Raw genomic sequence first — 72,089 nt, 5'->3', positions numbered from 1 at the left:
CGAAGTCAGACCCCAGTTCAAAGACCAACATAGGGACTGGTGTGACGACCCTGTATATATGAACAACGTTGAAGAGGATTGTGATTCAGGTGAGACCATGGATACTAAAACGACCACTAGGAAAGAAACAAACAAGAAAGATTGTCATGATCCACAATGGCCAACACCCAAGAAAAGGATAGGAACTTACCCAAACCCTACAGAGGAGATCGAGCGAGTCAAGCAATTAATGAGTTTGGTAGAAGAGAGCCAAAGGGATCTAGAGCCACCACCTAGGCATATCGAGATTACAGACATATTGTTACCTATGCAAAATCAACCTCACAAAGACCATAGACCACTAGCCATACCTAGTGTCATCCAAGAAGAAAGTAACTTTAAGTCATCGGGTAGTGGGCGTACTCCCTTCTTGTTGGAGAGAATGTTTACAGAGGGATTACCTGGCCCTATCAAAGAAATGGAGATCCCATCTTCCCCATGTCAAGGGACTGAAGCCCAAAAAGTGCCGTTAAGTATTGCCAAATTAATGGATTTCATGTCCCTTCAGAAGTCAAAACCACCATCATGTCTAAACTATGTGGAGACCCAAGCTATTCTTAGCTCTAAGCTTTCCTCAATGGAGAACTGAAAGTTGGGCTACCACAATTTTCATAGATGGATGGGGCTAGGGAGGTTCCAATAGAAAAGGAACACTTAGATCCACAACCCAACGTAGATGAGAGCTCTATTGTTGAAATACATGTTAACAAGTTGGGACGATACTTTAAAGGCGATGATGAATCCAATGCGACCATACTAATCACTACCATGGGATTAACTATGAAGGGAATCCTTGATGGTGGGCTAGGGTTAGCATTGTAACTAAAAATTCATGGGAATCTATGGGAAGACCTCACCTTGGGACTACAAACATAGTGGTAAACATGGCCAATGGGACTATTGTTAAACCTATTGGAATGCCAGAGGATCTCAAGATCAAGGTCTTTGGACACAAAATATGGCATACCTTCGTTGTTATGGATTTTTCCAAGCACACATTGTCATTTGAGATGATCTTAGGACGTCCTTTCATGAGGAAAGAAACAATGGTGCATGGCTAGTCTAAAAACCATGTCTACTTGGAGTTCCAAGACTCTGTCATTCAAGTTGATCTTGTGAGACTGATCGGGCACATCCTCTAGGGAACGCATTTATAATTGATCATAGATATGACACCACAATTCACTTGGCCCCATTGCAGTATTGTTACACATGTAAAATGGACGCTGATGTTGGGGAAGATTCTCCTTATATGGATTTTCTACCTGGGATGACTGAGCCACCACTCGTACCTTTAAATATGATAGGAGAAATGCATATAGCTTCTGATGACCTACAGATGAAGGCTTGACTGACATTGGAACTAGTAGCGTCTCAAAATACTATAGCCCACACAATTCAAAGTCAAAAACATCATTTGAAGTTGACTCTGAGGATGAAGAATCTGAGTTAAATCTTGGTGCAAATGTGGGGACAAACCATTCAGGGCCCAGTGGTACCCTAGATGACAATCTATTCAGGAGAGGAGAAGACACGAGTAGTGATTCATCTAGTGACTCTTCATTGGAAATCATCCATAATCAAAAATTAGACAAGAGGAGTAAGCAATATAAGAGGCGACGATATCGAGCCAATGTACGTGCTAGGATAAATGAAAAGAAATCTATCACATAATGGATTAATTATATAGGGGCATGTGATGCTCATTGAAAGTTGGTAGATAATTGGGGTGAATACCTTCAAAGCGTCATGTGGTGTAGTCCACAACCCATTGGCATTGCACAGCTAGAAGCTATAGAGAAGCCAAAGTTGAGCCGTATTGTAAGGAGACGACAAAATTGAGAACTAGCTCAACAACAAAAGGAAGCCAAGGCACAAGCAAAATTGAAAAAGATACAAGCTCAAGCTGAGGCTAAAGAGCAATAGCAACGTATTAGATGCCCAATGAGAGGCCAACCTTGGAGTCACACATGCATTCCACGTTGAAACAGAGTATGATTGGTTGGACTCTGACGCACCTCTACAATACCCTATTGAGTTAAATAGCACCTATGGGAAAGTGCTATATAATGCCTTATTGGACACAGGTGCTAAATATAATATGTTATCATATGGAGTGTGGTGTCAGTTAGGAAAGTCATCTCTAGCTGAGAGTACTATCCAAGTCAAGGGTATCAACAAGAACAAAAACTACGAGTTTTGGAACTTGGCACACTTCTCTCAGTTATGACAATGGGGTTGTAGATTAAGACTTTTCGGTCATGACTGCTAGAACTATGGAAGTTAATATAAACCTAGGATGCACGTGAATGATAGCAACCAAATGCACTATTGATTGGGGGGCTGTGAGTGTCACAACACAAAAACCAACTCTTAGTCCTGCCACTCAAACAATAGTCCTTGAGATATCACCTCCTGAGGAAATAAAAAACAAAACCATGCATGTTCAAGAAGTTGAACCATCTGTACCTATAGCCCAACCCTCTAGAGCTTCAACTTCTATTGCTGGAAAAAAAAAACATGAGACACAAAAAACTCAACAAAGAAAACATACAAATGGGTCCCTAAAGCTTCCTTACCAACCATTTTTGATGCTAGAAAATAGGAGCCTTGTAAGAGACGCCCTACTTGCTCCAAGAAATGTAAGAAAACGTTGCATTGGATTCCTAAAATACTATTGGAACCCCAAGGCTACTATGAAGGGAATGATCAATCTGGGTGCCTAAACAAAAATTGTGTTTTTACTTGTCACCTATAGACCCATGTGAGTCAAATCTTGTAACGATAAAGCCGATTGAAGATCGTCAAAAGGGAAAAATCACAGAACATTATATATCTGATCCGGAGGTAGTTTGGGTACCCAAGCGAGAAAGGCTTGTTTCGCTCAGCTCAATCATAGAAAAAAAAAATGGAGCATCTTGCTCTTCATGTAGTTCCTCAACAAAAATACAAGCTTTGACACAACCTCCACCTACCATTGTACATATCCATACAAAGAAGAAAGAATTTGCACCTCCCGTTGTAAGTTCACCACCTACACCAACGTTGAAAATTAAAATCATGGGAGAGTACCTTACCACCCTTCCAACTAGATGAAACGCCTAGGGTGGTCACAAAATATTGGTCAAAGTCTTCACCCATAACAACTTGAACAATTGGTTTCAAAAGGTGACGACATCAAACCAAAATGTATGATCTACCCAAGGAAGGGGCGAGTATTTGCTGACCTCCATCATTCACTTGCTCCCCTCTTAACTTTCCTCCCTAACCTCTCAATCTCCCAATCTTAGGAATGTATATATATAGCCCTATACTCAAGATAACAAAAATAAAAAAGTAAAAGAGCAAGAGCCACCAAACAAAAATCTGGAAATCTACAAATTCATAATAACACATTATTCACAAGGACACAACCCTTATAATATTTTCACACTAACCAAAATCTATATGTGTACAGATATGGCTAGTATGCTAGAGTCATCCACTCCTATCTTGGGTGAGAAGTACCCTCTTTACTTTTCACAAGTGTTTCACATAGTCTACCCGGTGCTTGCCTGTGAATGGGATTTGGTAGATACGCTAGCGTGTGAGAAGAATTTTGAGGAATTAGAATAGCTGATACGTCTCTTGACCACGATTGATCCCTACTTAGTAGAGAACGTCTCTTTGATTGCACACGCTTATCCTTTTGATCAAGATGACTATAGATGCCTAGTGACATTCTTAGTGAACATATGTGCATCTAATAATGAGGAAGATTTATATGATTACACAGATGGCACATATGGTCTCATGGATGATGGCTTTGTTTTTCTTGATGATGACAAGGATAGGGGTTTAGACCTAGGGCTACCCGTCCATCTTTTCAATATCATGTTTCCTTGACTCTCTAGGGGGGTGCAAACAATTTGGCTAGGGTTCCTTAGGTTGTTTTGATTGTATTCAATAAAGGTTGGTGCCTCTTCCCACTGATGTGCCTCCTAGAGGTATTCCTTGTGTTTTCTAGTGTGTGTAGGAATGTATTGTAGTTGTTGGGATTTCGAATCTTTGTCTAGTCACACTTTGAATCGAGCGCGATCATCAACCCGAATAGGTGTTTCTTGTCCATTATCATTGACTCTTGTTTTTTTCTTTAGCATCCATGTTTGTCTACTTTAACTATGATTGGTACCATAATATTCAGCACATTTTCTTAGTATTAAACATTAGATTCAATATAGTTTTATGTCACTATCCCTTGTCTAGGTTTCTAAATCAAGCAGTCTGACTAAGCTAGTTTGACCAAGATAGGCGTTAGATATCTTGTCTTACTAACATGAGAAATTCCTTCGTAATTCTCAATGGTTACTTTAGGTTCTTAATCCTATTTTGGCAGCATTCTATGCAATGTACTAGTGCTTTCTAGTGGGCTTAATCCCTCTTGACCTTTAGCTTAACTGTTATAAAGAGAGTTTACTATTGTGATGAGCCTGAGGAGGGTAACAATTTCAATATGAACCCCAAAGTTACAAAACTGAAAGGCAATGAAAAACAAACAAACAAGAAAAAAACAAACAAAAGTGCCAAAAATATAAAATCTTAATTCGGTACTTCACTCACATGTATTGCCTATGGTACTAGAGTCCTAGAGGTTCCCAGTGTAGACGCTTTTCCTTGAAAAGCAAAAATCCCAAGGCATACAAAATAAGCACACACATCAAAAATTATATCAATGTGAAAAAACTTTGGGAGGTGAAACAAAGGGAATAATTCAGGTAATGATTTCATAAGCAATTCCTTTTATCGTAGCTTAACTAGAAGGTCTTCTAGGTATAGTCTCTAGTCAGCCCACGGACATGAAATACTTTGCTCTCATGATTAAACAGCTTAATTGACCAGAGAAAATTGAGAAGCTTGCCCATGGTACTAATAGTTGACCTCTAGTGCCTCCCGATCGTTAAATTAGCGACCCCAAACTTGTTTATTTTTTGACATTTACAACTGCTTATGTGTTTGATTATATTACAGTTTAATGTTTACTGCTGAAGAATTGTTTAATATTTTGTTACCAATCAATTTTGTGCTTACTCATTGCATATACTTTTTAATTGTATATGAGAATGCAATTATTGTGCCAGTTTTGGTTGATTTTCTAGTGTTTGAAGAAGGCTAAGGACGTTCAATCTCAAATGCTCTTCCACCTCGACAAATGGACTTCATCTCAATCACTTCCGAGGACGGAATCTACATCAAGAAGGGGGGCATGTTAACCCTTACGGACACCCTATCACTTTCGACATACACCTTATCATTATTTGATTGATTCATGGACCGGGCTTGTCGATCTAATAGGTGTGTAGGTGATCGTTGATGAGAGGCGCACCACTTATTCCATTTTTACATGATTTTTAGTATGACCGGCCAATGTGGACGCCATGTGTGAATGGATCAAACTTTAATAAAAGGTCCATTTTGACCTAAAATTCTTATTATTGGAGATGCATGCTAAGAAGTGCTCTTGCTCTACCTCTATCTCCTTCTCCTTCATGTGCTCATGGGTGTGTGTGTGTGTGTGTGTGCGCACGCGCATGCTGAGAGAGAGAGAGAGAGAGAGAGAGAGAGAGAGAGTGTGTGATTGAGCATTGCAGTGGCATCGACGACGGCGAGGCAGTTCCTTCTTCTTTGCTGGAGAGGTCCTTCAGAAGGAAGCATTGAGCGGTTAGTGACACACCATTGCCCCTTTGATCTTGCTAGGACCGTCTAGTTGTGTGCTTGCAGCCATTCGTGGCTCGCACATGGTGTTTTCGCAAGTTCCCAACCTCCCTCACGTGTGGCAAAGCACACGGTTATAAGATCTCCTTGCATCTTTGATTCTGTTGAATTGACCTTTGGGTTGATTGGAAACCAAATTTGTCGATGGCCGTTATACTACCCTTTTCAGTAAGCATGTTGATTGTAGGATATGCCCAACATGGAGGATGCAAGGAAGCTCGGTGTTATTTTCACTAGAGGGTTTCTTGCCAAATGAAGTTTCTAGGAGTCCTCTTATAGGAGGATATGTCGAGCAAGGGTTGGCTTAGGTCCCATCTCTAAATTGTTCTTCTTGGTTACAACACTAGGACACCTCCCCAACTGCAATCACTTTTTGTAGTGTGCTCTTGGCACATATAGTCACTCAAGTGAAGATGCCACGAGAAGCGTGTAAGAGTGCAAGTGCGAGAGTAGAGAGAGAGAGAGAGAACTGCTTTGGGTGGAGTGCACAGCAACGTTATCCTGTTGTTGCAGCTCCTTATTCTGTTGTATTAAAGAATAAGTTTATATTGGTTAAGTTAGTAGATGGGTTGGTAGTAAGTGGGATGTCCGGCCAGCTGGCTTGAATTCCAACAAGCTCCTACTTGAAGGCCAATGCAGCCCAAGTGACCTGGTATGTACAACCGTGAAGCAATCTAGTGGCTTCAACCTATACCCATCAACTCACTGCAATGTGTAAACCTCTCCAAAGCTAAGCCTTTCGTCAAATCATCTCTTGGGTTGTCATCGGTGTGTACCTTGACCAAATCAATGAGCTTTTTGGCAAGAAATCTCTTAGGAGATGATACCTAACTTCAATGTGTTTCAATATAGAGTGAAATACGGGATTCCTTGCCAATGCAAGAACACTCTGACTATCACAATATATCACTGGAGTCTCATCAATGCCAAGATTTTTGACTAAGCAAGATAAATATACAGCCTCTTTACTTACATCCGACAATGCAACGTACTTTGCTCCTGTAGTGGAAGACGATGTACAATCTTAAAGACATGACCTCCAAGATACTGCTGCTCCAGCAAATATGAAAACATAGCCAGATGTCGATCTCCTATTGTCGACACAACCCGCATAGTCTGCATCCGCATAACCCATGATGGATGCATCATTGTTCCCAAAGCGTAAACACTTGCCGATTGTACATTTGAGGTACCTAAGAATGTGCTTCACTGCTTCTCAATGCTTGCTACCAGGATTTGTTATACCAAGTCCCAAGTGTCATTAGCCAGAATCGAGTTATACTTAGATTTCATAGTCTGCTCCCACTTCACCACATCATCCGTCATCATGGCTTCTTGGTAGCAGCTTGGCTAACCGCAATCGGTCAACATGATGTAATCAAGACCTGGCTCAAAACACGCAGGTGGACGAGAGACTCTAGTAGACCATCTCACTCCTTGACCGTTGCTATCTGCTCCCTCTAGAGCATTGCTAGTGGAAGGTACATCACTAGCCCGCTGAGTTTATTTCACTGTCTCCAAGGCAACATCCTCAAAAGTGACCCTATAAATCTCTATTTCCTTGATAGGTTGTTTATGCATCTTTGACTCATTGAAGATCACATCTAAACTACGGATGAATCGACGAGATTCCGGGTGCCAGAGACGATATCCTATCTCTCCATTTGTTCCACATCCAATGAAAATACATTTGAGTGACGTTGGCTCTAACTTCTGTCGAAGTTGTTTAGGCACGTGATCATAAGCTTCACAACCAAAAACACGTAGATGGTCATACTAGGGATTACGTTTAGACCATAACTCTTCTAGAATCTCATACTTCAATGGCATACTAGGCAAACGATTTATAATGTGCATTGTGGTCAAGACGGCTTCTGCCCAAAAGCCTTGTGTGAGATTTGCCCTAGAAAGCATGGCTATCACTCTTTCCTGAATCGTACGATTCATGCGCTCAGCAACTCCATTCTGAGCTGGTGTGTATGGTGCAGTAAACTGCCTTTTAATCCCCCTTTTAGCACAGAAATTGCAAATTCCTTGGAGACATACTCTCCACCGTTGTCAGTCCGCAACCTCTTGAGTTTCTTGCCAGACTGATTCTCAACGAGTGCCAAAAATTTCGGAACACAGGAAGAACTTGATCCTTATGTTTCAAAGGATATGCCCACACCTTTTGAGTAGAATCATCTATGAATGTCACAAAATATCAAGTCCCCCCTAGAGATTTGGTTGACATAGGACCACAAACATCACTATGTACTAAATCTAGAGGTTCAGCTCGCTTTTGACCCAATGGTAAGTGCACGGACCTAGTCTGTTTGCCATAGATACAGTGCCCACAAATAGGAAATTCAACATAAGACAAGACAAGTAAGTAGCCAAAATGAGTCAGAGTTCTCATTCCTTTTTGGCTAATATGACCTAGCCAGCAATGCCACAACTCAGCAGATGGCAGCTCAGCTATAGCTATGTAATCATGACCAACATATGCCACATGCATGGAATACAAGGTACCATGATTTTGACCTCTGAGTACAACAAGATTACCTCTGCGTACTATCCACGAACCATTGCCAAATGTGGTGTTGTAGCCCAAATCATCAAGCTGACCAACAAAAATCAAGCTTTTAGTCAACTTGGGCACATGTCTGACATTACATAAAGTAAAGTGTGTTCCATTCCTTAGAGTTTCCGACACCCTCGATGTCTAGTTCATAAGCATCACCAAGTCTCACTTTGCCACAAGAGTGAGAATAAGTAGAGAACCACTCTCTATGAGGTGTCACATGGAAACTCGCACCAGAATCTACTAACCAATTCTGTGCATAATGCGCTTCTTCTGTAACAAGAGCCTCGACAGGTAGATATGTTGTGAAGACCAATACGTCAGAGGCCAGTGGCATAACAACCGTTGGAAGAGTCTCTACAATAGGAGCATTTGAAAACTCTAGCACATTGATCTCCTCTAACTTTTCTTTGCCCTTGTTTGAATCATCAGACTTAGAAGTTTCATCGGATTGTTTATCCTTCTTGCTTTGTTGCCATTTCCTACAATCCTTCTTCACATGTCCTTGGCAGTGATGGCACTCAACATTACACATAGAACCCCGAGACTTACTGCATGAGCCCCCACATTCCTTGCTTTTGGCACGACTTTGAGTCCGATCCCTCTGTCTATCACTAGCAACATACCCATCACCATCCTTCTTGCCTTCGAGATATTTCCTGCGAATCTCCTTGGTAAACAGACTCCCAAGGACGTCATTGTACACTAGACCGGTACCAGGTGCTAAGTTGCTAATCGCAGTACAGAACGTATCCCAAGACGAGGATAAACTGCATAGCAAGAAGATACATTTGATTTTCTCATCGAAGACCAAACCCTGAGTGGTCAACTGAGTGAAAATGATATTGAACTCATTAATGTGAGTAGAAATAGTGCCCTCTTCCTTCATACGAAGGTCAAACAGCTTTTTCATCAAGAAAACCTTATTAGTGGCACTTTTGTTCTCATAAATGGAACACAACTTATCCCATACATCTCTAGCAGTCCTTTCTCCAACTATAGTAAAGTACACAGATTCGGCCAAATGCAAACGGAGGATAGATTTGGCCTTAGCATCAAGTTTCTCCCACTCAACATCTGTATACTCGCCCTCTGGGCGCTCCAACTGGCCTTTTTGTATACGAACAACTTGAATCTGCTCTTTCCAGATAGCAAAATTTTTATCATCAAATTTTTGGATATTGTAAATATTCTTTTCACCACTAGATGACATGGCTACAAGCTAAAATAATATGGCTATAAACACTGGTAATTCTGAACAAAAATCGGCAAAGTTTCCCCAGAAAAACTGACAGAATCTCAGTCCAAAACTGTCACAAGAGATCAATAACGCATCAAAAGTAATGCTCTCAGAGCATAAGACATGCGCATCAACCATTAACTGTGCATAAAAAGTCAAAAAGCTGACCCAAGACTACCAACACGGCTTCAAATGCACCTAGCCCTCTCTACACATATCCTATGACGAAGCCATGAAAAAAGGGGTACTCCAGCAACCTGTATCATCGAAAGGATCTCAACATTCGATAATCCACCAGCTCAAGAAAACCTCACGCTATCGACCCTCACAAAAGGTTATGCAGACAAGAAAATAGCTCAGTTTCAGAAAGGGCCTCCGAACCGAGTATCAGAAACGGTTGGGACTGCCATAAACAAGCCAAATCGGCTCCACAAAATGTACATATGGCAGTTTTCGTAACTCAACGTACATTCATTGTCAACAATACTGGAATGTGCAATATACGCACTCAAACAGGTGCCAAACGAAATGTGCAAGCAGTAAACATATTCCTACAGGGAGTAAAACCGCTCTCAAAAGAGCTCGAGCACTATCAAAAGTGCATTAAAAATGCATATGCGCATCAAGTACTCCCACTGAAATCTGTGTTGATGCAAAAGACTGCAACCTGTGTCCTATACCTGTACTTGTACCTCTAGCAAAAGTGGAGTTGAAAAATACAACTCCTGAAGCGTAGCTCGGATGAAGCTTTCGACAGTACGAACAGCTTCGAAAGGGGGATAAAACAGGAGGACACCTGATGGATACGCTCTCGGAACGCTGAATTTGCCGATGCCGAAATCAAAAACCTGTTTGCACTTTTAAAAGTGCGCGCGCACGGATGCAAAAACGACAAGCACAAACCTTGCTCTGATACCAATTGGAGGTGTCGCGGGAAGCATGTGTGAGTGCAAGTGCGAGAGCACAGAGAGAGAGAGAGAGAGAGAGAGAGAGAGAGAGAGAGAGAGAGAGACCTGCTTTGGGTGGAGCGCACAGCAACGTTATCTTGTTGCAGCTCCTTATTCTGTTGTATTAAAGAATAAGTGTATATTGGTTAAGTTAGTAGATGGGTTAGTAGTAAGTGGGATGTCCAGCCAGTTGGCCTGAATCCTAACATCAAGTCTATTGGATGAGGGACTAATACTTTGATAGCATGAGTAAAAAATAGGATTATACCAAACAAAGATCACTAGACTTGCATGGTTGATCTTTTCAGACAGACAAGGTGTTTTGACAAAGCAACGTGAGTAATCAAGATGCTTTATAATCTGATCATCCTCTAGTTGGTCTACTTTTTGAAAGCCTACGACCCCCGTGTGGCCTTACACAAGATCTTCCCACCGGTGAGAATCTATGATAAGATTGCAATGGGAGCAGGCTAGGAAGCATGCCGGGAAGCTCATTCACAAAGCTTTAGCCTACAACGTTGTGTTGGTTACGATAATTGACAAATGAATGTCAAAACGGAAGGGATCATAAAATCCTCTGAATTCATTCTCATTGCTGACATTAGAGATGGTACCAATAAAAGAACTAAGGTAATACTCTTTGATGAAACCTCTCTCTCTCTCTCTCTCTCCCCCCCCCCCCCCCCCAAAATCCATTTTCTTCTTCAAGGTTGTATACTCTTGTTGAATCTTCAAATGACACAACCATAAATAATAAGCAAATTCTTATATAAATGACAAGAATGCACATAATAGAGAGAGAGAGAGAGAGAGAGAGAGAGAGAGAGAGAGAGATTGAGTCAAAGAATTAATACAACATAAAAATTAAGGACAAATATAAACATATCAAAATTGGGAGAGAAGGTCTAGAAGCCAACATCAATTGTTCTAGTGACAAAGTGTTGCAGAGCTCATCATCAACCTTGCCTTGCCTAGAAGAGTCAAAAATAGGAAATGTTTGCCAAAAGCCTCACGAAGATTGACGTTGAGCTTCATAACACTAGTTCTGTAATTGGACACTTAAGTGTCCTGTTTTTCTACCATGTTTTGGCAATTTATTTGTCAAGTTAGAAAGAAGTTTTTGACACCTTGCTTCTACCATAGATTGGTTATGAGAGAAAGAAAACGGTAGATTTTTCTCCATATCAAAATACAATCTGTATGGAGAGAATTCTCGTAAGTTCTAAGACATAAATTTTAGTAAAATTTCCAGCTGTTTTGCCAAAAAAATCATAAAATCCTTATATCTTTTTGTAGAGATGGTCTTTTTTATGTTTATAAAAGCCAAGTGTTAGCATTTAGTGTTACAAAACAATGGAATGCACTTCAAAGATAAGTTTTCAAGCCACATGTAAGCTATAGACATAATTTCATACTTGAGCACATGCTGAATAAGAGCATAATTTTGGCGTTCCAAAGGTCCCCTCATGAAATTGGTACTATTCTAGTGCAATTAGACAACTACAAATGACTTTATATGTTTAAACCAAGAAACCACGTATTTTTTGAGCTCCCTAACTCAAGTAAATCACGTTTCTTGAACTCTATTTTGAAGTTTTTATCGTGCAAAAACTCTTAAAAATCTTGAGTTCTCCATAATAACATTGAAACCAAGGTTTTAGGCACCCCAATTGTGTATGTGCCACGTACTTTGATACAGTTAGTTGATCTACATGGAAAGTTTGATATTATTTGAGGTTTTGAATGCTTATGTCTTAAGAATGAAAATATGAAAGTTTTCTCTTATGCAGTTTTGAATATTTAAAATGATCCAATACTTGTTGCATACCAAAGCCCTTCTACTTGCCACCTTGAGTGCTCATGGAAAGGGCAAGCAATGTATCACTCTCTAAAACTTACAAATACATCAAAAGGATATTTTTTATTGTATACAACAATATGCTTGAATGACCATATGAAACACATGGAACTTTCCATTATTTTATATACTCCAAAATCAATTTTTTTGCACATGAAACTTTCAATTATCTATAGCAAAATTGTGGAAGAGTCACCTCAAATTTTCTACAAGGTCGCTTCATTTTTTCTTGAGCTTATAAAGGTGATTTCTTCAAAGCGTCAATCGCAGTCATAGGAGGGTCAACTTGATGAGTATAGTTCTTGATCATGATAGATTCTAAAATGCAAGGTTATATTTTTAAAAGATCCTCTAGCTAACATATTTAAACATATCAAGAGGGTTTTCTTAAATAAACCGTCTAATGCAAGTAGCATTTATTTTAAATTTTTAAAAAAGGACACTTAAAGTGTCTTGTTTTGGTACCAAACTAGTGCTAAAGTACTTCGTCAAAGTTTGCTCAGCAGAATTCATGTTATTGTTCCATCTAAAAGAAAGATTGTAGATACAGAGAAACACTGGCTTTTTGTCCCTTATGACAGAGGGAGAATCAAAGATCTGCAAAAGGAGATTGAGCAAGAGGCTAAGTGGAAATAAGAGGAACAACATAGAAGCGATGGTAGACATGATAACTGAAGTGAACGTGACAGTCAACACGATGGCGTAAGTTGCAAAAAGGTAGGGAAAGGTCAGTAATAGGGAAAGGTCTTTTACTGACCTTTCCCCATAAAAACTACGACCCCATGGCGATCGAAGGGGAGCCAAGAGCCATGGTGGGAGCAGTTTTACGGAGAGAAAGGTCAGTAAAAGACCTTTCCCGGCTTTCAAGGTCCAGGGGAGGGAGGCCAAGCACTGGTCTCTGACCACAAAGGACGTGCAGTCTTGCAGCGCAAGTACACGCAATGAGGTTGAGGTGTCGCACAATAATTGGCAATCATTGCCATTCACATTGCGTGTGTTGATTTGTCTGACATCTGACGATGCTGGGCAAAAACTAACATTTGTAATAGCTACGAGATGATGATGGAGATCACAAAAGACAAGATCAACACAATGATGGAGAAGAGAAGGTATGGAAGACAAAGCTTGGACTTGGAGAACGTTGAAGCAGCAGGGGTCTAGTGATAATGTCTCTTCACAGTCAAGAGTGTTATTGAAGCGGAGCTTTTCTCGCGCTTGATTTCGATTATACATTCCCAAAATTGTGATAATTTGAAGTTGCTATTAAAGCTTGCCGTTAGCTCAAAGCTTGCAAAATAACTTAAAAATTTTATATGTGAGAAATAAAAATAAATTGACTATATTTGAAGGTTTTTATACTAAAGTTCTCCAAATTTTGTAGGTTTTATCGCCTTCATATTTAAAATTTAAAGGTAAATCTCAAAATATGTAGGTGATATCACACTAAATCTAGGTTTCTTTTTTAGCACTAACTTATGTTACCTATATTGTGATCCCTCTCAAGGGCTTAAAACTTTCCAATCACCTACATAGAATTTAAAACTAACCCACTCTTCAATATCTCCTTTATCCATATCTTTAAATAATTTATAACATTCAAAAGAAAAAGAGAGATAAAGGAAGACCAAGGCAAGTCAACTAGAAGTAAGTAATCTCACCAATCTATGATCAATATGCTTGAAACACTAAAATCTCCTATAAGTTCCAAATGCAAGGAGGTGTAGAAAAAATCAAGACTTTGTACAAAAGCATATAAAAATAAGACTCCTCAAGGAGGCAATAGTTCTTCCTCAGGCAAGGAAGAAGAGTATCAAGGCTATATGCTAACGCATCGGCAAGAAGCTCAGGCTCTGCCAATAAATAATCAAAATTGATCCGTTCAACTCTCTTTGCAATTCAAATACCGTTAAAAGGACACTTCCACATTGTATTCTAACCCGTTTCATCTTCTCATATTAAAAACACTTTTTTGCTCGTTAAGTTAAGTTTATATTCTACATCTTTTATATTTGATTTAATTCTTGCAACGGGTGCCACATGAAGCATATATATTTATAGCAATGGAAATTTTGAACAAACAAGAGCGCCTCCACCTCGATAAAACTACAAAGTTCGTAATTTGTATCCAAACCTCCATGTGTATGCATTTGCTTGGACAACACGTAAAGACTATGGAGACTTTCGTTCTATAATTTTTGGAGAGATACAGTTCCAACTCTCCATCAAACTTTTGTATGGCACTTTTTCATGGCGTGCACTATATGTTTAGAGTTTTCACTATATATGCCTCATTGCATGATGAAATTTTTAACTATTCACCTTGGTTTCATGTATCTTTAATACAAACACTTCCTCAACCTTGCATACTTGGACAGCACCCGTACACAATTAGCCGGTCAGTAGTGCACTTCAATTTTTAGAATTTGTCAATGCTTTTTGTATTTTCAATTTGCTAAGACTCTATTAAATCAACTTAAACATAACGTTCTTGACGAATTCTATAGCAACGCCTACTAAGAAAGACTAGTTAGCAATGCAACCATGGTGGTTATTTGTTCTCCGAGTTCTTTGTTGACGCACTTTAAGTGGGTGTTCTTTTCAGTATCAACTCTTTGATATGGCTCTTTTTGAGGTGAACCATAGTTTTGCTAGTTTTTTGGTTTATGTATAGGAGGATGTGTTGATACTATCTAGATAGGAACTATCTAGATTATTCACTACATCTTTGGTCTGCCCTTGATGTGGTTGTAAGGCATAAGTTTTTCAAATGCACATTATGGTAAATCCTCGTTATTGTTGGAGGCAATAGGAGAGATTATGGTTGCAGTTTTTTTATTTTCTTTGTATGGTCTGGACATACCTCAATCATAGAAGTCTCTATTGTTTGCACAAAATCAGGGCTTAATGTGTTTTACTGCCTAAAATTGCAAAATCCACACTAGATTCCGACCTTGCCTTGAAGAAAACTAGAAAAATTTTACAAGTTTTGTTGCAAATACCGGTAAATGCTTCAAATTTTGGCATGAAAGTCAGAAGTGTTTTATGTGTGCCTTTATTCTCTTGGGATAGGAAAAATGTTTTTTGCCAAGCCCTAGAAGTCTCCAATATTATTTATTTAGGTCGTTGGCGTTTTGTAGGATTTTTGGCCCCTTATCTCATAGATGCTACCATGAAAGAACTTCAAGATGGCTATATGTTAACCAATTTGGTTATTGATGTTCTTATTTGAGCCGTGTTTGAAAACTTGGAAGATTGTGACTTTGCTCAATTTGTTACCTTTTCTCATAAATAATAACGAGGTCCCTGTGTGGGTTTCAAGATGGATATGTTAGCCAATAAAGTTATAAATAACCTTTTATAAAAATTAGGGGAATATCTTGTAATTCTAGAAGAGGATGATGCCATTAAGAAATGGTTGCCCCTGTATACTTTTGAGTCTTTGTCTTCGAAATAACAATAACTTCAAGTCATCAAATTGTGGTTAGATGGTATATGAGCTATAGATGGCTATGGTTGGAACTTGGCAGGCCAATTTACAATTGGCTTGTTTGGTTTGAAAGTAGTATGAATTATATTGATTGTCTAGGTCCCTAATGTATAGTAAGTTTAGGTCATGGCAAGTATTTCACGGTAGAGGGATAGCTTGTGATTCTAGAATCCAAAGAATGATAGGACTAATCTTGTCTAGGTTTTCATTTCATGTTAGAGGGATAGCTTGTCATCCTAGTATCCAAAGAATAGTAGGCCTTAACATGTCAATAATCAAGAAATATCCAATGCCTATGAAATAATATATGAGCTTGTACAAACTCTTTGCTTAAGAGGTATGTCATAAAAGGTATATGGCACATTTGTACAGAAGTACCGACATATAGAAACGTGGAGAGAGAGAGAGAGAGAGAGAGAGAGAGAGAGAAAATTGAGGTTCTATCACACTCTAGAGGTGATAGGCAAACTCAGCCCGGATAAGATCTAGCACTTTCCAAGTAAGAATAAGCAATCAATTTTTCCCGTATTCATGCACTCTAGAGACTGGAGTGTGGGTCGGCCAATCTTTTGTGGACACATCCATAGACGCCAAGGATAGAGGGAGAACAAAGCAAATGATGTGTTTTGTCTGTGTTTGTGTGTGTGTGTGTGCGCGCGTGTGCGTGTGTGTGTGTGATTTGGGGGGGGGGGGGGGGGGGGGGGGGGGGGGGGGGGGGGGGGGAACAGTTTCTCTTTCTTTCCCTCAAGACTAAGTGACAAGGTAGGGGTCAAAAAGGGATCCATGTCGCAAAAGTGAGCACGAATCCCAAGAGTCCCTCCACCATTGATCCTTGTTCAAAAATAAACTCAGCCTAGATTAAACATGGAATGCCCAAGAATGCAAGCATAGCTGTGTTGAGTCACTACCCGGATTTTCCGTTCTAGTCAGGTTTACTTTGCCTCGCTCCTCAAAATTCACGCACTACCTTGCATCGGTGATCCCTTCTCTCGACATATGTCACTTGGTAAGGGAGCTAGATTCCCCTCCAAACTTTACAGACTCGCTTCTTTAGAGTTCTATATATCAATTAACGTGTACCGAAATGCATAAGCATCACTTAATTTAATGTTGGGCCTCGATCCCATGCAACCAATAATCAATGCACTTCAAAATAATTTTTTAAAAATGGTCAACGATCACATAAACGAATGATCAATTGCTCGTTGTGTCTCCTCACTATCATTGATGTAACATTTCTCCTCTTTATGGATTGATCTTACCCTTAGTATGAGTGGAAAGATCTGCCATCAAGCTTTGAAACCTTCGCTGCAATGTGCTCTCTCTCAAGTGGCACTCTTTTGAGAAGTCTTTCCATTGCACCACAGATTTGTCTGTTAGTATTTGTTATTCTTCTTGGTTAATGTTTCTCTATTTTGTCTCTTGAGCAAGATTACCGATATCATAATGTTTCTTCACAAGCTTGCATACAAACAACGTTGTAATCAAGCTCCACTAAATGATAGCTGTAATCAAGCTCCACTAAATGAAAGCTATCGAACATAGTCGACATCAGAGTCAAGGCACATGTGCTCTCCATCTTATTCTTACAAAACATTTCGGAGCAAACAAAATCTTAAGCATGTGCAAGCAATCCGACTACTTTAGCTACTTCAAACCAACCTAAGGCTAACATCAACTACAAGCAAACAATTTGAAATTGAAAAAGTGGACAACCTCTGGATGCTTAGCAAAAAGGACAATCAGAAAGACCATTCCATTTCATGGCATGCAAAGAAAGAAACAAAGACAGATGTTTCCGTTTTGTGAGTCGTATGCATGCCATGGTACTTCATGTGCCAAGCTTGCATACTATCAAGGCTACGCTCCGCTCAAATAAAACCAAATACCTCAAAGCTGGGGTATTCACTAAGGATTACCATATGGTATCACGTGAATACAATAGGGGGGGTTTGCAAGGCAAAGGAGGCAGACTTTACAAAGGAGGGTCCTGTATATAGGGGTAAATAAGGCAGTTTTGGTGCACACAAGTGACGTTTTGGTGCACACAAGTGACGTCTCCCTAGTATTACAAGTGAATCCCCCGGGGCCAATCCATACGAGAGTCCCCTCGAGCTGTCAACTCAAAGACTAAAGAACATCAGCTTAACTCAAGGCAAGATAGAAAACAATGAGCATGTTGATTCTTGTTATCTTTTTCAAGTGAAATAAGGAAGCCGGTGCAGCAAAAAGCCTTTGCAATATGACATACATGACTATGAAGAGACCGTGTGAACATTTTATGACAGCATAAAAAATCAAAAAGACCCTAAAGAATCCATCACTTCTGCACATTAGTATAGGTTCCTGTATTTGGAGCCTCTCAAGAACACAATGGAACCGCAGAGCCAAGCCTCTCGAAGGCAAGAGAGGTTTAACATTTGCAATTCCACCTACTAGTGCTTGACAGCCTTTCTTACAAAACCGTTGGTGAAGACAAAGAATAGATCATGGAGCTTGTACTTGTACACTTACACTCTCATCATTACCATTAGCTGAAAGAGTCTTTGGGCCTTCAGGAATATGCATTTCCTGCAAAGGAGGTGGATTTATGATTGTCATAGGCATAACGACATCGTCAGAAAGCCTGCCCTGCATCTCCCGATGCTCTTGGCATAAAGCACACCAATGCATACAGCAGTGAACTAAGCAAGGATCACAAGGAGAATTCTGTAGCACGTACACTAACCCAATTTAGATTAATGCAAACAAGAAGACAAGAAGAGCAGACGATTGATACAACTATGGAAAAAAGACCTGCAGATGGTATTTCTTTTGCAAGTCTTGCCGGAAGAGCCCTGTGTATATGCCACACATCCACCACGTAAAGAACAGTCCTTCCCCGATAAGAAAGGCCGCATGAGGATTGACTGCATGAAAGGCTAGCGTGGCAGCGGCAAGCGCCAATCCACCCTCCACAAATACAGCATGGCATGTACAGGGTGTTGTCCAAGGTACCTCCTTCAGTCTTTCGACATTCCTCCCAAACAAGACACAGGGGCAAATCAAGCCTAGCCAACCTGAAATACATCCATACAATTGTTGATTGCAGTCTGCAATTTCAACTATATGCAAGATATACGTTGCCAAAATGACCTATGAGACTAAACCGTACATAAATGAAAAGATTCTCTCATGTAAGAGAAATAGAAAACAAGGCTAACACTAAAGGTAAACACTATAGGCTAACAATTAAAGGCTAACAATTGCGTATATAATAGTATAGCAACACGTGAGAAAATTGCAAACAACTGATTAAACTTGAATATATATATATATATATATATCAAGGTTGTACCGTATGTACGTACGGATTGGATCCGTACGGTACGTCCGTACCATACGGATTCAATCCGTACCATTTTTTATTTTATTTTATTTTTATTTTTGGGGGGTGGGTTGTGGATGGTTTTTTGTTTTTTTTGGGGTGGTGGTGGTGGTTTCTCCCTCCTCTTAAGTTCCATTGCTATTATTGACATGTGTTATTGTGTCTCAAGTTCGTATCATGGACCATGGTAGGTCACTTCATTGATGTTTAATGCCATATAGACATATAGAGTGATATATTTGTAGGCTTCTCTCATGAAATTCCTATTTTCTTTCTAAGTTTTAAGGGATTTTTACCAATAGTGCGTATTTTTACGTACCTTAAACCTCAATCCATACAGGACTGCGTACCTTACGTACCGAATACGTACAGAATTTTACGTTTGGTTCCACCTTGATATATATATATATATATATATATAGAAGAAGAAGAAGAAGAAGAAAGAGAGAGAGAGAGAGAGAGAGAGAGAGAGAGAGAGAGAGAGAGAGAGAGCACGGCGGAGTTAGGAACCAAGATGCATTGGCCCCAAAGACTAGCGTTCCTTCCGGTATTTCTTCATTATTTCTTTACAAAGATACTCCCAAGCTAATCTGCCAAGAGGAGAAACCCTCACCCTAGCCAAAACCACTTACATGAAAAGCTTCGTTCCAAAAGCTCTGTAACAAAATCTAGCGCCCTTTGGGCCTCTCGGCCAAAATCTATAAGTTTCTCTGAGGTTAGGTTTTAAACTCTAAAGTCACGTGCACATCTAACCCTATGTGCATGTGGATAAGCTATCACTCCTATTTCTAGGGTTTAGGACAGCCTAGGAAGTGTTATGGCACCCTTGTGAGCGTGTACGCAAGATGTGCATGACCAGGCGCTTCAGAGTAGCTGCATACCCTATGATTGCACATGAGCACAACCCGTGTCTATTGGGTGTAGGCATTGGGGAGTGTTCCCATACAGTACCATTAGTACCAAGCCTAGGTAATAACTGCATACGATGCACCTCTTATTAGTAGGTCCATATTAATAAGGGACATTCGGACTAACTTCGAGACGGGCTCTCTCAACAAGAGAGGAACTGATCACATCATGCATACTGGGTCAAACAATATGACAAAACGGTGCCCCGACGTACGACCATAACATTTAATGAAAGATTCATCAATGGGAAGATCCTGAGAAACTTGGGGCACACTCGTGTTATTATTCATTGCATTGACAGATGTAGTGGGTTCTTTAGATTCATTCGATTCAAGCTTAGGACATGTTCTTTTTATGTGACCCTTAATGTGACAATGAAAACAACGACCTTCCTTAGAATAAGTGCTTTGTTCTTCCGACGTGATGTATCCTCCTACAATTCCTTGTGCTACCTTTTCATCTGGAGTAAGCTTAGGTTTAGCAATTGTGTTAGTCTTACCCTTAGATTCAATGGAAGAATTCTTTGATGAGAGACTATTGGAAGATTGGTTAGAAGAATTATCATTCTTACCGTTCTTACCGTTCTGAGGGTTCTGAGAAGTCTGCGAGGCACTTGTGGAAGTCTTGTTCTCCTTAGGCTTTCCCTTGTTGTGCTTCATATCCTGTGCGATAGCAATCGCTACTGCCTTGTTGAGATCGATTGGATCGAAGACTTCGACATCGTACTTGATATACTCGTCCAATCCAAAGAGAAAAGCCTCTCTGCGCTCATCGTCCGATTTTCGTAATTGAGTGCCTAGCTGCAAAACACGATTAGAAAAAGATATAACCGGTATACCATTTTGCTTGAGAGAGCGCCAATCGTCCTTCAATCGTGCAAGGTACTGAGGTGGCATAAACCGCGCCTTGAGCTTGTCTTGGAAGTCATTCCAATTGAAGGAAAGGGGCGTGAATCCGTCGGCTTCCTCTACATGCACGGCTAGCTCTGTCTCTTGCCATGCATGGTACCAATTAATGGCATCACCGGCAAGGTACATAGCTGCCGTCAAAACTTTGCTATTGCCTATTTTCTTAGTTGTCGCAAAATAAGCATTAAATTGATGCAACCAAGAATGAATAACCGTAGCATCCATCTTACCGTCATACTTACTGAAAGTCAACTTTTCGGTGACTGGGTTGTTGGAATCCGCATCGTCGCTTGCACCACTTGAGGAACTCCCACGATCTTTGGGTGGTTCGGTTTTCGAGGCTAGCGCTTGTCGAAGCAATTCTTGAGTGCGTAGCTCTCATTGAGCTTCACGCTCGGTCTCCAAAGCCAACCTTTGAGCGGTACGATTGGCCTCCAAGGCCGCGTTTCTTGCAGCCTCTTCCGCCTTTCTTAGTTGTTTCCGTTCTTTGCGTTCGTTGCGCTCGCGTTCTAAAGCAAGTCGATTGTCTTCTTGTTTTGCGGCAAGTTTTGCGTTTCTTTCGTCGCGCTCACGGTCCTGAGCAAGGCGATTTGCTTCTTGTCTATCCATCATGGCCATCATCTGCTTGACCATTGCCTCCATAGGGTTTGGTGCACTTGGTGGCGTAGATAGCGAAGGGGGAGAGCTGAAGAAATCATCTCCAGGTGGGAAAGAATCTTCGTCGCCTCTCTCATGCTCATCACCTGTATGCGAAGTATCCATTCCGCTTCGGGTGACGACCATGCACTATGATATTGGGTTCTTAAGTTCGCGAGGAACTTGGGTTCTTGAGGGTCTTGAGGTTCTTGAGGTTCTTGAGGGTCTCGGGTTCTTGAGGTTCTTGATTCTTGAGGGTCTTGGGTTCTTGAGTTTTCTTTCGCTTGCAAATCGCATTGGAGAAGGATCTTCTCTTCACCCGAGTTCTACTCCTTTCTGCGGGCGCACCCCTTGGCGGCCTTGCGCTCACACCAAGGTTGCTTTTTCCCACCTCACGTCGATTGGCCGGCCACTAAGTGCACGGTCCGCTCTCAATGAGTGAAAAGAGACACAAGGGGAGACTGGACAAGCCCTTCTTTCTTGGGATTCCTGTCACTCTTCAACAAAACACGATTAGGAATCGACACGCCCAAGCGAACTTTGGTTCGTGCGACCGCAACAAGCACAAAAAATTCTTGTGATTCTTCCCTTGAGTAGTACAGAACACTTCCAAAGCTCTGATACCAATGTAAGGTGCAACGGAATGAATGTTGTATTTTCTCAAGATTAGTGATCTATATTTGCTCAAGGTTCTTTTTAGTTCTTAGGGAAGGAGAGAGCCTTCTGTCTTTATGGAGAGTGCTACGATCACGAACAAAGTGAGTGGATATTGTGCGTGCAAGTGTATGAGACTGCGAGAAGGAGAGAGAGAAGAGATACGACACCCGAGAGGTTGTAAAACCCTCCTCCGAAGGCCCCACTCTCGTCGGCGAGAGTGGTCTACTTTGATTGCACAAAGGTGTACAATTCGTATGCAATGGACTGATCCAACTTGGACTATGCCGATGACGACGACGGTGGTGATGACGACGACTTAGGGCTGAAATCTGTGGTCTTCTATTTGCTGAAATTCGGGGCTGTTTCGGTGGCTGAAAATGACTGTTTTACTGCTGTTTTTATGGCTGAAAATGACTGGTTTTGTCGGGGTTCATGCGGTGGCAAAAACGCTGAGGATCGGTCTTTATCTGGCTGCATTTTTAGGGCTGTTTGCACCTGCTGAAAACGCTGCAAGGGTTGTGGGTTCCATGCTGAAAACGCTGGTAATTGCAGGTTTATCAATGCTGAAAAATGCTGAAATGGGCAGCAGTAGTAGCGTTAGTAATTTGCTGAAAAACGCTGAAATGGTAGGGGAAAAACGCCAGCATAGAAGTTTGATGGCGATAGCTGCAAGAGAGGGAAAACGTCAAGGAGGTGATGCTTGATGGCGATCCCAATGCTGATGGGCTGATGGGGGTGGATCTCACCAAGGGAGGCTTGGAGAGGTTCTTGTTGAGAGAGGGAGGGAGCACCTGCTGCTTGGGGAAGCTTGTTGTGCTCTTTGCTCATCTGCCCCATTGTGCTAACTTGGGTTTTCTTATATATTAACTTACCCAATTTGCCCTACTGAGTACCCAACAAAAGTCACTTAATAAATAAGTGAAAAATGTTAAAAATAAGGAAAAATAGGATATAGTCACTTGAAAAATTCCCAAACTGACTCTGATGGAATCTGATGGAAATGCTTATGCATATGCAGTGTGCAACCAGAGGATATGCATCTACACTGAGTGACTGGGCATGCACGGTCTACAAATAGACTCACAAAAGTGCCAGATCACTGCTAATCTAAACTGACTTGACTGATGGGAACCCTGTTATGGTGTAGCTTGTCCACGGACACATAGGGTTGGGATGTGTCACGTGACACAAAAGTAGCCCTGAGCAATGATTGACTCATGTGACGCTACCCAACCGATGACCTTTGGTTGTTAAAATTGAACCCGTAGGTGCTAATTCTCAGACTCTGCGTCCAGATGCTCTAAGAAGTGAGGGCCTAACCACTTATTATTGATTACAAGGGATGCCCATAGGCAGAGCCCCAAAAGCATTAAACTTAAAAGCTCCTCTTTCAAAAGCAACTAGGCCCAAAAGCTGGCATTAAAAAAAACAGCCAGCGCAAATCCAAAATTTCCGTACGCTGCCACGTCATCAACCCGTAATTTGCGGCGGAAAAATTTGTACGGACGTCACGTCAGCCTGTCAGCTGGTTTTCTGCTGAAAAATCCAGAAATCCGTACTGTGGCCAAGTCAACCTGCCACGTATCAGTGTGGGTGTCCGGATTTAATTTTGTGTGTCCACTGCCCGACTCTGTGAGTGTGTCCAAGGCCATGCCACGTCACCCATTTGTGACACTAGAGCACACCGAATTGTCAGAACTCTTTGAAGACGAGGAAAAACCTAGGTCATCCTCGAAACAAACACGGTTCTTGGATCTGCTTTGCCCGATACTGTGGGTTTAGGCCCCTCAGCCCCGATGCTCCATAAGTTCTTTAAGTTGTAACTGCTCGAGGACAACGTATCCGCGTCAAAACTATCAAAATGTTCTTTTCCTTTACCCAAATCTGTGGATCGGCCATGTATTTAACAGGTACTTGCGTTCGGTGTTTGGGTTAGGCATCAACATTTCGAGATCCATTACGAGATCTACTCTTCTTGGATCGTTTGTCTGTCACAAAGTGATGATGCGGCTACAGACAGCAAAAACCCTAGTTTCTGCCAGAAACCCTAAAATTCCTGCAAACCCTAATTTTTGCCAAAAACCCTAATTTCTGGAAATCACAGAGGCTTATAAAATTATTAAAAAAATATATATTATAGAAAGATGAGCGACGCAAATTTTGCTTTTTTCTCTACCTAATGAGAAAGAGAGAGAATGCTTTTGCTTTCAAGTTTTGACTCTTTGTGAGAGAGAGAGAGAGCAATTGTTTTTTATTTGAAGCTTTTGGGGCTCTGCTTTTGGGCATCCCTTGTAACCTTTAAATTAGTGGTGAGGGCCTCACTTCTCAGGGCATCTGGACGCAGAGTCTGAGAGTGAACCCCGAGCCACTCTCTTGTACTTTGATGATTGATTAATACAAAAAGAAATACCGAAAGGGGCGCCAGTCTTTGGGGCCAATATCTCTAGGCATGGAACTCCGCCGGGCCAGTGTAAATCTATTGTGATCTGTGACTTGTTTTGAAGTGGTTATTTGGTGCTGTCCCGGTTGATTCTTGACTTGGAGTGTCCAAGTCTGTTACAGTGGTATCAGAGCACGGCCGATTTCTCTTCTACGAGAAATCCGATCCCCGAAAATTTTTTTTCCGCGGCACCTATGGCTTCAGGCAATGATCAGTCGACTCCCTCTGCATTTGGAGATGCGGACTGGGATCACAACGAAGATTCAGACAGAGAGTATAGCCCGCCTCGGCCTACTCAGGCGGAGCAAAGAGAGATGGAACGTCGTCAATTGATTGGCAATGCAACAAAGATGATGCTGAATTTTTCCAAGGACCCGAAGATGGCAAAATATATGAACCAGACCTCTTTGGAAGAGGTACAGACGAAGTGGCAAAGAACCACAACACCACTCCCGAAACCCGTTCTCAAGAAATCTTCTGCCTCCAAGAAATATACGGAGAAGGAACTGGAGAACGTGGTTGATGCACGGATTGCTCAGCTTTTCGATGTGCAAAAGAAAAGCAAAAAAGCACGGCAAAAAGCAGAAGAAAGGCACTAACTTCCCGGGATATTTGGGTCGTCGATCGACATTTGACAAGGCAAAAAAATTGAAGAAGCACGTCAAGTTTGAAGACCTACCCAGTTCTTCTTCTTCTTCTTCTGACAGTTCTTCTTCTTCTTCTTCTGACAGTTCTTCTAGCTCTTCAGACTCGAGCGAAGAAGACAGGAAAAGCAAAAAGTGAAGCAAGAAACAACGCTTTGGAAAGGGCAAGAAAAAGGCAAGGAAGTCTAAGTCTCGCCCAGTGAGTGACACTTCTACAGAGGACTCGTCTACAGACAGTTTAGACTCTGACAACGGAAACTTTTATGCGAACAAGAAGAATTTTTACAAAGCCAACCAATATGACTTTCTCGAAGATAAAAGCAAGAAAGTCTAAGAGTTTGAGGAAGGTGGCCACTCGATCAAGTTTGATACTTTTTCACGATACACAGATGCTTCGAAGGCTTTGTCTTTTATACAGCAGTTTGACATCGCTTTCGCGGGAGAACGCTATTCAGAGCACTCCAAGATTCGGAGAGCTGCCTCTTACTCTAAGAGGAATGCTCATACTTGGTGGTCCACGCTTCTTTTAAACAAGACTGCGTCAGTTAAATGGCTGAAATTTAAGAAGCTTTTTATTTCTTCTTGGTTAACGCAAGAATATGAATGAGATATACGAGCTGCTTGGAACCATCTTCGGATGACCAAGAAAGACACAATCAATGCTTACTGTGAAAGATCTGGAGCTCTTTTCTACCCGCCTCTTCATTCAAGAAGATCTCGTTCAGAGAACAGATTGAGCGGTTTACCTTGGGTCTACCTACAGAGATCCAAGATCACTGCTTCGAATAGAAGTCAGCTTCTATTTAGGAGTTGATGAGTCATGCAAAGCGGGGCTTTCCCATTCACTCTGGCAATTTGACCTACCCCACAGATAAGGCCATGACACAACGAGCCGAACAGACTTCTGGGAATGAAAGTAGAAAGAAAAAGAGCAACCCAGAGAAAAAGGATGCACGACCCAAGCTTACTCCTGAGGAGAGAGCTCGCTTCATCAAAGAGGGGAAGTGCTTTGGATGCGGGGAACATGGACATATCTCTGCAAAGTGCCCTAAAAAGGCACAGAAAGAACAACATGATAAAGACGACGATAGGCCTGAGAGTTCGACAGCAGCTGAGGAACGTGACAGAAAAGGCAGATAGAAAAGCAGAACTGGTACCACATGGCGTGGGACCTACACCGAATCTAATGAATGAAAGTACAAACTTTGCCGCTTTTGGGGCAAAGTGAAGGATCGGGAAGCTCTTTTGAAGGAGCCAAGGCCAACTTCTTTTCACTTGGAATTGGCGGCTCGATTTGCAATTACGCACGACAGATTGACGCCACAGGCGGAGGTAGTGTTGCTAAATTGTCTTTATCTTATAGAAAAATAATTCTAAATGAATTATTGGATTTATAAGTGAGAGGGTTTTCTCGCTTGGAACACCAAGGAAAAATAATTCTAAATGAATTATTGGAATTTTAAGTGACAGGGCTTTTCTCACTAGAGACATCCGAGTACATAGTATTCCTAGTGCGTCATTCAAAGTAATGATGGGAGCAGTGAGAACGGGAATATCTGTAAGGCCACCAGGAACGGGTAATTCTGATGCGTCACATCGGATGGGTGACAAGGAGGATCGGAAAGAAGTATCCGACCATCCCGGAACGGACATCTCTGATGCGTCATAGAATGGGTGACATAGAGCATCGTGAAGGAGATTGTACCATAAGTTCGGTAGGAAAGGACTAGGTGATGGGTATTCCTGATGCGTCACAAGGTGGGTGACGGGTGCATCGGAAAGGGAATATCCATAGTCGGGAGGAAATTCCGAACTGTGTTAGATTGTGCACAAGGAAAATCAAGCACTTGAATGAAGATGGGTTCATAGGAAACTTTGAGGAAAAAACAGATGCTTTCTAAGAAAGCGGATTGCTTTTTGGGAACGCAAATGCTTTCCTGCGAGGAAGTTTATGTTTGCATTGCAATTGTGCGTGTGATTGCATCCAGGGACGCCTGGGAAGTGTTGTGAAAGCATTGTTTTTAACTTATAAGGTTTTATTGAGTTTTTGGGCAAGTTCAGACTATTTTTAAAATACGCCGGCCACCCATTTAATAAGTGGGCAGCCATTTGATAAATAAGGCAACAGATCAGCCAGCGTTTTCTCTCTCTCTTTTTCTGGCAGAACGGTGAAAAAAAAAATGAAAAAAAAAAAAAAAAAAAACGGCCGCGATCTCTACGCGAGCAGCTATTCGTGCTTGTGGCTAGGAGCTATAAAAGTATCACATGCCCTCACTCAAAAGGAAGACCAATCTTTGCAAGGAGGAGATGCTGCTGCAGATTTCAGCAGTAAAGAAGACGTTGCCGGTGATGCCCATGGCTGCCCCAAGTGTACCAGATGTCGTCAAGACCCAGTGCGCGAGTTCCCTCGCGAAGAAGTGCCTACGGAGCGTGTTTTCATCGCGACAAGCTGCTGTTTTTCTCTGTTTTCAGCCCATAAACGTCGTAGACAGGGCTGATTTACGAGAAGGAACCCGAGAACACACCTCTTTTGTGTGTAGGATTGGAAGAGAGGATTTTCTATGCAGAGATCTCTTCCGGGGAATTGCTTTTTCGAGAACCGCGTTGCGTTTCGAGCGTCGAGACTTTGAAGGTAACGATTTTCATGTTATGATCTCCGAGTATTTGATTGCAGGTGTACTTCCTCTTCGTGAGGGAGTAGGAGCAGAGGAAGGCATGAGCCTCTGCAGGAGAAAGCGCTCTGAGGAACTAGAGCTAGATCAGCCCAAGGGTTTCGTACCCAAGTTTGGGAAGCAGATCCACGGATTGAAGAGAGGTAGACTCTCGAGATGTGATCCGGAAGTTGAAATTCCCAAGGAAAGAACTTCGTGTCCAAGAAAGCGGAGTTATTCTGCAGGAACAGGACTCTAGAAACAGAGTCGGAAAAGAGTTGCAGGGATGCCATGCCCTGAGTTTGGAAGGTGTGATCCAGAGGCGAGAACCTTGGTTCTCAAGGATTTGGAATAAGGAACGGAAGTTCCTTGGAATAGGGTTTTGCCCTAGGAATCGGAAGCCGAGGCTTTCGGGAACCATCAAGGCTTATTCTAGAACGAACGTGGTAATACGTTCGGTTCAAGTGCTTGTATAGACTTCTCCTAAGTAATAAAGATACTATTACGGGGGGGGATCAGCCCATCTTCTGGTCCCCAGTACTGTGTCGATCTTCTCACTCTCTATCTCTCTCTCTATCTATTTCTCTCTATATCCTTTGGCTTCAACTAAGTGATAAAGTCTATTTATCCGAATGTATCTTATATTGTTATGCGCTCCCGTTTGTGACAGTGGTATCTGAGCATGGTCTCCTCTCTTTCTCTGTAAAGAGGACGACTCTGGGAAGATACGGGAAGAAGCCATGACAAGCCAGGAGAGAAGTAAGCAGGCGGAAACCTAAGTCCTGCAGCAAAAGCTCGCAGAGTTGGAAATTTTTTTCTCTCTGCAAGAAGGCGACACAAGATTTGGGATTCTCTGAGAAGGCGACAAGAGCATGATGCTCAAGAACCTAGAGAATCCAAGGAGCGGAATGCTCGAGATCCTTCAGAATCCAAAAAATATCCATGAACGTCAATCTAGAACTATAGCCATGAAATCCCGCCATTTCGGGAAGGATATGAAGAAGGTCTCTAGACATAGGAACACTTCCAGTCAAGTTTGATACTTTTGACGGAAGGGAAGATGCCCCGAAAGCTACCGCTTTGATTCAACAAGTTTGAAGTTGCCTTTGTAAACGGCAATTTCTGGAAAAAAAAAGCGTTGAAGATAAGGCATGTGACCAAACACCTCAAGGGGATTACAAGTACTTGGTGGTATACCAAAGTTCTGCAAGGAACTTACAACAAGACTTGGATTCAATTCAAGGCTGAATTTTCCGACAAATTTTTTTCCTCCACGCTTTGAGGAAGGCATCCAAGAAGATTGGGATCGGTTTGCCCAATAGAAACACGAGCGAGTCAAAGCAAGTAGTGGTTCACTCTTGCCAAGGTAGCTCCATTCTTGCTCCTCTCTGAGGAAGGAAAGATGAACAAATTTAACGAAGGAATTTTGCCCGAATTTTGTAAACGCATCTGCAAGATACTTTGCAACAGATAGTGGAGTCAGCAATACAAGCTGAAAGTGTACACCTCAGTGTACATAGAATCTAATCCCCACAATGGGACGGGAACCATTGAACACAGAAACAATGAATTTTTGTTAACTCTCCTCGAAGGATACATTGCTATCCGGAGAAAGTTTGGAGTAAGGGAATTCATCTAACTCGTGAGATTTTGAACAAAAGACCCTCGAACTTTAAGTGAGGGGGCAGGTCTTTGATCAAAGTTAAATCTTTGAGGAGCTCATAAACTGCGTATTGCTTTTATGCACAAGATATGCATGTGTCTAACCAGGACAATCACTCTCAAGTGTTTATGAGAGTAGAATTGAGTTGAAACATTGCTTTATGCGATGAATTGGTTTGCTCAACCATCCGGAAGGTCAACTATTGATCTAGTATCCGGTAGTTCACCAACAAATTACGTGCTATTGCGGGTAGGACCGCAGAAAGGAAGGAACCATTCCGAGATTTCAACCAAAGAAAAGCTTTCAGTAAGCTTGAGGACCTTATGAACCAACACCTCCTACCCGGTAAGGGAAGATATGGTAGTGCTTTTCGCACAAGTGAATGAACACTCTCTTTACGAGGGAAGGAACCAACGACGACTACGGCCTGTGCTCGAGGAATCCAAGAATTATTTGATGAGCGGGTTTTGCTCTAAGATCGAGCCAAGGGATCGTCAAGTTGAGCGTCTTCGCTCTAACGATCTTAAGAAGGGAAGGAAATTTTCCAGGTTCACCGAAACTCTAACACAGCTTAAGAATTATGTACACTTTTGAGTACATGGATAACACACGAAGATGCAGACCTATGCCAGGAACTGGACGAGAGTTTGTTATACTCTCTTGAGCGCCTTTTTGCGCGCAAGGATATTCCGACACGAGAATCTCTATTTGAGATGTGTTCGGTAGAAGGAATTTGAGTTTCTCTACGGAGAAGAGGTTTTCTGATGATCGTTGATCATTGAGTATGCTATGTGCTTTTACCATTACAGAAGCAACTTTTGGTTGCGGTATATGTTTCTCCATGAGCAGGTCAAGTAGCATTTACGCGCTGCTGGAATAAATTCGAACTATTATGTTCGTAAGAATATAGCTCGCCAACCGTTTCAAAATGGTAAGAATTACATATGGGAGAACATCCCTGAGAATCAAAGAAGGTTCGCTCTATTGTGAACCGGGTTTGAACGTACGTTTAGAAAACGCTATGGCTAGTATCCTATCTGCCTGAGATTTTGCAAATCGTCATTGATGCTCGCAAGGTGAATCATTTTTTATGATTTTGTAAGGAAGAGACGCTAATGGGCGTCGGGAAATCACTGCTAGTGGTAATAACTCGCAGGAGGAAAAGATTGGAAGGAAGTGCCGCCGTGCACAAAGAATCTCCGGATTGGAACCGTCCGCCTACGTTGAGCGACGGCCCGAAACAAGAACCTTCTTTAAGGTGATCGCAAACTTTGTTTGTGAAAGAAAGACATCGAGCTTAATGCTCTATGACTTGAGCATTCCCTATGTGGGAGGACACAAGAGGTTTAATACCCTCTGGACTAACAGCGCAGGATTATGCGCAAGGACAGATACCTAGATTGATTTCTAGGAGGATTATTCTTCTCGAGGTTGAGAAGGCGAAAGTGAGTTAACAGATTCTCGGATGAGGAAACTTTCGATCTATTGGAAAGACACGAATGACGAGTTCTTACATGGTTCGTAAGTTGAATGAATGGTGAAGGATATCCTCGAGCTACTAGAGGAAGGACATGAACTGGTAAGGTAAGTATTGAATTATTGAATCTTTGTTTAATTTAACTTTTAAGTTCTCTTTTGAGAAAGGACTAGCTCAACTCACCATTGAGCAAGATTTGGAATCTTTCCAGTTTCTCCCCGGCAGTTCAGTTGGACCTCTACAATTGAGGACAACTGTTTATAAGTGAGAGGGATGTTGCTAAATTGGCTTTATCTCACAGAAAAATAATTCTAAATGAATTATAGGAGAGAGAGGGTTTTCTCGCTTGGAACACCAAGGAAAAATAATTATAAATGAATTATTGGAATTTTAAGTGAGAGGGCTTTTCTCACTGGAGACATCCGAGTACAGACTATTCCTAGTGCGTCATTCAAAGTAATGACGGGAGCACTGAGAACGGGAATATCTGAATGGCCACCAGGAACGGGTACTTCTGATGCATCACATCGGATGGGTGACAGGGAGCATCGGAAAGAAGTATCCGACCATCCGGGAACGGACATCTCTGATGCGTCATAGGATGGGTGACATAGAGCATGAAACCGGCCTGTACTTTCAAAAAGGACATTAGACTTTAAACTTAAACCTTAGTTGCTTTCACCCATTTAATTTGTCGTCCACTTTACTTGTACTTTCAAGACACAACAAAGGGGAGAGGGATACAGGCTGCTAGATTGCACCTGTATGAGTAGACCGACACCAGATTGGCCCCTAACTTAGGCGCCCCTTTCGGTATTTCTTTATTCTTCCAAAGAGGGAATAAACGTTGTGGATCCCTACAAGCTGCCCCGCACAAACTTGGCTGAATTTCAACTGTTCCGGCCTGATTTCGGCAGCATAACTGTACTAGGACCCTTCACAATAAGTATTCCCACGCATTGACTGACTTTCCCGATGCATACGGGCACTTTGCAAAACCTGGCGAGAATCTGCAGCACGCTGAATTCTCTGTTTTCAGCCCCGAAAATGCGCCAGATCACCTGTACAACGGTCCCCTCGCGTCCCCGAACCTCCTGGGGGTATTAGGGACCGTTTAGGGCCAAAACCCTAAACCTGCAAAAATACACAGCAGGCTGTAATTTACTGTTTCGGGCTCCGTTTCGCGTGCCAGTCGCATCCGTAGCAAGTCCTCAAGCTCCCGCACCTGTAGGGCTACTTGCCCTTTGAATCGGACGAGATTTCTGGCGTGAAACCTCTCCGAATTCACCTGTACCTGCGGGGGGATTAGCCGCTAGCTAATCCAATACCTGTGCAAGAGGCTCTTGCCTCGGCAATCGCGCATGAACCCACACAACTGTACATTGGTCAATTGAAAAGCCCACTAGAGGGGCATAACATACTGCCATAGGGGAGAGAGAGGGCAGTGCGTAGCGTGCAGGGCATCACTCCTGGCACCGCACTGTACATAGGAGGGAAAGCAAGCACTCCATAGCTCTTAACCTGTGACAGAAGCTGAAAATGAGCCTCTCTCAGCTTAAAAATCAGCGCCACTTCTTGTTGCATGAGGAAAGTGTACCAGAAGGTGCCACTTGGCACATTTACAAGCATTTTCCCGTTTCGGGGTTGCCGCCTAAAAATCTCCCAACCGGTTGCCCAGTTGACTTCACGGCAAAGTAAGAAAATGTTCTCCTTGTCATTCCGGAGGTAATGACGCAAACACATTTTCAAGTCCCAAAATAGCAGTTCCCTAAATTTTAGGAGATGCTGCCATTGTATCTTTCTAGGTCATCTGACCCCCTTTGAACACTGCAGCCACACCCAAAACTGAAATGTAGCCTCTATAGCAAAGGATTCCACTTTGGCTAGTCAATGACCCCACTTTGGCTAACCATAGTCTTTGTCCAACCTTAGTGCTCTCTTGCCCTCAGGCCTGGACTCCCTCTGGACAATTCCACACTAGCTATGCAATGCAGGGCAGTTAGATTTCCCGAGGGGTGTTTCCAAAAAGTGAAAGGAAATAGATAATAAGAAAGAAATCAACAAAAAGGATAAATAGTAGTCACACGCTGGTGACATACCCCCCTCTTGAAATCTCAAACGTCCTCGTTTGCATCTATGTCGTACATGCTCCTAGTCAACACTGATGTATTCAACACTTGTCGACACATGTACGACACATACATGCTCATTGTCAACCCTGGTGTATTCAACACCTCGTCGACACATGTATTGCCTGCGTGTGAACCCTGTACCAATGACATAGTGGTAGCTTCGCACTCTGCCATTGCTTTGAGTCACTAACTTTCCAATGACAAAATGGTAGCTGCACATTTTGCCACTGTCTTATAGTACACGTTGGATCCCGTAACACTTTCGAGCATACCCAAACCGACAGTTTAAGAATATAGTTACACATGCACTCTTTAATAGAAGCAATTACTGTATCCTTGACAAACTGACAAGAAATACTCACTTCTATAGCACTAACCAAACTTTTGGACATTCCATAAGAGCAATTGCCAAACTGACAATCTGTACAGCTCTAACATTCATGTAACAGGTATTTCATTTGAGCTCACTTTAAATACCATGTACATCATTTGTTTCAAAAGCCATTGTCACACTGACAATCCATGTAGCTTTGAAACTCAAGGGGTCAAGGTAGGTTGCAAATCGAAGGCTTCAAGGTAAAGTGATAACACAGTTGGTGACTCTGCAAGTTCACCTTCTTCCATCCACTTAGCATCCATTGGTGGATAGTTTTTGAACTTTACCAAGTAGCGCCTAGCAACCTTGCCTTTCACTTTCCTTTCTTTGTGTGCCAAAATCTGTTCGGGGACCAAGATCTCGTCAAGTTCCTCGACTTCCGGCTGATCTTCAGCTGGCATATCTTCTAGCACATCACCCACATAGGGTCTGAGAAGACTCACATGAAACGCATTGTGAATCTTCCAACTGTCAGGCAATTTCAGCCTATATGCAACATCACTGATTATGTCGCACACTTGAAAAGGCCCATAGTAACGCATGCTGAGCTTTGGAAACAATCTTTCCTTGCCCTTCATCTTCTTTAACCTTGCCTTTTCAAAGCGTAAAAGCACCCAATCACCAAGTGAATATACCACTTCACGACGGTGACGATCAGCTGCTTTCTTTTGCTTTGCCCGAGTCTTTTCCAAGGCCACTTTGACCTTCTTGTACATTTCATCCATGTCCTGAACATACTTATCTGCTTCAAATATCTTATCCTTTGTATGCAGTATGGGAGGAACTTTCTTGCCACCTTCAACTATCTCAAAGGGTGCCTTGCCAGTTGATGAATGCACTGTATTATTGTATGCATACTCCACCAATGGCAAATACTGCTCCCACTTTCCTTTATGCTCTGACACATAGCACTTCAGCAAATCTAGGACAGAAGAATTTGCCTCTTTTGACTGCCCATCTGTTTGAGGATGAAATGACGAAGAGAATTTGAGCGTGGTGCCCATATTCTCAAACTTGTCTCTCTAGAACAAACTTGTCATGCGTGGTGCCCATAGCCTCTCTAGAACAAACTTGTCATGCGTGGATCACGGTCGCTACCAATCGATTGTGGCATGCCATGATACTTGAAATATTGCTCATAAACAAGCGTGCCATCTGATCTGGCTTTATCTTCTTCCTGACAGGAATGAAATGAGCCTGTTTACTGAATCTACAAATAATGGTCCAAATACCATCGTTTCCTGTCTGCGTTCTCGGAAGATCAAAGATAAAATCCATAGCAATACTTTCCCATGGTTTATCTGGAATAGGTAGTGGTTGCAATAACCCTGGTGCCTTTTGCCTGTCAAACTTGACCTTCTGCCAAATTAGGCATTCTCGCACAAAGGCATCCACATCTCTTCTCAATGTAGGCCAGTAGAAGAATGTCTCAACCGCTTTAACTGTAGCATCGATACCACGATGCCCTGCATACGGTGGAACATGACTCTCTTCCATAACTTTACGTCGCAATGGCTTTGTGACACACAATCTGCCATGCATCATCATTAACCCATCTCTGAGAAGATAGTGTTCATGACGTTGTCCATCCATTAGCTGCTCAAAGACCCTTGCAAAATCTTCATCATTTGCATACTGTTCTCTCATATCATCAAGTTCATGATGATAAGGAATTGACGCAGCTGAAATTTGTGGCTTCCTTGACAAGGCATCAGCCACAACGTTCTTCTTGCCTTCCACATGCACAATCTGAAAATAGAACATGGACAAGATATTTGCCCATCGCATATGTTTCTTAGATAACTCTGTCTATGTCAAGAAGTATCGCAAGGTCTGATGGTCCGTTTGGACAACGAAATCTGCACCTAGCAGGTAGTGTTTCCAACTTAAGAGCGCATGAATCACAGCCAGTAACTCTTTCTCATAGACCTGCATGGTCATCTCTGGCCCTCGCAAAATTCTGCTCTCATAGGCTACTACCCTGCCATCTTGCATTAGCACTGCACCAATGCTACTACCGCAGGCGTCACACTGGACCACAAATGACTTCCTAAGATCTGGCAACGCAATGACTAGATCTGAAGTCATCTTTTCCTTTAAGAGATTAAAAGCTGAAATCTCTTTCTGTGTCCATCTAAAGGTGACTGCCTTCTTTTCAAGAGCATGTAAAGGTGAAGCAATCTCAGCGAAATTTCAGATAAACCTTCTGTAATAGGAGCATAGTCCCAAGAAACTTCGGACATCGTGCACCGTCTTCAAATCTGGCCATGAATTGATCGCTTCAACTTTTGCAGGATCCATTCTAACACCATCCTTTGAGACAATGTGTCCCCGAAAGTGAATCTCTTCCAGAAAAAAACTCACTTTTCTTTGCATTGATGAGCAACCTATGACTGCGTAGCTCTTTGAACACAATGGCCAAGTGATGCCTATGCTCCTCTTCATTCTTTGAGTAGACTATCATGTCATCAAAGAACGTACCAACAAACTGCTGGTGTGGACGGAAAATTCTGTCCATCATCCTATTGAACGTAGCAGGAGCATTTGTGAGACCAAAGGGCATCACTAAAAATTCGTAAAGGCCAAACGTCGTTCTAAAAGCAATCTTGTGCACATCCTCTGATCTAATGCGGATCTGATGGTACCCACTCTTTAGATCTATCCTGCTAAACATAGCTGCTCCTTCTAATTTGTCTAGAATATCATCAATTCTAGGTATAGGGAACCTATTCTTGATGGTATTCTTGTTCAGTGCACGGTAGTCGATGCACATAAGCCATGAGCCATCCTTTTTCTTCACCAACAACACTGGAGAACAGAATGGGGATGAACTGGGCTGAATCAGCCCCTTTTCTAACAGCTCCTGTACTTGGCCCATTATCTCTTTCTGCTGAGCCGCACTAACCCTGTACGGAGGCTTATTTGGTGGGCTACTGCCTGGCACCAAATCTATCGCATGGTCCTCGGGTCTCTCTAGCGGTAATTGAGACAGTAATGAATCGGAAAAACAGTCACTATACTGTTGTAAAAACATTGACCTTTCTTTATCTAGCACAAATAAATTTGATTCATCACAATCTGACACTTCACGTGCAAAAACCAAGTACGCAGAAAGATGCTTTTTCATTACAGAAGTAATAGCAGAAGCTGATACAGTGGGAATAGACTCCCCTTTAAGCTTTACATCCAGAATGTGAGTCTTTCCCCTGCTCTGTACAGTGATCTTTTTGTTGTAGGCATCCATGATTCCCTGTACACGAAATAACCAAGGAATACCTAACAACACATCACATCCGTCCAGTGGCATGATGTAAAATTCTTCAGCATCTACATAGGACTGGATATGTAGACGCGACTTTCCAATGATGGGTGTCACAGCCTCTGTATGGCCCGGACATGCCAAACCTGCCTCTGCTGTATACCCCATCTCTTCAGGTCTGATTCCCAACTTTGAAGCCAATTCTGGGGAAATGAAGTTGGCTTTGGCACCTGGATCAAAGAAAATAAGCATTGTTTGATCCCCGATCTTTCCCCATGCTCTGCAAAGCTCACTTGCATTTGAATTTGGCTTGTCGCCCACCATATCTGGCACTAGACCAGCCATGGGCTTCTTTCCTTTCTTGTCCTCCTTGTCTTCAGAATCAGCTGGCCTTTTCTTGGTAGGACAATTGTAAGCAATGTGGCCAGGCTGCTCACATATCAAGCATTTGTTCTCTGTCCTCAGGACCTTCTTTTGCTCTTCTGACTTGCGAGGAAAACGTCTTTTCCATTTCTTTGCTGGTCCTTTTTCTGATTCAGCCGTAGCTTTGTCTTTCCCTGCGTTGGCTGACTCCTGAGTCCCTTTAGGAGCCTCATTGGGAACGTGCTTCTTGGCTGAATTTTTCTTGCCTGATCCTGCCTTGACGCCAGTGTTAAATTCACAATCTTCTCCCTTGAGCAAACCATTGCTAGTGTTTGCTACCTCGATGAGCTGCGTCAAAGTAGTGACTTTTGTCTTCGTGCAGTATTTTCTCAGTCCTTTGGGTAGGCCACAACAGTATTTTTCAATCTGTTCTGTCAATGGCACAAACCTATAGGAAGTTACTGGAGGTAGAGCTTTCCAAAAGTTCCGATTGTAATCATCCAAATTCTTGCAAGTGGCAGCATTAAGTTGGTGCCATTCTGTCATGACATATGCTTCAAAGTCATCAGATAACCATGCTGCTGCAAAAATCTGCTTGAAGTAAATCCATGTGGACGGAGCTTGCCCTTGAAGCAATAAAGTTGTCCACCATTGTCCCGCATTCTCTGTCAAGAAAGTGGCTACCTTGCGGACCTTTGAAGCCTCTGTAAAGTTTCCCCCTGCATAGGCCTTGTCAAATTGTTGGAGGAATGAGAGAGCCTTCTTCCTGTCATCAAACCCTGTAAAGGTCGTGAAAGTCACACCTTTGCCACCTTCTTTGTACGGAGTTGGTCTCTCCAGCGGCGTTAAATTGTCATATGGAAGTGACTGAAACATGGGAACAGTGTTAGGATTCATTTGTGTTCCCTGACCGCAATTAAGTTGACCTGGAAATGCCATATTTGGCTGCTAATTTGTAATTCCAACCATACCAAAATTTGCCTGTGGCATCCCAAATTGGCCCTGAGTGCTTTGAAACCCTGGTAGCATGCCCGTGACACCATACATGGGGTTAGGCATCATCGTTTGAGCACCCCCGAACACTGTTCCTGGCGTATAAAACTGATTTCCAGGTGTATGACTAGCCATGCTCTGGAATACCGATCCACCTCCAAAATAACCAGGGTGTACTGAAGGTGGTGGGAAGACTTGTTGCATAGCCTGTAGGTTGCTTCCCTGCCCATTAGAGCCAGCTATAGGCTGCTGAAAGGTGGCGGGCTGAACTGGTACAGCTTGAAAGACTGACATCTCAGCCACCTGTTCTTGCACCTTAGGCACAGGTTGTGGAGACTGCATGTTCTCCGTCAAGTGTACAGGTGTTTCCATTGACTGTGCGGTATGAATCACCTGTGCTCGAGCCTTAACAGGCTTTTGAATATGATCCAGTGACCCAACTTGCTGAGACGAAACAAGAGGTTGCAGAAAGGCTAAAAACCTCGGGTTCTGCATTACTTGTGTGAACATAGCCACAACAGTAGCCCACTGGGTCCTGAATATATCATCATCCGTCTGTGGTGGTCTTGAAGACTCACCCACTTCATGTGTCTGTTGACCCTGTGAAGAGGAAACCTCTTCAGTCACATCATCCGGTCTGTCAGCCATAATTGCAATTCCCTGTGTCTAGTCTATGATCCCCTGTGTCTTCAAGCCCAAAACTGACCAAGGCTCACTTCTATGGGAAAAAGTGATTTAATCCCGTCGATGGAACCATGAAACCGGCCTGTACTTTCAAAAAGGGCGGTAGACTTTAAACTTAAACCTTATTTGCTCTCACCCATTTAATTTGTCGTCCACTTTACCTGTACTTTCAAGACACAACAAAGGGGAGAGGGGTACAGGCAACTAGATTGCACCTGTATGAGTAGACCGACACCAGATTGGCCCCTAACTTAGGTGCCCCTTTTGGTATTTCTTTCTTCTTCCAAAGAGGGAATAAACGTTGTGGATCCCTACAAGCTACCCCGCACAAACATGGCTGAATTTCAACTGTTCCGGCCCGATTTCGACAACATAACTGTACTAGGACCCTTCACAGTCAGTATTCCCACGCATTGACTAACTTTCCCGACGCATACGGGCACTTTGCAAAATCTGGCGAGAATCTGCAGCACGCTGAATTCTCTGTTTTCAGCCCCGAAAATGCGCCAGATCACCTGTACAGCGGTCCCCTCGCGTCCCCGAACCTCCTGGGGGTATTAGGGACCGTTTAGGGCCAAAACCCTAAACCTGCAAAAATACACAGCAGGCTGTAATTTACTGTTTCGGGCTCCGTTTCCCGTGCCGGTCGCATCCGTAGCAAGTCCTCGAGCTCCCGCACCTGTAGGGCTACTTGCCCTTTGAATCGGACGAGATTTCTGGAGCGTGCAGGGCATCACTCCTGGCACCGCATTGTACATAGGAGGGAAAGCAAGCACTCCATAGCTCTTACCCTGTGACAGAAGCTGAAAATGAGCCTCTCCCAGCTTAAAAATCAGCGCCGCTTCTTGTTGCATGAGGAAAGTGCACCAGAAGGTGCCACTTGGCACATTTACAAGCATTTTCCCGTTTCGGGGTTGCCGCCTAAAAATCTCCCAACCGGTTGCCCAATTGACTTCACGGCAGAGCAAGAAAATATTCTCCTTGTCATTCCAGAGGTAATGACGCAAACACATTTTCAGGTCCCAAAATAGCAGTTCCCTAAATTTTAGGAGATGCTGCCATTGTATCTTTCTAGGTCATCTGACCCCCTTTGAACATTGCAGCCACACCCAAAACTGAAATGTAGCCTCTGTAGCAAAGGATTCCACTTTGGCTAGTCAATGACCCCACTTTGGCTAACCATAGTCTGATGCGTCACAAGGTGGGTGACGGGTGCATCGGAAAGGGAATATCCATAGTCGGGAGGAAATTCCGAACTGTGTTAGAATTGTGCACAAGGAAAATCAAGCACTTGAATGATGATGGGTTCAGAGGAAACTTTGAGGAAAAAACACATGCTTTCTGAGAAAGCGGATTGCTTTTCGGGAAAGCAAATGCTTTCCTGCGAGGAAGTTTATGTTTGCATTGCAATTGTGCGTGTGATTGCATCCAGGGACGCCTGGGAAGTGTTGTGAAAGCATTGTTTTTAGCTTATAAGGTTTTATTGAGTTTTTGGGCAGGTTCAGACTATTTTTAAAATACGCCAGCCGCCCATTTAATAAGTGGGCAGCCATTTGATAAATAAGGCAACAGATCAGCCAGCGTTTTCTCTCTCTCTTTTTCTGGCAGAACGGTGAAAAAAAAAATGGAAAAAAAAAAAAAAAAAAACGGCCGCGATCTCTACGCGAGCAGCTATTCGTGCTTGTGGCTAGGAGCTATAAAAGTATCACATGCCCTCACTCAAAAGGAAGACCAATCTTTGCAAGGAGGAGACGCTGCTGCAGATTTCAGCAGTAAAGAAGACGTTGCCGGTGATGCCCATGGCTGCCCCAAGTGTACCAGATGTCGTCAAGACCCAGTGCGCGAGTTCCCTCGCGAAGAAGTGCCTACGGAGCGTGTTTTCATCGCGACAAGCTGCTGTTTTTCTCTGTTTTCAGCCCATAAACGTCGTAGACAGGGCTGATTTACGAGAAGGAACCCGAGAACACACCTCTTTTGTGTGTAGGATTGGAAGAGAGGATTTTCTATGCAGAGATCTCTTCCGGGGAATTGCTTTTTCGAGAACCGCGTTGCGTTTCGAGCGTCGAGACTTTGAAGGTAACGATTTTCATGTTATGATCTCCGAGTATTTGATTGCAGGTGTACTTCCTCTTCGTGAGGGAGTAGGAGCAGAGGAAGGCATGAGCCTCTGCAAGAGAAAGCGCTCTGAGGAACTAGAGCTAGATCAGCCCAAGGGTTTCGTACCAAGTTTGGGAAGCAGATCCACGGATTGAAGAGAGGTAGACTCTCGAGATGTGATCCGGAAGTTGAAATTCCCAAGGAAAGAACTTCGTGTCCAAGAAAGCGGAGTTATTCTGCAGGAACAGGACTCTAGAAACAAAGTCGGAAAAGAGTTGCAGGGATGCCATGCCCTGAGTTTGGAAGGTGTGATCCAGAGGCGAGAACCTTGGTTCTCAAGGATTTGGAATAAGGAACGGAAGTTCCTTGGAATAGGGTTTTGCCCTAGGAATCGGAAGCCGAGGCTTCCGGGAACCATCAAGTCTTATTCTAGAACGAACCTGGTAATACGTTCGGTTCAAGTGCTTGTATAGACTTCTCCTAAGTAATAAAGATACTATTACGGGGGGGGACCAGCCCATCTTCTGGTCCCCAGTACTATGTCGATCTTCTCACTCTCTATCTCTCTCTCTATCTATTTCTCTCTATATCCTTTGGCTTCAACTAAGTGATAAAGTCTATTTATCCGAATGTATCTTATATTGTTATGCGCTTCCGTTTGTGACAGGTAGTTCGACTGGCACCCCGATGGGATGTTGTCATTACACCGAGCATTGGCAAACTTCGTTTGCAATGACAGGGGTGTTCAGGGCACGCGAGGGACGTTCTACTCAGGATCCCTTGGTACCACAAGAACTAAACCGTGGTTGACTACCGGGCCGAGAAAGCGAATTTGATAAATGAAGGGCTTAGGATTGTACTTGATGAACTTCAGTTTCTTACTCAGTCTTTTGGGAGAGAACTGAACGATGGATAAAGGTTGAATACGTTTTGACCTGATCTAAAGAACGCCAAGATTTTTCTCCACACTCATGTCGATTGCTTTTCAGAGGGCCTGAAGATCATACCATGATCTGATACCTGGAAGCACGTCACCGAACCGGCCACCCTACCGTGTGAGCCGAGCACAGAATGAAGAGATCATTCAAGAGTTTATGAACCAAGTGAAAGACCTCTTGGAAAAGGGTCTTGTCCAGCCTAGTACTTCACCATATTGCTCTCCACTGTTGTTGGTTTTGAAGAAAGACGGATCTTGGAGAATGTGCATCGATTATAGAACTCTCAACAAAATCACCATCAAGAACAGATTTCCGATTCCTAGGATCGATGATATACTCGACAGGTTACACGGATCCTTGTGCTTTAGCAGGATTGACTTGAAGAGTGGATATCATCAAATCAGGATAGCGCCGAGAGACATCTACAAGACAGCTTTTCGGACGACTTTTGGTTATTTGAGTTTTTGGTGATGCCTTTTGGCTTAACCAATGCTCCTGCGACATTTAGCCGGATGATGGACAAGATTTTTCGAGAGTACAGGCTATTTGTTGTCACTTTCTATGACGACATCATTGTTTTCTCCAAGAATGAGGCAGAACACAGAGATCATCTGCTTCAAGTCTTCCAGGCATTACGAGATCACAAGCTAGTGATTAATGCAAAGAAAAGTGAATTTTTCCTACCAGAGATACACTTTTTGGGACACATTGTGTCAGCAACAGGAGTGCAAATGGACCCCGCCAAGATAGAGACTATCCGTGATTGGCCCGATTTGAGGAATGTCCATGAAGTTAGAAGCTTCTTGGGACTGTGTTCGTACTACAGGCGGTTCATACGAAAGTTTGCAGAGGTTGCTTCCCCTTTGCATATCTTGACACAGAAAGGAGTACCTTTCTCGTGGGGACCCACAGAGGTGACTGCCTTTCAAACATTGAAAGAGAAATTGACTACGGGACCTATTTTGACTTTGCCGGACTTGCAGAAGTCATTTGAAGTATACTGTGATGCTTGTGGTCGTAGTCTGGGTGCGGTCTTGATGCAAGAAGGCCATGTCATTGCTTACGAGAGCCGATTGTTCTCTAGGCCAGAGACGACAGCACACATATATGAGAAAGAGCTTTTGGCAGTGATCCATGCTCTTACTCAGTGGCGGCACTACCTACTTGAAGCGGATTTTACTGTCTTTACAGACCATCAGAGTTTGCGCTACTTCTTGTCACAGAAGCAGCTTTCGGAAAAGCAGATACGGTGGACGAACATCTTGTCACAGTTCCACTTCCAGATTGTCCATGTGCAGGGACAGAAGAATGTGGTGGCAGATGCTTTGTCTCGGAAACCGTTGGTTCTGGCTATTTCCGCGATACATCATAAGAGCTTCGAGGATATGGTCGATCAGTATGCCACAGATACAGATTTTGCAGATATTTTCACACGGATACGAGATGGGGAGACAGTAGCTGGATACTCCCTTCGGGAAGGCTACTTGATGAAAAAGACTATGTTGTGCGTTACACAGCCGTTGAAGGAAAAGGTTATTACTGAATGCCACTGTCCACCTTTTATGGGTCACCGCCGCATTGCTACCACCATGAAAGGAGTAGAGAGATACTTCTTTTGGCCGAGACTCAAAAAGCATGTGGAAGAGTTGTGCGTAGTATGCCAGGTCACGTTTGACAGGCATAAGGCACAGGGATTGTTACAGCCTTTACCCATACCCACCCGCCCCTGGGAAAATATTGAAATGGATTTCATTTTTGATCTCCCAAGAACACAAAATGATCACGATGATTTTCCGATTACATGGCACGTTTGAGACGATTGTCTCCGACAGAGACCCCAGATTTATGAGTTTGTTTTGGAAGGCAATTTGGGAGAACATTGGCACGCGGTTGCAGTTCTCGTCATCGTTCCACTTGCAGACTGACGGGCAATCTGAGATTGCCAATTCAGTGGTTTTAGATTTATTGAAGTCTTGTATCTCGGATCAGAAGACTCAATGGGAAAAGAACTTACCTTTGGTGGAATTTGCCTACAATAACACGATACACTCTTCGACAGGGAAGACGCCATGTGAGATTGTTGAAAGTGCTGCGAAGGTTCCATCCTTCCTGAGCACGAAAGATTAGATATTTGAAGCGGATGAATATTCGCGAGATTTGGATACGGCTTTTGCCAAGGTTCGCGAGACTTTGCAGAAGTCTCAAGAACGACAGAAAAAAGAAGTGGATTGCCATCGTCGCGACTTGAAACTGAAGGAGGATGATTGGGTGCCCTTACTTTTGAGAAAGCACGCCTAAGAAAGAAAAAGGGAAAGGAGAGGCTTTTTACAAAGCTTAGTATGTGATATTACGGACCTTTCCAGATTACTGAAAAGATAAATGATGTCTCCTTCCGATTGAAACTACCAGATACTTGGAGGATTCACAATGCATTGCATGTGAGTCTCTTGAACCTTGTTAAGGGTGATGTGCCTAATGATGGGGAGCCTGATGAGCAACCCGCAATGGAAGAAAACGAGGAGACCCTTGTTCCTGAACAAATTTTGGCACATACGGATACGAAGAAAGGTAAAGTCCGAAGGCGGTTCTTGGTTAAATTCAAGAACTTTCCTGCATTTGATGCGAAGTGGATGGAGGAGGAGGACCTAGTAGATACTCCTCGGATTGTGAAACTTTACCTCGATCTTTTGGTTTAGCATAGTCTACTCCAAACGGAACCCAGAAATTCAGCTTGGCCGAAGATCTGGTGCAGTGGGATGCACAAGAGGGGAGTTACTCCGCTCCTTTGTCAACAGATGCCTTGATTTTGATACTAAAGTCACTGATGTCTCTTTGAGCTTCAGGGATACTGAGAGCTGACAGTATTCTGCTGGATGACTTAATGAAATGGAATTCCTGATAATGATACTGATTTGTTTCTTCACTTCTTGTGAGTGCAGGAACTGACAGACGAAATGACTGCAGCATTTTGGTCTGATTGATCTCGAATAGACATGGTTGCAATAGGGGTTAGTCAATCGGACATCGATGAGGTCCCGATTGGACCTAGATGTGAATGCTAGCTACATTGCCGATAAATCATGCTCTAAGATCCGAATGAATGTTGAATGTCATGTGATATCCTGTGATGTCTGGTGATGTCCTGTGATGTCGTGTGATGTGACTGTCGATTTCGTACATGTGCTAGATGTGTGTTCCTAGCACGTAGGTACTAACAGTCAGTGTCTGCTAAGACGGTTTATGGCTTTTATCGGTTTTGCATGCGTAATCGCGGTCGATTACAATGCTTTCAAGAGGGGGGTATGTCACAAAGTGATGACGTGGCTATGGACAACAGAAACCCTAATTTCTACCAGAAACCCTGAAATTCTTGCAAACCCTAATTTTTGCCAAAAACCCTAATTTCCGGAAATCGCGGAGGCTTATTAAAATAAATAAATAAAAATTTATAGAAAGATGAGTGACGCAAATTTTGCTTTTTCTCTACCTAATGAGAAAGAGAGAGAATGTTGTTGCTTTCAAGTTTTGACTCTCTGTGAGAGAGAGAGAGAGAGAGCAATTGTTTTTTATTTGAAGCTTTTGGGGCTCTGCTTTTGGGCATCCCTTGTAACCTTTAAATTAGTGGTGAGGGCCTCACTTCTCAGGGCATCTGGACGCAGAGTTTGAGAGTGAACCCGGAGCCACTCTCTTGTACTTTGATGATTGATTAATACAAAAAGAAATACCGAAAGGGGCACCAGTCTTAGGGGCCCATATCTCTAGGCACGGAACTCCGTCAGGCCAGTGTAAATCTATTGTGATCTGTGACTTGTTTTGAAGTGGTTATTTGGTGCTATCGCGGTTGATTCTTGACTTGGAGTGTCCAAGTCTGTTACATTGTCCACCTTGTTCTCCTTGCTCTTGCGAGTCTTTCTCCACTTATAGTGCTTCTCGTCCTCCCCGCTAGAAAGAGAGGCAGGGGAACTCTCAGAGCTGTCTGAAGACAAAGATGAAATGGGATCATCCTGAAAGCGTACACACTTCTTGGATCGGCTAATTGCTTCGAATGTAGATTTCCGACCTAGGTAGCAAGAGTAATCTGCTCCGCGACAATTTCCACCACATATTGCGCGTCATGACATGGCAACGAAGACTTACTTTTTGGCACTAGTTTTTGGAAAGCATTGTCTTGCAGAACTTTTGGGCACTATGTTTCTAGTAGATGTGCTTTTGAGCACAAGCTTTTGTAATCAGTTGCTTTTGGCCATAGTGCTTACAAAAGAATGCCTTGGGGTCACCTCTGGCAAATCAATAAATGGTTGCACACTTGTAGAGTGATTCTCCGTCAATTGTAGTCGGTGACTTTATCAATATGTAAAGAAGTACCGAAAGGGGTGTTAAGACTTTGGGGCTAATGCATCTGAAAGTATAACTCTGTCATTTTGTGTCTTGACTACAGATTGTTATTCAAGTGTTAACTATTTCAATCCTATTGGTGTGTAACTCTGTCATTTTGAGTCTTGACTACAGATTGTTTTCAAATTCAGGTGTTAACTATTTCAATCCTATTGGTGTGTCTCATATGGATTTATTGCCTCGCCAGTGGCTTTCTGCTTATTGCAATTATATTCAGACAGATCTGTGGCTCCTATACACAACAAGGGGGCTATGGAGCTTATTCTAGACACTAGAAGGGGAATGTATATCCCCCATGTTTTATATGTGCCTCGTCTTGGGTTCCAAATCTTGCCCGTGTATGAGCTTTGCAAACTTGGCATGGTGGTTGTATTTGATGAGCACTGAATGTCGATTCAAGAAAAAGTCTACAGCTTGGAAGTAAGAGGGGGTACTATAGTGAGTGGATTGTACCTACCACTACCGACTTGATCCTTTTCCTTCGAATCCTTCATATTTGGACTCACCCCCAAGGAAGATTACTCTCAGGCAAGTTACTTTGCACCAGATTTTACATAGTGTGCTAGAAGAGACATTCGCGGGGAGCAGACTGCTCCGGATGATACGATGCAGATGGTTGAGATACCGGAGTGGAAATGGGTTACTCTGTGGGGCACAAGCGTATCGGATTTGCTACCAAATGTGCAAGCCAGTGTCGATACTCGCAGACGCCAGTTACAGTTGCACAATTGAGTCGCCAGCTTGGAAGTTAGATGGGGTACTCTAGTGAGTAGATTGTACCGACTTGATCTTCATATTTGGACCGACACAAGCAAAGATTACTCTCAGTCAAGTTGCTACGCACCAGATGTTACATACTGTGCGAGATGAGAGCGTTTACATTCGCAGGGAGCAGAGTGCTCCGGTTGATAAGACGTGGATGGTTGAGATACTTGAGTGGAAATGAGTTACTCTCCGGGGCACATGCGTATCGGATTTGCTACAAAATGTGCAAGCCATTGTCGACTCTCTCGAGTCGCAGACGCTAGTTACAGAGCAGATAGAGATATGCCTTTCCTTGTCTTCTCGAATGTGCAATGGACAAGCTTCTTCTTCAGATGTTACTTGGCAGCTCCATAGTTGTGCAGTCCGACAAGGAGCTAAAGCAACTCAAATGAGTTTTCTTATTAATAATCGTTGTTTAGAGATGGAAGGCGGAGCAGAATCTATGGAGGGCCAAGTCACACAGAAGCCATGGAGAAGGAGAACGGTGAGCAGATAAGGTGAACACAATAAAATGGAGATTTTAATTAGGGTTTTTTTGAACCTTATCATCTTTGATAGGGCTTATACAACTCGAAGGTGTTTACACTAGAGCCCAAGTTGGCAAGTTGGGCTTATACGCAACACCTAACTCATGTTTTACTTTGACATGTTCTGCAATTTGCACCACCATTTAGTTCCATGTATATATGTCAATATTTATCTAGGAAGATTTTATGAAAGCTCTTGGATAGCGTTTCGGACATGGACCAAAACCTATGAACCCCATTTCGAAACCTTCCATTTCAAAACTCCATGCCACTATGGCAACAACCCACGATAGAGTTTCTGTGATGGTAGTTATAGTGGCAGCCTATAGAATAGATCAAGCTTTGGGAGATATGCTACCAGCCGGCTATACTGGTTCACTCATTTGTTTCCATTTTAGCATTTGTTACCTTAGTCTTTTGTACTTTCTATACTGGACATTTGGATCATATGTCGATGATGTAATTTTTTGGCCTCATTAATTTTTAGGCCTTTAGCACACTTAAATAAATATATCATCTCGTTTCTCCCTCCAAAGAGGGCTCAGCAAAGTTTCTCTTCTCTCTACATACGAACACCTGGGGGTGATTCAACCCATAAACTGCTGTACCCAACCTTTCAACAACGACAAAATAGCAGCAAAGAGTTGAAACCCTCAGCATTCGGAAATCGTACCGGCACAAAAGTAAAACTACATCATGAAATAAACTGCAATTGCAGCACAATGTTCACATATTTAGAACTTCATTAAACTCTGCCCAAAAACACCAGGAAGCCTTCCCCAATTTCTTTTAAGAGAACAAAACATGAGTACGTACAAGAATCAAAGTCGTCAGCACAACCACAGATGCCCGTAGTCCAGGGTTCAGTGGCCGGGGGTGCATAACTTTCAGGCAATGGCTGGTTGCATTCTCTGCATCGATGCACGATAAGCTGGTATACATACATCAAAAGATTTCATGTCAAAATCTACAATAGTTGAGATAAAATACATAAAACAAAGTGTAATATCAAAAATCAATAAATGTTCATGCAATTTAAGATGGTGATTGGTTTTGCTTTCTCACACAACAAAACCAGTCACATAAATAATAACGCTTTTGAACAAATGCATGCGCTCAGTCACAAGCGACGTACTTTCTGTAGCTTAATAAACTATAAATACGTCCTATACCTCACAGAAACTCTATTGTACTTGTCTGAGTTATTCTCAACCTGAAAGTAAGTGAGTTATCTCTTCAAATGTATATTGAAGCAACCGACATTTACATTTACAAAGAGGGACTCTTTGGCATCTCAAAAATATGAAACTATAGCATTGACGGAGCAAGGAGTCGTAGGAATCAGACAATGTTTCCTTGGTATTCAATGCATTTGAGGAGGCAGTTTAAAAAAAGCCTAGGCCCAACGCCGCCCAAGTTGTGATGGCTATCTTGCAACAGTCAGTGTTGCTCAAATCACCATTGTTCTCATTATCCTTTAACGCTCTTAAAACCAGCACAAGGAACATCTTTTACATGGGGAGAAGACCCATTTGCTCCTAGTTGATTGACATCTAAAACAAACTTGATAATTTGTAACAGACTACAAAAGTCTGCCTGCGTCGATCCTTAAAATAGGCATATTTCATAACAAAGAAACAGTTTGTTAACCGCAGTCGGCAACTGACAACTTTACAACGTGAGAAGGTTAAACTGCTTCACTTTTAGGTAGCTTCACAAAATGCCTTACAAAGAATTGTCATGCAGGTTATTTTTGCCATCTCAAAAGTAATTCTGGTCACTGACGTTCTTTTTCTGCAAAATTTTGATAGCAAATATCGAGTTGGTTTGTCAACCAAGTACTTTGGCATCAAGCATTCATTTCATTAAATGCGGCATAAGAAGGCCTGGTAGCATGTTTCAATTCCTTCCGATGTTTGATACATTCATTTCCGGTAATAATAGTGGATTTCACAAACTCAAAAGCTGTTTTCTTCACTTGCAGCACACCCAAACTTTGTTCAAGATGCTCAATATGAGTAAGAAATGTGAGCAAAAATAGATCTGTGCAAAAATCCTCTTCTCAGCTAGTCTGTTTGATTGAAGCTCACCTTCACTAGATGACAAAAACGCTCAAAACCAGAATCCAAAGTGCTGTTTACTTCCTCGAGATACAAAATAAACAAACTACAACAAAAAGAAAACCTTACGATTGAAATAGCTAAGGATCTTATGGTGCTTCTGGATTGAATTGAGAAAACTGCGATCATACTTTAATATTGAAGCAATAAAGAATTTAAATCTGATGGCAAAGTATACGATAAAGGAACAAAAATTTACATCTAGCCTGGAATTCATATTAAAAACCTTACAGAGGGAAAAATGAACCTGTGATACCGCGACAGGTTGGTTGAGCTCTCCAGGCTGGATCTCTTCCAAGGGAGCTTCGTGCTCTTTGCTAAGCTTCACGTAACGGGAAGGGTTTCCATCATCCGCCATAGCCAGACCTGCAGAGAAGCTTTTTCTCTGCCAGATCGGAGCTTAAATGATCATTCTGAGTGTTTATTGCGTGGATTGCAATGGCAAACTAACAATTCATAATTTTCGCGGTAAGTTCTTAAGGGTTTCACCTTCAAATTAAATACTCACGAACCAAACGAAAAAAATAAATTGACCAAGTGGCACTACTCGCTCATACTGGCAGCTCTTAAAAGAAAATGCAATAGTTGTGAATATTCCTTGGCCCCATTTCGATTTTTGTCCATCTCCTTTGTGGCCTTCGTCACTTCCCTCTCGTTTCTGCCTCTATGAAAAGGGCATGGCCTCTGTGGACTGGTGTGGCGCCTAGGCTAACCCTTCGCCATGCCCTCTCATACACAAATTCCCTGCACTTTTGAGGAAGCCTGCGGGAGCTATGACGGCAATGAGAAATCTGCATCACAAAGAAGGGGAGATAAGCCCTTGCATCAGATGGCAACCTTACCCACGGCTTGGGATTGCATGCACTGAGGCTTACATGCAATTCCTTTTGATGCATGCTCTCGTGTTGCTCTCATGGTCGCCAAAGCCGGCATGTTGGCCACAGATATGCAGCACGCACACATCCTACATATATGTGGAGAGAGAGAGAGAGAGAGAGACGAAGCAACTTTTTGAAGTTTTCTTTCTATCGCGCTCCCGTCAGCAGCATCGCAGAAGATACCTTTTTATTTTCTTTTTGGAAATGTGTACCACATACTGGTCCAATGTGGGCAACGTCGCAATATCTTAGAGCCTGTTCACGTGGCTGAGAGATTCTTGTGGGCAATGGCAACCGGCACCATTTCTGTTCACATGGAGGCATGCATATCCCGAGCGAGAAGTAAAGAGGCCTTTTTTTTCTCTACTAAGCTAAAAAGAGAACGCCACGCCAAGATTATGTTGTATTTTTTTGAAGCTCCCTTTCTGCTCCACCTCCACGCTTAGGAGCAGCCTTTGCAACTGTTGTCGACCAGTTGAAGAACTTTTTTTTTTTGGCAACTCCTCATGGGAACTAAAATGGTTTCCACCCAAGTGGGATCTAGGATGAAGGAGAAAATCCAGCTGCGCATGGATCATACGCCATTCGATCTCAGTCTCCAAAACAAAAATGCCCGAAATTCACAACATGATTGACCCAAATGCCACATATATCAATAATCTCTAAAGCACATGGCTTACAAGTGAGGGATTGTGGGTCTTAGGCCAAAGGCATGAAACTGCTATGCTATTGGTCCATGTAAGCATCATGCTTGACAAATATCCACAAGAGAGATATATTGTGCAAAAGAGGCTAGAACTAGCTCGAAGATTTAGGGCTTTCTAGAAATCTCTAAAGTTTGTTAGAGGTTTTTAGAAAGTTCTTTACAAAAGGCCATTGGAATGTTTTGTTTAACGTTGGATATCCCTTTGGCATCTGGACAAAGCTGCTTTGAGGTCTAGTATGGGACACGTTCACATCATCTCATCATGTCCCCCCCTTAGAGGTGTTCCATGCATGAGTAGTGGAAAGGTCTTCCTTCAACTGTGGTAGTGTTTAATCTTAAATCTATATGCACAATGTATACTTTGCATACTTTACTTTGCCACAAAATCGGGAGGTTGTTTGACACATACATCTTCTTGAAAATCTCTTTGAGAAAAGTTGTTTTTATGTCAAGGTGGTATAGTGACCAACCTTAATGTGTAGCTAAGGCAACTATAGTATGGATTGTGGTCCTTCTTGATGTGGGCAAAAATTTTTGTGTAGCCTATGCCTTCTTTTTTTGGCGTAGCCTTGTGCAACAAGGTGTGCTTTATACTTTTCAAGACCACTATAGAACTTCTTTTGATTTTGTACACACATTTGGTTCCTATAGCTTTCTTCTTTTTTGGATGCCAACAAATTCCCAAGTATTGTTTTTGAAAATTAAGATGTATTCATCTTGCATTTCTTGATGCCATTTTGGATATGATGATGTTGTGGTTCACCTTCATTAAGGGTCTCGCTAACAAGAGCAAGCATCGTGTTGGCTTAAGCATGTGGAAGTCTTTACCTCGTGCAAGTTGGGAGGATTTGGTCTAGCTTGTTGTCCCTGAGGATGCTTACTAGTCACCTTGGTGGAGCTCATTCTTCTTTCTATTGTACAATATCAAGGGAAGGCAACTACTCTTGTATGCTGATCAAATGAGGTAGATAAAAGAAGAGGTTCGTCTATGTTATATTTAGTTTGATGTACATGGTTCTCTCGTTGCTCAATGATTTTTTGTGTAATAGGATTGTACAATCTATAGACTCTTGAGCTTTATTGTACCTTGCAAAAATACATTAAATGGCTTCATCATCTAGATTTTCTTTAGATCTTTGGGTACATGAGCATCGACTAAGCATCCAAATATTATAAAGTGGTTAATAATTGGTGTGGATCCAAACCATGCTTCATAAGAAGCGATGAGACGAAGAGCCTTAGATGGACATCGATTGAGAATGTACTTGGCACAAGAGATAGCTTCAAACCACAAACCATTAGGGATATCTTTGTGCTTAACTATGCATCGTATCATTTCCATGATGAATCGATTTTTATGCTTAACTATGGCAAAAAAATTTGTGGTGTATAAGGTGTGGTAAATTGATCTTTGATGACCTTTTTATCAAGATATTGTTGTAGAGATCCCATATATTCTCCCCATATGTGCATAGAGTTTTAATTAGTTCCACATTGTGTTTCAACTCTTGCTACAAATAATTGAAATACGTTTGTAACTTCATCTTTGGTTTCTAATTGAAACAACCATGAAAATATGGTGTCCAACAATGTAGCAGTCTGCATTGGGCCACATAGATCATTGTAAATGAGAGCTAGCTTCTCTAATGCATGTACTAAACCATCCTTGGGGAATGGCTAGCAATGTATCTTCCTTTAAATGTGTAATGGAATATGGCTATATGTAAGGACATGGGTCCTATGGGCAAGGCCACCGGCACGGCCAGACAGTGTGTACGCTAGGGGGAGGCTATAAGATAGCACGGTTGGGTGGAGACTAGCACACGCATTACCACCGCCCTTTCACTGGTATCCGAACTATTTTTGAGAGGAGACGAAAAGCAGGTTGCATGTGCGTGCGACGCGCTGCTTCTCTCCCACGTTCCACAGACAGCGACGTCTCCGTTGTGCAGCAAAAAGAAGACAGACACAGCTTCCCATGCACGCACGGACAGACAGCGACAACAACAGCCCCACCTACGCCCTCCACAACTCACGATTTGACATCTCCGTTGTGCAACAAAAAGAAGACAGACACAGCTTCCTGTGCGCGCACGGGCAGACAGCCCCACCTACGCCCTCCACAATGCACAATCAAGGCAAACTCAACCGACAACTTGACGACATCGAGGCTCCGAAGGCTTTCGTTGGCTGCGCGCTTAACCCTTGCACGAAGGAGGGTTGAACCCACCCTACGAGGGTAAGAGGCCAACACTTCACCATATTGACACATGGACTCCATCCCAACTACTACTACTGGCTCTACTCTAGGTTTATTCATTTGTTCTAAAGATTAAACGGATCCCAACCTTTGGAAGTCATTCCTCTCGACAGAGGGTCACCCTCTAAAATGGAAGGGAAGATTCGAACGCGCACACGACTTGGAGATTAGCCCTTTGTAAATTGTTGTAACCACAAGCACAACAACGCTGACGCGATGGGTGGTTTGCATATTATACTTTAAAAATAATCAAGCTACCTCATGCTTCTGTTTGCACGATGATACTGCCTGCCAACTGTGCACGACGAGACTGCTGCCAACTGCCAACTTCTTGCCGCTATTGACTGCCACGACCTGCATTAAAGGAAGTACCACATGCAGGATGCCCAGCTCACCCATGTGTTCTAGCGGCGCGAACTGACGTTCTGGCAGTGGTTTTTACTTAGCAAAGTTCCACAGGGCGAGAATCACCCTTGATTCTCCTTTTAATTTCCTTTTAAAAAAATGGATCTCCTCCTTACCCTTTTTATGTATAACAAGGAAAGATAGCATACTTGTGTTGAAAGGAAAGCTAAAAGGAAAGGGCAAAGTAGTTTCACCCTTACTTTTCACTTCTTGGAGGAAGGTAAGTTTTCCTCAAAAAATTCTTTTTTCCTCAAGGAGGTAGCCTCAAAGTGAGCAAAAGCCTTCACAAAAACGATGAGTTTTTGTGAAGAGGCAACAAAGGTGTTCTTACGACGAACGACATGTGAAGCACTACGATTCTCGCAAGGCGAGGTTTGCATGCAACGCGAATCGTGGAGCATACAAAACACAAAGACTTCCATTTCACAAGGTACAAGTTGACGTTTTTTCTCTCTTTACATTAGTGTGTGTTTACCATGGCCAATGAGGATATCCCACCTACACACGCTTTTGATTTTGAGCACGTAGATCAAAATCAGGGCACCAAGGGTGCTGCTGACACTAATATGCATGATGATGATGATCTAGGAGATCATGGGCTTGTAAATATGACTTCTTTCAAGATTTTGGAACATCGCCAAAGCGTACTTGAAAGCAACCTCTCTGCACTCAATACAAATGTTACCAATCTTACGGAGTTACTTATGAAATTTATGAATTCACAGACGACTCAAGGAGCCACAAGTGGCACGGTTCAAGGGAACCAAGCTCGCACGACTCAAGGAGTCCAAGAGACAAGTGTTGCAGAAGATGCAGAAGGTCGCAACGCATTACTTAAGAATATCACCATTCTTGAGTTTCACGGGGAAGAGCGTGATTGCAACAAGGATGCGATCAATACGTTCTTACACAAATGGAGTGATATTCATAGATTGAGACACACCCCAGATATAAAGACGGCTGTGGAAACAAGTCTATCTCTTAAAGGCAAGGCCTATAAGTGGTGGATGACATTTCCAATAGATGCTCGTCCTCCGTCTTGGGCTACGTTTCAAGCTTCTTTCGCCAAAGAGTTTTTGGACTCCAATGAAGAAGATAAGAATTGGTTAACATGGGATGCATGCCGCATGTCTGGCCTCTCTCTCACACAGTACCTTTCGAAGTATCAGAAAATCATATTAAAACAAGAAGGTCTACATGAATTCCAAAAGATACGGGGTTTTAATAGGGGTCTTGACAAAGACTGTCGTTTTCATGTCAAGACCCAACATCCCAAAACTTTGGAAGAAGCCATCAGTCATGCCCAAAGATATGATGATGACCAAGAGAGAAAAGGAAATGTTCCCTATAAGAATACTTTTGCTAAGAGTAATGTGGCTAAGAGCCAATGGCGAGGTAGATCTCCCACACGTTCCAAGAGGAATAAGAGACAATCTACCTCTCCACACCCACAAGAGGCTAAGAAGCCTAAGCAATCACGAGATACTCCACGTGGGTCTCTCAGTACTACTGATTTTGAGTGTGCAAAGAAACACAATTTGTGTTTTAGATGTCTTTCGGACCAACATAACAAGAAAGATTGTCCTCTTTTGCAAGGCAAAGAAAAGGCCATGCACACAGTGCAACACCTCACATTAGATTTATGTCCTAAATATTGTGTTGTAAAGGTTCTTCATATGGAAGAAAAACACAAGTGTTGTGTGCCTGCTTCAATGTGGCAGGCCACCTTTGGCCCCCATGATTTGATTCGCATGCATGGCACTGTTAACGGACAACGTGTTCGTATTTTAGTGGATGATGGTGCAACTCATAACTTCTTGAACTATAAGCTAGTCAAGAAATTGAAGCTTACACAAACTCCCTACTCTCACAAGTATGTGGTGGAGCAGATGTCTGGGAATGATAAAGAAGTATGGGACACAGTAGTTCAAGGGTTGAGCTTATTGTTCAAGATCATACGATGACCCTTGACTTCCAAGTTATGAACATGGACCGTGCTAATGTAGTTTTGGGACGGGAGTGGCTGCATGGTTTAGGAAATACATTGCACACTAGTTATGAACACAACTCCTTATCCTTTATGGCCAATGGTAAACATGGGCTTTTTCTTGGTGAGAAAAATATACCATCTGCACCTCTTATATGTACAATCAAGCTTTCTATTTTGCAGAAAGCACATTTAATAGATGAAGTCTTTTTGTGTTACTGCTTGTCTCAAAGTCTTGTGAATTCTCAAGAGCAAAGTGCGGTGAATTCTAGTAATGGTATGCAAAGTGCAATGAATTCTACTGATAAACAAAGTGTTAACAAATCTAACGAGCAAAGTGCTCTCAATTTTAATTCTATAGAGCAAGGTGCAACTCTTGTAAAACACACATTACAGAAATTACAAGATTCTCCATCCCAGCATAACTTTGGTTTACTTTCTCCTTTTGCACGAAAAAAGCTAACTCGCTTACTCACGGAGTATAGTGATGTGTTCTCTACCACCGGGTTTACCCCCTACACGTTATGTGCAGCATGGCATAGATGTCTTGCCACGCACTAAACCGGTGAGTAAACCACCTTATCGTATGAGTGATAAAGAATCCAAGGAGGTTGAGAGTCAGTTGGCTGACTACCTCGCTCGTGGTTTCATTAGACCTAGCACTTCGCCTTGGGCATCACCAATTCTATTGGTAAAAAAGAAAGATGGTGCTATGCGCACGTGCGTAGATTATCGCGGATTAAATGCGATAACCATCAAGAGCAAGTATCCTCTACCTCGAGTGGATGAGTTGTTTGATCAACTCCACGGGGCAAGATATTATACAAAGATAGATCTTCGTTCAGGATACCACCAGGTGCGTATCCTACTACAAGATATCTCCAAAACTGCCTTTAGAACACGGTTCGGGCATTTTGAATTTTTAATTATGCCTTTTGGTCCAACAAATGCTCCAGCTACATTTATGACACTCATGGATAGTGTCTTACGTCCCTATCTTGGAAAATTTGTTGTGGTTTTCCTTGATGACATTCTCATGTACAGTAAGACTCAAGATGAACACATAGAACACTTACGATTAGTGTTCGAACAGCTACGAGCTCACGCATTGTATGCTAAGCAAAGCAAGTGCGATTTTTTTAAACAGAGATACATTACCGCGGTCATGTGATCTCTTATTCTGGCATCAAAATGGACACTGACAAGGTTGCTGCCATTCTTCAATGGCCACATCCCAACACGGAGGAGCTTCAAATATTTTTAGGCATGGCTGGATTTTATAGACAATATATCCGTGATTATGCCAAAATTGTTGTTTCTATGATCGATCAACTTAAAGTGAAAGGTAAGACCTTTTCTTGGGAAGAAGCCCAAAAACGCAGTTTCGAACAGCTTAAGGTAGCTATAGCCACTGCTCCCATCCTAGCAGTCGTCGACCCACTTAAGCTGTTTGTGGTAGAGACTGATGCTAGTGATAAAGCAATTGGTGTGGTACTTCTCCAGGAGGGAAGACCTATAGCCTTTGAAAGTAAAAACTTAGATAGAGCTCAACAGAATTATTATGTCTATGAGAGAGAGTTCTATGCCATAATTCACGCTTTACGAAAGTGGCGACACTATTTATATGGTGCCGAGTTTGAAGTAGTTTTTGACCATGAGAGTATCAAATGGTTTACTACTCAAACGGACTTGAAGGGCCGTAAAGCTAGATGGGCCGAAATCCTTCAAGATTACGATCGTAAGCTACAATATCGCAAGGGGCGATATAATGTAGTAGCGGATGCACTAAGTCGGATGCCTCAGATTAATTCACTTGCTTTCACAAAAATAAAGAGTGGATTTTTAGAGTCATTATGTGGCAAGTGTGCACAAGATCAATCATATGCTAAAGTGTGGAGTGCATTTTTAAAAAGGGATCCCTCACACTCACATGTCTTTGAACAGCCAGATCAACATGTCTCTGCACAAGCAAATAGAAACTCCAACACACAGAGCTCCACCCCTACTCAGGAAGAGCTTAAGCGATGGAAGAATTTTTCCATTGATGATGGCTACTTACTCCACAAAGGTAGAGTATGTGTGCCAAAGGACTCAGACATCAGGCGCCAAATCTTATTCGAGTCACGATAGTCCAACTGCTGGTCATCTAGGTATTCTTAAGACGTATGCCTTAGTTCGACGGTAATTTTATTGGCCGGGCTTACATCATGATGTTCAAGAGCACATACTAAACTGCCAGCAGTGCTAAGTTAATAAGGCAGAGCGCCTCAAGGTAGGTGGCCTTTTACATCCTTTAGAGATTCCACAAGGTAAGTGGGAGAGTATCTCTATGGATTTTGTAGTAGGACTACCTACTACAAATCGTGGCCATGATGCCATTTGGGTGATTGTAGACCATCTCACAAAGATGGGTCGATTCATTCCCACTAAGACTACGGTGAAGACACCGAAATTAGCACGGCTATTTATAGAGCATATATATAAACTCTATTGTCTTCCAGCTGATGAAGCAGGATCTGTGAAGGAAAAGCTGTGGGCAGGTAGAAAGAGCACATAGACACACGTATGGAAGGGGGTGAGCCAAAGATTAAGGCCCCCAATTATAATGTACACATATATTGAAGAGTGGCTCAAGTGTATTATACACTTGGGTTAGTAGCAGTTAGATGGGCAGCCGGACATGGCCAGCATAAACCCAACAATCTCCCACTTGATGGCCAATGTGAGAGGCCAAAAGAGAGAATGAATGAGTAAGTCTCTATCTTACCCAATGCCCATCAACTCACGACAATGTTGAAACTGATGGTTGGAGAGACTCTTGGTGAGTGCATCCGCTGTGTTTTTTGACGTAGGAATTTTCACTAAGTCAACGCTTTTGTTTTCCAGGCATTCACAGCTGAAGTGATAACGCACATCAATGCGTTTCGTTCTGGAATGAAACACTGGATTGTTAGCCAAGGCAATAGCACTTTGACTGTCACAATAAAGAAGTGGTGTACACTGCTCCAATCTAAGATCTTTCACTAGGCGAGCAAGCCAAATAGCTTCTTTGCATGCTTCACTCAATGCAACATACTCTGCCTCTGTGGTAGAAATGGGTGTACAATCTTGAAGAACACATCTCCAAGAAATAGCAGAACCACAAATGTGTAAATCCAACCTGTTGTTGATTTACGATTGTCAACACAGCCTGCATAGTCACTGTCTACAAATCCTTGAATGGATGACTCTCCACGACCATAGCATAACTGTCTATCTGTAGTGCCACTCAAGTATCTGAGAATCGACTTGACAGCATTCCAATGCTTTTTACCAGGGTTAGACATAAATCTGCTGACAACTCCCACTGCATGTGCAATGTCAGGTCTTGTAGCCACCATGGCATACATAAGACTACCACAAGGTGAAGCATAAGGAACCTTAGCCATCGCAGCTTTTTCCTCAACATATTTGGGACAGTCTTTCTTGCTAAGTTTTAAGTATGCAGGCAATGGAGTACTCAAAGCCTTCCCCTTCTGCATGTTGAAACGATCAAGAACCTTGTGCACATACTCTTTTTGAGAAAGGTACAACAACCTCTTCTTACGATCACGAGTAATGCGCATATCCAAAATGTGATTGGCTTCACCCAAATCTTTCATGTCGAATTGACTTTTCAGCTTGGTTTTCAAGTCAGCAATGTCCTTCTTAAAATGACCAACAATAAGCATGTCATCTACATAAAGGATAAGCATAATAAGCTGTCCATTTGGTTGTGTTTTCACGTAAAGACATGGATCCTCATTACTGCGCTTATAGCCTAGGGAACGCATAAATGCATCAAACTTTTGATACCATTGTCTGGATGATTGCTTCAAGCAATAGAGACTTTTCAAAAGCTTACAGAATAAATGTTCCTTGCCCTTTAGCACAAACCCTTTAGGTTGCTGCATATAAATCTCTTCCTCGAGATCACCATGTAAGAAAGTTGTAATGACATCCATTTGATCAAGCTCCATATCTTCAGTGGCAACCAAAGCAAGCAACATAATGAGCTTCGCCATGATGCGAGCTATCCATAGCCTTGCGGCGCATTTCCTCTGACAAAAGAGAACTAATGACATCAATGTACACTAGCGTACCATTAGGAGCAGAGTTACTGACAGCTGTACAAAAGATATCCCATGAGGGTGGCAACGAACAAAGTAAGAAGATTGATTTCATCTCGTCATCAATATTGATCCGTTAATGGTGCACAAATCTGGGCAAATAGAGAATCAAAGTCATTAATATGACTGGCAACACTGGCTGACTCCTTCATGCAAAGGTTAAATAGTTTTCGCATCATGAAAACCTTATTACTTGCCATATCCTTTTCATAAGTGTTGCATAACTTTTTCCATAAAGCATAGGCAGATTCACATTCTAGCACTGAAAAGTACACTGACTCAGCGAGGTGCAATCTAATAGTAGATATGCATAGCTCATCAAGCTCCTCCCACTGAAACTGAGTCAAATTCATCTCTTCAGTCAGTGTCGCATAAATAATAGGCAATTTCTGTTTCTTTTGGACAAGCACATCTTGCATCTGATTCTTCCAAAGCTGAAAATTAGTGCCATCAAACTTCTTTATGTCATAAATGTCACGATCTTTGCTAGTAGACATGGTGACAACACTACCAAAATATTTTGGGAAAATTTCGACAGAGTCTCCTTTGTATTTGGGACTATGTCAACCAAAATACGAGACAAAATGACCAAGTATGTCACTCACAAAGCATAGAAGAGAGCAATGCCTCTCAAAAGCACACTGTATAGAGACCAACTAAGGCGCATAAACAGTCAAACTGACCATAGACTGCCAACTCGGCATCAAAAGCACCTATACCACTCTATACATATCCTATGGCGAGGCCTCGTAAGGGATGCTCTAGCTACCTGTATCACCGAAGGTATCTCCACATTTGAGAATACCCCAGCTCAATGAAAACCTCACGCTATCGACCCTCAACAACGTAGGTTATGCAGCAAAAAACGTATAGCCAAGTCTCAGAAATGGCTATCTTCTGGACCAAGTCTCAGAAATGGCTGGGACTGCCGTACTAGCCAAAAGATGGCTCCACAAAAGCGTACAATGGCAGTATCCACAAAGACGTACAACTCTGTCAAGATGCTCAAACAGGGGTCAAAAGCATGTGCCTGCAACTAAACATTCCTGCGGGGAGTCAATTTGCTCTCAAAAGAGCTCAAACACTGTCAAAAGTATCAAAATATGCATGTACGCATATAAACTGCTCCCACTGGAACCAAAACTGACATAAATGTTGCAACCTTTACTCTGTGTGTCGATGCCGTTGTTGAAACACAATCCGATGCCGGAAACCTGTGTAGAGTAGGGATCTAGGAGCTGAAATGAAAGAGCTATGGAAGCCCTCACACAAGAGGCAAAACACCTATAGAATGCAGATCTGCAAGAAACATGTTGTTGTCTGCATATAATCTCCTGATCAAACGTATCTTCCAAATGGTGAGGAATTAGCAGATGCGCGTGAGTGGCAAAAAGTTGCAAAACGCTGTTTTCGATAGCCGTCGCGAACAGAATTTTGAAAAACGGCTTTTGTCAGAAATTCTCTTAATGAACACTAAAACGGGCTGAAAATTGCAGCACACACACACACACACACACACTCTAGTACACAACCATCTGCAAGCACATTACTCTCTTGCAATGTCTCAGATCTGATGTGCATCCCTCTCTCTTCTTCTCCTCTAAGCTTGAGCTTCAACTCCGCTCAAGCTCCGAGATCAAGCTATGGCTGAACTCTCTGCTCCCACCTGTCGCTCTGATACCAATTGATGAAGCAGGATCTGTGAAGGAGAAGCTGTGGGCAGGGAGAAAGAGCACATAGACACACGTATGGAAGGGGGTGAGCCAAAGATTAAGGCCCCCAATTATAATGTACACATATATTGAAGAGTGGCTCAAGTGTACTATACACTTGGGTTAGTAGCAGTTAGATGGGTGGCTGGACATGGCCAGCATAAACCCAACACCAGCTAGTATCATTAGTGACAGAGATCGAAAGTTCGATAATCACTTCTGGAGAGCTGTGTTCCAAAAGTTGGAAACTAAACTTAATCTAAGTACGGCTGATCATCCAAAAAGGGATAGTCAAACCGAAAGAGTTAATCAAGTGCTAGAGGATATGCTACGAGCGTACGTTAGCAAGAAGCAAACCAATTGGGAAGACTACTTACCTATATTGGAATTTGCTTATAATAGTTCAAAGCATGTGACTACAAGGTTTAGTCCATTTATGCTTTTATATGGATTTCAACCTAGATCACCGTTACGGTGGGGTTGGCTAAGGAGAAGATATAACAAGCGAAGGATTTTCTCCAAGAACATTTTGACATGCTTCGACTTGCTCGACAGAATGGTAAGCAAGCTCAAGATCGATATAAGAATTACGCAGATGAGCATTGTCGTCTTGCTACTTTTGAAGAAGGAGACAAGGTTTTCCTCAAAGTTTCGGAGCATTCAGAAAGTCTAAAGACGGGAAAAGTTGCTAAACTTTCACCACGCTATTGTGGACCGTTTACCATTCTCAAACGTATAGGTCAAGTGGCCTATAAGTTATCTCTCCCAGAGCACTCACGAGTTCATCCTGTTTTTCATGTTAGCCGTTTACAAAAAAACTAGGACAAAATGATGATGTCATTGACACAGGTGTGCTAGTTGACCTCATCGAACCACCAAGCATTCCTCATGAGCCCGAAAAGATTTTGGATTCTCATGAGCTTTGCACCAGACATCATGTCAGGCGACAGGTGTTGGTAAAATAGCTAAATAGATCTGGAGAAGGTTCTACATGGGAGAATGTTTTCGCACTTAAGAAACGTTTTCCTATGTTCGTTTTCGAGGACGAAAACGATTCTCCAAGGGGAGGGGGGGGGGGGTGATGTAAGGACATGGGTCCTATGGGCAAGGCCACCGGCATAGCCGAACAATGTGTACGCTAGTGGGAGGCTATAAGATAGCACGGTTGGGTGGAGATTAGCACACGCATTACCACCGCCCTTTCACTATAGCATTGATTGTAGAAGAAATTGAAATAACAATGGTGAGTATTTCCTTTAAGAGAATTCTTATAAAGAGCATAAGAAGAGTAAATGAATAAAGGTAGCAAGATGAACATTACACCTAATTAGCTTGGCATGAACAATACTTATAAAAGAGAGAGAGAAAGGATTAGAGTAATTGACAATAGTTGAGGACCGGATTTACTTGGAGCTGCGGTCCCCCCTCCAAAAGGCTTTTGTATTATAGATTCTCCCATGAAGAGAGACTTGGTACAATACAAGATTTGTGTTCCTTGTGACCTCGTTGGTGCAATGAAGATGGTATGCTTCATACACCAAGGTTATGCCCTTAACTATCTTACTAAAGCATTAACATGTCCCCGGCCTTAGTCCCAAGACCTCAAACACCTTCGAAGGTGGAGAGAGCTAGCAGGGAATGCGGGTAGGGAAGAGGAAGAAGAAGTAACATATATGAGAAAGAAATAATCTCCTCACTTGTATTAGTCTTGTAGCTTAGCATAGCATAGTAGCATAGTAGTGGAGATGAAGAAGATGGCAAGCTTGCACTTTGGAGCACGACTCTTGGTTGGATTTGCATTCCATAGCCGAGAGTTATTGGTGTAGGCTCTCAACTTCTCAAGGTTGGAGAAGAGATGGAGTTCTTGCTCAACACACCATGAGAATGAATGTGTGTGTGTGTGTGTGTGTGTGTGTGTGTGTGTGTGTGTGAGAGAGAGAGAGAGAGAGAGAGAGAGAGAGAGAGAGAGAGAATATGGTCAAGCTACCCCCCTCCTTGCTTGGATTGACCCCTCTTCCTAGCTCAAGCTTGGAGTTGATTGGACCTTCTCTAGACTAGCCAATCACATGCATTAGACATATCAAGCAACCATGGTAGCATTTGGACAAGTGTCCTCCTTTCCCCTTTGAGAGAGAGGGCTTGAAAAATGCATAAACAATCAATTAAAAACTAAATTCTCATTGGACCCCTTTAGAGGTCAACCAATAGGCTTTAGACACTACATGAGGGCAACATGTGTAGATGCTTGACGTGTGTCCTTGTTGCCTCTTAGGTTTTGGGCTTTCCTTGAGTGAGTGAGTGTGTGTGTGTTATCTCTCATGCCCCTAGCTTTAGGTTTTGGGCTTGCCTTGAGTGAGTGTGTGTGTGTTATCTCTCATGCCCCTAGCTTTAGGGCTCACCCCCTTCTTGTAGGGATCATGTTGACTTGGAACACCTTACCCCTTGAGCACCTTAGTCATGAAGCCCCTCAAGCACCTTAGTCAATAAGTACGGCAAGCACCTTAAGCTTGGGTCGGGTTCCCACATCAAGCTCAACCCTAGCTTGCCTAAGTTCTTAGGTTTAAAGACTTTTAACACTAACCTTTGGAGGTCTTTAACGAAGTTAACCCCAAGGTCTTTCAAGCTCCATTAGCTACCATTGCTCTTTGACAGACCATCTCTCATTTGGACCCATTGACTTTAGTCTCGTATTGTGATAGATCCATAAGCACATGTCTATATTCTAACTCTTGTTCACGTTTATTCTCCCACATTGAATGATCAGTTTAATATGAGAAAATCATTTGGGTTGGTTAGATATTAGATTTTATGACATTACCTCTCTCTTGAAATCATAGTCGTCCTCAACTACGGGGTAGAGGACAAAAAAGCCTTAGTCATCATTCTATGTTTCTTAGTGGGTAGAGGATCCCTTTTAACCCTACAACATCTGTAATGGAAGTGGACTATGAACATTGAGAATAACGGAATTGAGAGAACTATAGAGCATTTTTATGAGAATACTTTGAGAGGATAGATGGTGAACTTGATTAGAGGTAGCAACATAACCATTATACTTAATTAACTTGGCATGAACAATACTTTGTAAGAGAGCGAATTAGAGAACTTGAAAATAGTTTGAGGACCGGAGTTATGTGGAGTGGGTCTCCCCTCCAAAAAGCTTTTGTATTATAGATGCTCCCTTAAAGAGAGACTTGGTACAATACAAGCTTTGTGTTCCTTGAGACCTTGACGGTGCAATGAAGATAGAGAGATTCATACATCACACTTATGCTCATAACTTAGCTAAATGAAATCATTAACTTGTCCCTGGCCTCAGTCTCAAGACCTCAAACACCTTCAAAGGTGGAGAGAGCTAGTAGGGAGTGAGGGTAGGGAAGAGGAAGAAGAAGTATTCTTACAAGAAAGAAATAGTGTCCTCTCATACCATTACTCATAGAGCTTAGCTTAGCATAGTAGCATAGTAATGGAGATGAAGAAGATGGATAGCATAGCATTTGAAGCACGGCTCTTGGTTGGATTTGCATTTCATAGCCAAGAGTTGTTGGTGTAGGCTCTCAAATTCTCAAGCTTGGAGAAGGAGATAGAGTTCTTGCACTTTCACAAAGTGAGAATGAGAGTGTTGTATCATAGGGGACTTTTTGTGTACTGCATGTGAGGCACTAAGGCTGCAAACACGCAACCCGTGTGCGAGGAAGCTTAGGAATGCAACGGTGTGTCACTCACCTCTGTCTTTCTATCGTTGCAGGAATCTGGTGCCACCGTGAAGAGGGAGCCCACCTCATCGCTCCTCAACCGCCTCGCCGATGCCGATGCCGTCGCAATGCTCAATCACTCTCTCTCTCTCTCTCTCTCTCTCTCTCTCTCTCTCTCTCTCTATCTATCTCTCTCTCTCTCTCTCGCACACACACACACACACTCTAAAACACAAGTCGTTTCTCAAGATTCACCACTTTATTTAGTTTGAAAGTAACTTGGTTTTTTACCAAAAAAAAAACCCTGGCTCTTCACCTTTACATGTCTAGTAGACCATCCATGACATGATCGCACAAACAGCTGTCACAGTAGTAACAAGTGTTTGGACGTTCGGACAATGGTAGGATTTGAGTTGATAAGATTGCACCATACTCCAAGGTTCGTGGAGTGATATTAAAATACCCTCTGAGTGGCTGGCCATAGCTGCGATACAAGAAAATCTTTCGCAATGGTAGAAACTGTGCTAGCAGATATAATCGTTCTGAAAAACCTCGCTTCATTGAGTATTCTACATAATAATATCGTGGCCCTATGCCCAGTGCTTCAGTTACCATCGCCAGACGGATGTTCTTCCGAAAATGCTCTCTACCCCAAAGGGTCACCCTGGTCACTCGGTTCTGATATGTCCACCACTTCGTCTGGGTCACCGAAGTGCCTAATTGCAGAAATAAAAGCCGTTCATAACGGAGGAGTGTGGCTCGCTTAGTAGACTCACTTGACTGTTGAAGATGTGCAATAGATATTGCTAGAACCTGTTCCCCATTAGAAGCCATAACAGATTAATATTTAGATTGCACCTGATGACAATTGGTAGATGTCTATTTTTTATCTCTCAATCAGTTTCTCTCGACTGGGGCTAGGCACTGGTTTGTAAAAAAGTTGCTCGTCTTATATATAGGCTTTTTGGTGACTGAGCCCAATTGGTTATATATTTAACAATAAAAAAACACTTTACTTCGTATACCTCATCTATTTTTACTTTAGCTTCTAATCTGTCCGAGCAAACGGAACCTTTTTTTTATAAGAGATAAGGTGGTATGGTTTACTAGCAGTTTTTATCTACCCTGACTCGAGAACACTAGCTCGTTTGAAGACCGTATATCGGCTCTGACGACTATAAGCGTACATACTCATGCTATATACTGCCTCTTGCATTTTGACACTTAAATGAATAAGGTAGTTTATGGTGATATTTTGTTGGGATGGTGGGACTGCCGTGTACATAATGGGATTACCTACCTGCTATAATTCTCACGGGTACTGTCATTTAAACTTATAATGTGTTTTGGTATTTTGTAGTGTTTTTTGTTTTTTGAAGCTGGGGACTCCTTTGTGCATAAAAAGAAAAAGATCGGCTGGTACCCACCGTAGGTCATGTGCACCGGCTCGTATGAAGACCGGGTTTCAATATTACGACCAAAAAAAACTCTTGCTATCTACGACTACTGTCATTTAAACACATAATGTGTTTTGGTATTTTGTAGTGTTTTTTGTTTTTTGAAGCTGGGGACTGCTTTGTGCATAAAAGAAAAAGGAAATTTTTTTAACCCTTTAAATGCTTCCACCTGTATTTAGACCTCGTATGCTCTGCTGTACTCTGTTGTGTCCATAACACGCTGGCGTGCTGCCGCTTGTAAGGAATGCTGTAGATTACTTGTGCTAAGACGTCTAAGAGCTCTATTCTGGCTTCACGTTCCCGGATCTCGCGCTGAGTATGATCCCGGACTGGATGGGCTTGAAGGCCGGTCTCGATGGGGGGATACGTGCAGATCTCATGACCCTGCTGTAGCTTGACGATATCTCGCCTATAAAAAACCATCAAGGTGAGCGCCTATGCTAACTTAGCACCGTGATTTGTTACCTCTGTTTTGCATTCAAGTCTGCGTTACTGTGTGATTTCATCATGCCGAAAAAAAAAGAGAAAGCTATCATGGACACTTCTGCATCGAATTTACAGGTGTTTTTTTTTGTTGGTTTAAATTTTTTTAAATAAAAAGAGAGTGGAGTGAATCTGATTCTGCCTTTATTGCTTAACAGGAAATGCTGCTTCGAATAAAGGAGTGTCGATAACAGATTATCACTAGTAAAACTAACTGCTTTTCCAAGTGGTTCTATCGCTTGAGAATATGATTCGACTGGTTACTGTATGACTTTTTGGGTAACTTAACTGGGGCAAATTGCTGCCAGTTTTAGTGAAGAAAAGATTTTGACTCGAGCTGGTTAATTTAGGGCAGCCAAGCTTGATTTAATATGCTGAGGTTATTGGAGTTATGCATTTCAAGAAATGGTTCTTTTTAAAACTTATAAATCTGGAAAGTGTCTGCTGACAGAGTTTTTTCCGGTGTTGTTGCTTACTGATTGTAATTTGAGGCTAAATGCAATATGTCTTGGAATAGTAGTGGTTCACCAACGGTAAGAAACCCTAAAAAAAGGTTATGTCAAGGTGGACATTGGCCTTCTCGCTTTAATCTATACTTGGGGTTATGGACACCTACCAGCAAGAATATGAAAGTTTTACTCCCTCCAGCTTACTATATAGGCTAAAGGTAAGTTGACTGGTCTAAATTTAAAAAAACCCTATTCTTGAACTGTGTTTTCTGATTTGTGATGTTTGATTACCTCTGGACTGCTGGAAGATTTGAGTCTCTTTGACTAAAGGTGAAGGTTTTCGTATAAACGGATTGTGGGAACTACTTTCTGTTCGATATTCTGGGTATTTTTGGGATGTATTTAAGCTGACCCGGCTGGATTAGAAATGCCAGATCTCTTGTATAACTGTATTGTGGTGTGGAAGGCATTATGTCTAAAATGGAAATGGGGGTTCTGGCTGGCTGAGGATGCTTATTTTGTGGAAGAAGGTAAGTATGTATCTGACACTGCAGGGACTCGAATATGGCTCATGATTCTAAAATAATAATTTATAATGCCCAAAAACAGTAAGCAAAGATTGTCGGATTCCTTGGTTAGTGGTAAAACTATTGGTTCTGTTTATACAGGGTACATTTACTGACCTCAGGCTGACTCGGTCTTTAGTACATATACCTTATATTGTCAATAGTCTAAAGAGACTCCGACTGAAATGAAAACGGTGGTCTGTAATGTTGCCAAATTGGATGATGCTTGGAATGCATTAAATGAGGTCACACACTCTAAATTCTCTGGAAATTGGTCTCGCTCGCTGGTTCGTACCATTGTACAACACATGATGGGCTTCTTAGTGAAGGGTCTGTTTTAGATTCACAGATTCAGCTTACTTCTTCTAGGCTGTGACTGTGTTGACCGTATGTTATACAAATAAGATAAACTTTATGCATCTGACTCGCTTCGGATTTTCTCTCTTATATGTTCCGAACTTTTCTTGGCCTACGAGTTTGCAATATATACTATGGAAAGTATATTGATGTTCTTGGCTTGATTTGTCTACTTCGATACTTTCTCGGAAGTGGACTTGACTTGCTCTTGTGAAGGGGCGTTCTAAAAAACTATGATATGATATCTATGTTTAGTACCAGCTGGGACAAAAGTTTGTCTGTCATTGCATTTGACAGAGGAAGGTTTTTGATAAATAATGAGAAATGGCTGTGATCTGAAAATCGGATAATGGTTTTTTCAAGGATTTTAAAAAAATAAAAAAAAAATAAAAAAAAATAAACAATATATATATGGAATGTTTTTTGGATTAAGAACCAGTCCAAAAGTTAGGTTTTTTTCTATACTTCTAAGTTCGAAGGAGGTATTGTCCGTAACAGATAGTTGGCCCGTGATGGCATATAATATGTAGTTCTCTCATGTCTGATTTTGAAAGTAGTTCATGTTCGGCTTTGATAATCTGCCTATAAAACATACCAAGGTTTTGCAAAGAAAAAATTAAAAAGTTTTATTCCGAAAATTAAAAACCTACACTATGGGGATTTCACTTTCCTTATTGGATTGGTAGCAATCCAAGAATCTTTTTTCATTAAAAACAAGATACTAGTTAAGAACTGTTTGTTTTTTTAAAAAAGTGACATGGATAATAACTGGGATGCCCAACATCACCTGCGTACAGTCACGTGCTAACGAATAGTTTTCTTGTGGCTATGGGTGCAGGTGAGGGCTACCTTTTTTGATTAAAGCATTTAGTTCTAAGTTATTGATGACTGTGGATGTTCGCTTAACTTGAAGCTACATTTCTCCGAAGTTGGGACGACTGCATCCCATGATTTACATTGATATCTTTACTTCCTTGTACAAAATTTATTTTCAACTGCAAATAGATTTTTGTACTATTCCATTGTATTGTCCTAGGATTAGTGGTCTGTGAACTATAATGTTCGTTTGCGTATATATAGGATTTATTTATTTAGAACTGCTATACACACACACACACACACACACACACACACACACACAAACACACACACACACACACTATTGAGCACACAATGGAGAAGGAGATGGAGATAAGGCAAGACACTCTCTTTAGTATGCACCTCTCAGAATGAGGGATTTAGGTCACAATGACCCTTTCACATGGGTTTGGCCCATTCACACATAGGCGTCTATACTGATCGGTCAAAGTAAGAATTACAGTCAATTGAGATATGTGGTGCACCTCTCATCGACGATCACCCAATCACCTATAGGACCGATAAGCTTGGTCCCTAACTCAAAACAATGTGATATCCGTGGATGTCAACTAGGCCGTCCACCCTCATATTCGCATGGTGCTGACTCCACTGCATGACCCGTAAAAACATCATCTCACGGGTCTCCGTCATCGGTTAACATTGCCCCCTTTCTGATGTAGATTCTATCCTCGAAAGCTAGTGAAGTGAAGCTCGGCGTCGAGGTGGTAGAGCATCTGGGATAAATTGTCTGCACCACAAATTCACCGTGAGAGTATGCCAGCGGAACTATATGGCAATAAATTATGAGCGAAATATAAAGTACATGAGGACATGAGTAATTGGAAAGAACTATGAAATGCTACATTGTCATTAAGGATGAATAAATTGCACTTTGATGAAATTAATCAATCAAGAGTTTTGGGCTTATGGATGAATCTATCAATTAGGTAGGTATGGCTAAGGTTACAACAACCACTCTAGTAGCAGCAAAGTTAGGAAGATTATCTAAATGCAAGAGTCCCCAAGTGTGCCTTTCAGGTTTGATTAGCCAACTAACTCTCTTAACTCCAAACAAGAGCTTGAATTTTTTACTTTAAGCTTAACGAAAGTCTTTTTCATGTCTTTTTTTTTTCTTTTTGTAAATTCAAAATTATTTGTTGTGTGTGCTTATTTTGTATGCCCGGGTTTTTTTGCTTTTTAAAGAAAAGTGCCCACACTGGGAACCTCGAGGGCTCTAGTAGCATACAGACAATACATGTGAGTGAAGTACCAAATCAAGCCAAGATTTCTCTTCCATCTTCAGATTTTATGTTTGTAATACTTTTTCTTTTTGCTTTCATTTCCTTTGTATTCTCACTTGTGTCTTTTGTTTTGAAGTGAGCAAGCTTCTCTATGCCTAAAACACTCCTAAGGTCTCAAATACCCAGATAATTTTACCAACTAGGACTAGTGGTCAAGTAAATGAGTTAACCTAAAGTCACGGCCTCCTAACCTCAAGGCTCATCCATAAGACTAAACTCTAGTTCATCAACCTAAGCAATAACAAATTTATATAGCTATAATGGTAGGTAACAAAACATAACTAAATGCACTTAATCAAACCATGGAAAACCACAATCAACAAGTTTAATATCCACTAGCATGAATCATGGAAAGTAGTACACCTGGAGGTATGGAGTTGCTCATTTCGTCGAAGTAGATGTCCTAAGCCATGTCGATGGAGATCCATAATATAAGTTCTACACAACAATATCAAGCAACAAGGCACTATAACTCGAGGAGGCATGTCAGTGACTGAGTCACTACTAGTCCATAAATGTATTAGCCAGTCTAACTCCTCAAAATTTTTCTCACACGTGAGTCTCTGTACCAGAAAGTACAGGGTAGCATATATGAAACACTTGAGAAAAATAAAAAGGGTACCTTTCATAAAAAATAGAAGCGCATGCCTCTGGTGAACTAGCCATCTCTGAGAACACAGATAGACTTGGTTAGATCTTTAAAACATGAGGGTTGTTTTTGTGCTGCTTGATGTGACATGGTGCATTTTGACTATGTGTTGGGTCCAATAGGGTGCACTCTCGTTGCTAGTCGCTCTTGCTTATTTATTGTTTTTTTTTCCGTTAGTATAAGGCTATGTATATACAGTCCCTCAATTGAAGAGTTGATAGGTCAGGAAGGAAGGTTAAGAGGGAAGCGAGCGAATGATGGTTGTAGTAAACACTCCCCTTTTCCTTGGGTA

At 42.1% G+C, this 72,089-nt stretch overlaps 1 protein-coding gene across 1 annotated transcript; it reads right to left on the bottom strand.

Annotated features, from left to right (window-relative positions):
- Positions 1–18,093: 18,093 nt before the first annotated feature.
- Positions 18,094–50,368, bottom strand: LOC147432562 (cell number regulator 6-like). Its single transcript, XM_086492448.1, has 4 exons — positions 50,134–50,368; positions 48,583–48,697; positions 18,682–18,944; positions 18,094–18,594 (listed from the first exon to the last, which is right to left on the bottom strand). The coding sequence occupies exons 1-4, from the start codon at positions 50,242–50,244 to the stop codon at positions 18,373–18,375; spliced, it is 711 nt and encodes a 236-aa protein (XP_086348574.1). The 5' UTR covers positions 50,245–50,368; the 3' UTR covers positions 18,094–18,372.
- Between the last annotated feature and the right edge of the window lie 21,721 nt (positions 50,369–72,089).

The sequence above is a fragment of the Adiantum capillus-veneris genome, chromosome 20 (genome assembly GCF_014529385.1).
Source record: "Adiantum capillus-veneris isolate H3 chromosome 20, ASM1452938v2, whole genome shotgun sequence".
Classification (NCBI taxonomy): Eukaryota; Viridiplantae; Streptophyta; class Polypodiopsida; order Polypodiales; family Pteridaceae; genus Adiantum; species Adiantum capillus-veneris.
The sequence above is the reverse complement of the archived record's forward strand: the minus strand, read 5'-3'. Positions and strand labels throughout refer to the sequence as shown.

Coding starts and splice junctions, on each gene's coding strand:
- LOC147432562 (XM_086492448.1), bottom strand. CDS start 50,244: ATGGCGGATGATGGAAACCCTTCCCGTTACGTGAAGCTTAGCAAAGAG. Junction 48,698..50,133: donor AACCTGTCGCGGTATCACAG/GTTCATTTTTCC, acceptor TATGTATACCAG/CTTATCGTGCATCGATGCAG. Junction 18,595..18,681: donor AAAAGAAATACCATCTGCAG/GTCTTTTTTCCA, acceptor TACGTGCTACAG/AATTCTCCTTGTGATCCTTG.